The 72089-nt window shown below is 32.2% G+C and overlaps 5 protein-coding genes and 1 pseudogene across 5 annotated transcripts; 5 read left to right on the forward strand and 1 right to left on the reverse strand.

Annotated features, from left to right (window-relative positions):
- Nucleotides 1-4686: 4686 nt before the first annotated feature.
- Nucleotides 4687-7539, forward strand: LOC142634623 (uncharacterized). The gene is made up of 4 exons (XM_075808916.1): nt 4687-5103; nt 6004-6074; nt 6579-7121; nt 7278-7539. The coding sequence occupies exons 1-4, from the start codon at nt 4687-4689 to the stop codon at nt 7537-7539; spliced, it is 1293 nt and encodes a 430-aa protein (XP_075665031.1).
- Nucleotides 7540-20053: 12514 nt separating this feature from the next.
- Nucleotides 20054-23510, forward strand: LOC142634624 (protein SIEVE ELEMENT OCCLUSION B-like). Its single transcript, XM_075808917.1, has 6 exons — nt 20054-20257; nt 21332-21427; nt 21783-22237; nt 22569-22663; nt 23249-23382; nt 23493-23510. The coding sequence occupies exons 1-6, from the start codon at nt 20054-20056 to the stop codon at nt 23508-23510; spliced, it is 1002 nt and encodes a 333-aa protein (XP_075665032.1).
- A 1171-nt stretch (nt 23511-24681) lies between these two features.
- Nucleotides 24682-27772, forward strand: LOC142634625 (protein SIEVE ELEMENT OCCLUSION B-like). The gene is made up of 3 exons (XM_075808918.1): nt 24682-25143; nt 26304-26741; nt 27276-27772. Exons 1-3 carry the CDS (start codon nt 24682-24684, stop codon nt 27654-27656), a joined length of 1281 nt encoding a protein of 426 aa, XP_075665033.1. The 3' UTR covers nt 27657-27772.
- Nucleotides 27773-34969: 7197 nt separating this feature from the next.
- On the forward strand, nt 34970-37774 carry LOC142634626 (uncharacterized). Its single transcript, XM_075808919.1, has 5 exons — nt 34970-35386; nt 36263-36360; nt 36865-37063; nt 37195-37370; nt 37564-37774. The coding sequence occupies exons 1-5, from the start codon at nt 34970-34972 to the stop codon at nt 37772-37774; spliced, it is 1101 nt and encodes a 366-aa protein (XP_075665034.1).
- Nucleotides 37775-45113: 7339 nt separating this feature from the next.
- On the forward strand, nt 45114-50737 carry LOC142634627 (protein SIEVE ELEMENT OCCLUSION B-like). The gene is made up of 7 exons (XM_075808920.1): nt 45114-45317; nt 46014-46109; nt 46463-46917; nt 47244-47338; nt 47923-48056; nt 49333-49788; nt 50147-50737. Exons 1-7 carry the CDS (start codon nt 45114-45116, stop codon nt 50735-50737), a joined length of 2031 nt encoding a protein of 676 aa, XP_075665035.1.
- Nucleotides 50738-59965: 9228 nt separating this feature from the next.
- LOC142636817 (putative histone H2B.1) lies at nt 59966-61358 on the reverse strand (annotated as a pseudogene).
- Nucleotides 61359-72089: the final 10731 nt, after the last annotated feature.

Consider the following 72089-nt stretch of genomic DNA (forward strand, 5'->3'; position numbering starts at 1 on the left):
ACCATGTGGCACCAACGGGCAAAGCAAATATGGATCACAGATGGTGACTGGAACACATCTTTTTTCCATAAAAAAGCATCCAACCGCAAGCAGAAAAACTTCATTGAAGGTTTAATCGATGAACATGGCATATGGCAGACTGATGATCAATTAATGGAACAGACTACTTTGGGCTATTTCTCTGATATTTTCCACTCCAGTGGTCCCACAGACACTTCGGCACTTGTTGTAGCAATCAAGCCAGTTGTTACTGATTCCATAAATAGGTTCTTATGCTAACCCTTCCAAGCAGATGAGGTCCACCGAGCCATAAAGCAAATGCATCCAAAAAAATCACCGGGTCCTGATGGTACGCCTCCTTTATTTTACCAACACTTCTGGTCTTTATCTGGTGATTATGTTACTAAAGTTGTACTTGACTATTTAAATATGAGCATCATTCCCCCTAAATTTAATGAAACTCATATTATTCTTATTCCAAAAGTCAAGAACCCTATGAAAATAACACAATACAGGCCCATTAGCTTGAGTAATGTCATCTCTAGGCTAGCCTCAAAAGTCATTGCAAACAGACTTAAGAGGTTTCTACCAAAAATAATTAGTGAGCACCAGAGTGCCTTCATGGCCGACCGCCTTATCACTGATAATGTCTTGGTCACTTTTGAAACCATGCATTACTTAAACCAGAAAAGAAATGGTAAAATAGGGGAGATGACTTTGAAGCTAGACATGAGTAAAGCTTTTGATAGAGTGGAATGGGGTTGCCTCCAGGATATCATGCATAAAATGGGATTTGCAACTAAATGGGTAAACCTTATGATGCAATGTGTTACTTCAGTTACATATTCTATCAGATTAAATGGTAAACCTCGTGGCCATATCATCCCCTCTCGGGGTTTGAGGCAAGGGGACCCCATCTCTCCCTTCCTTTTTTTATTTTGTGCAGAGGGACTCTCATCTCTTCTTTAACAAGCCATGGCAACTGGTACACTTACAGGAGTGGCAGCCTGCCCACTCGGTCCATAGATTTCACATCTCTTTTTTGTAGATGATAGCATTATTTTCTGCCATATGAGCGGGATCTGGGCAAAAAATAAATAGGGAGAAAACCTCTCTTTTCTTCAGTCGAAACACTGCACAAGACCTATAAGAAGAGATCAAGCAACGCTTTGGCGCTGAGGTTATAAAACAGCATGAAACCTACCTTGGCCTGCCTTCACTTGTGGGTAGATAAAAAAAGAACACCTTCCATGCTTTGAAGGAAAGACTAGACAATAAACTTTCAGCATGGAAAGAAAAGATGCTCTCCCAAGCAGGAAAAGAGATTCTCATAAAAGCAGTGGCCCAAACAATCTCAGCATATACTATGAGTATTTTCAAACACCCAAATACTCTTTGTGACGAGATGACTAGTATGGTGCATGCCTTTTGGGGGGCCAAAAAAATGGAAGAAATAAGATGGCCTGGTTGTCATGGGATAAAATTTGTGTTCCAATATCCGATGGTGGCTTAGGATTTCGAAATCTAAAGGCTTTTAACTTGGCACTTCTCTCCAAGCAAGGATGGAGACTTCAAACAAACACTCATTCCCTAGTTCTTTGTGTCCTCAAGGCTCGCTACTTCCCAAACAGTGACTTCTTACATGCAAAGTTGGGCTCAAAACCTTCCTTTGCTTGGCGAAGCATCATGGCTGCACAAGGTGTGATCAAAGCGAGCAGCAGATGGCACGTAGGAAATGGCTCCTCGATTCAGATTTGGCTTGACAAATGGCTGCCTACACAGTCCACTTTTCGAGTCACCTCGCTGAGGAGCACACTACCTCAAGACTCACAGGTTTGCACTCTCATTAATGATGTTATTGGTGAATGGAAGGTAGACATGATTCGGCAACACTTCTTGCTAGTTGATGCCGATGCAATCTTAGGAATAACAAGAAGCCGAAATCCCACTAGAGATCGCTTAATATGGGCCTACACTCCAAGAGGTATATTCACTGTGAATAGTGCCAATAAAGTGGCACTATCCTTATCTTCCCGTGCAAACCCATGCACCACGTCCAATAGTCCTGATCATATCCACTTTTGGCGCACAATTTGGGCCCTCAACATTCCAAACAAAATCAAGACCTTTGCATGGAAGGCAAGCCGCAACGCATTACCCACTAAAGTGAACCTTTGTCAACGTGGCATCATTGACGAAGCTTTATGTGAAGCATGTGGACTAAGTGACGAGACAAGCGGACATCTATTCTGGGATTGTACAAAAGCTCGTGAGACTTGGAATATAGCTGCACTGCCCATAGACACTCATGCCGTACACTACAGGGAATTTGTGGACTTCATTTGGCATCTCATCTTCATCCAACATGCAGGCAAAGAATTACTTGAGCTGGTGGTCACCATTGCATGGTGCATGTGGTATACAAGGCACAAGGTACGCCATAGGATCACGCGGCAGTCCAACCAGGAGATAATCTTCAAAGCCCGAAGCATGATTGAGAGCTACTAGCTTGCCCGCTTAGTGAGACCTCAGTATAAAGAAGCCACAGACACAAGGTGGATTCCGCCGGACTTTCTGTGGTACAAGATCAACGTTGATGCTACTGTCTTCTGCGCCTCCAAAACTATAGGAATTGGTGTGGTGGTACGTGACCACGAGGGCTCAGTTGTGGCGGTTCTGAGCAAGCGCATGCCACTGCCGTTGGGACCTCTAGAGGCCGAAGCAAAAGCCATGCATGAAGCAGTCTCCTTTGCAAAAGATATTGGACTCCATGATGTTGTTTTTGAGACAGACTCAGCCACTACTGTACATGCTCTAAATGATATATCCACAACGCCAACTAGCATTGACCACGTCATCCAGGGCACTCACCACAGCTTGCAAGAATTTCGAAGGACAAAGATACAACGTGTTAAGTGATTTGGGAATAGACTAGCACATACTTTGGCACAATACGCCAAAGAAATTGATGATTTTATTACTTGGATTGAGGAAACTCCACCATGTATTGAACTTTTTGTCTTTCAAGATGCTTTATCCGTCTCATAAATAAAATACACGTACTTCTCATCAAAAAAAAAAGAAAAAAAAAAAGACAAATGCTTTGAAGGATTAATTTTTAATTAAGATAAATTTAAATCACTTACCAAATTAATTAACCACGTGCTAAATAATACAGTTATCATATTAGTTGCAATTGCTAAGGCAATCTAGTCTTTCTTTAATAACAATGCATGAAACTGTGCATAAATGCCGTTAACAAGCTAGTCTTTCTTTAATTGAAGTTTACCTCCATGCACGTGAAATCACATGCTATGCATTTTGTGTGAAAGTTGTAAATGAAATGCCGTTAACAATGCCATATCGAAAGACAGTGAGAATCTTTTGGCCATTTACTTAATGGAAGCTTTGGTCTTTTTATATCAAAGCTTGAATTATGTGGAAGAATTTCCATTTAGGAAACATGTCGTAATTACAATAGCGTCATCAACGATGACTCAGGAATGTGTGTAACGTTATCTGTACACGTCTTTAAGTCTTTATGATATGGTACTAATTAATTGAATGTTATGAGAGCATTCTCATCAGGTGTGCTAAATGCCAAATATTTGGCATTTATATTTGACACATCAAACACAAAAAATAAAACATCATGAAGTGTGTTAAATGTGTTAAAATTTTGAAACTTGTTAAAGTACACTCTCATCTTTAGCACAGTACGGACAGATATGGCATATGGTTTTATTATTTTTTTATTCAGCTTTCTCTCTCATCTCAATTAAAATATCTATTCATAGCATCACGTTCAACCACACATTCTGCTTTTCCATCTCCACTCTCCCATACCCTTTTCTTCTCCCCTCTTCCCTTTTGCTCTATTCTCTCCTCATTTATGAATCATGCGCCGCCACCGATTTCCTCTCTACCATCTCACAAATTTCATCATCACTGATCTATAAAATCTCCTTCACCGGTTGTTTTCCCCTTTTGTTTGCTCTCTCTTCTTTGTTCCATCTCATACACCGATTCGTTGATTCGGTGTTCTATCTCGCCGATTCTCTATTCAGAGTTGCCGATTCGCTGTTCAATCTCAGTATCACCGATTCTCTGAAGGTTTCATCGATTCGTTCTACGTCTACTGCATACAGGTAAGTTCTCCGTCTTCTCTGTGATTCTCTCGGTATTTTGGTGTCTACTTCTGTTCTCTCTATCTTCTTAGTTCATATGTGTTGTGTGATGTGTTATGTTTTTTCTTTTTCAATTCTTTTGCATTATTGAATGATTACTTGGATGCAAACTATGAGACACTATGGATTCTAAATTCCAATTCTAGCATTTAGGCTATGAGACACTACGAATAATCTATGAGACACTACAAAATTCTAATAATCCATGCTCTGAATTCTAATTCCAGCATTTAGGCTAAATTCTAAATTCTAAACTATGAGACACTACGAATAATCTATTTGTTTCATTAATTCCAGCATTAAGTCCATGCTTTGTGTGTGTGTTAAAGGTGAACCTATCAGTCACAATTTCACAAAGCCATATATATATATATATTAATAAATCTTTTGCAATAATTCTTGTTTTTGTGCATTCAGATATGCATTTGATTTTTTTTTTTTTTTGGAAGGCTCTCTTTGGAATACCTAAATTATTTTTATTTAGATATCTATTTAGAGCATGGACTCAGGACATTATTCATTGTACACTGATGTCTTACGGGGGAATATTAATCTTGAGGAGCAACTTTTCGGTGTATTTGAAAATAGTCCCATGTTAGTCCAAGATTCTCCATTGAATAATGAAGTTGCCACTTCTAAGATAAAAACAACACATGGTATCAACTTCAGTCTTGAGAAAGACAAGTTGCTTGTAGCAACATGGCTCAATACCAGTGTCGATCTCGTGTATGGTAATGAGCAACATAAAACAAAATTTTATGGCAAAGTTGCAAAATACTTCAAGGACCACAAGACTGATTCTACATGTAGTCAAACAAGCCGATGGGAAGTGATTAATAGGGAAATAGTTAAATTTTGTGGGTCCTTAGCTGAAATTGAAGCAAAGAATGAAAGTGGAACCACTATTGAAATGAATGTATAAATTTTGCAATGGTCTTTAATTTTTTTAGATTTACAACATAAATGAATTGTTTGACGAAACTAATTATGTTATATTTATTTAATTTTTTTAGATTGAGAAAGTAAGGGAATTGTTTAAAGAACTTCACGGTTACTTTTTTCAATATGAACATTGTTGGCTAGTGTTGAAGGATTTTCCAAAGTGGCCATCTACTATGCCTATGGAAGATTCAAGAAAAGAAATGCCTCAAACTTCAGATTGAATAGATCAAGGAGGGGGGGGGGGTTGATGACACTATGGATTTCAAGAGGCCAATAGGTAGAAAAGATGAAAAGGTTAATCGAAAGAGAAAAGATGATGGGAAAGATGTTGCAATGGAATTTGAAAAAGAAAATGAAAATTCTTGAAGAATCTTGTGCACAAGAAAAAGAGAAAGTACGTATCAAAGTGGAAAAGGTTCGCTTGTAAGAGTTGAAAGAGAATGAAAGAATTATGATGCTAGACACAAGTGGCATGAACGAAGACCAAAGAACTTTTTATGATGGACTCCAAAAGGAAATCCTTGTAAAACAAAGATCAAGTCGTTTGTTGGGTTAAGATGATGTTGGTGATGTCTTGTTTCAACCTTATTTTGGTAGTAACTTATTTTAGGCATTGATATGTATTTTGTGGCATTTTTTTGGTGTAGTCGATTTTAGGCCTTGATATGTATTTTGTGATCTAAGCAAAATGTCTTGACTCTTTTATTATGTGATTTTGTTGTAAATTCTATTAGGCCACTGTCATCTATGCAATCCTAACATTTTAGCTTATATAAAATGTCGTGTATTTTCTATGTTTGATTTTATACTACTATAGAATTTATATTACTGTCGTGCTTAATGCCAGTGCTGTGCTATTGACGCTGCTGATTAGGCTGAGAGGCCAATGTGTAAGTGCCCTAATTCTGCTGTGGTGCTATATGCTGTGTTAGTGACTGCTGCAGTGTAGTAGTATCAGTGGAGCATTGCAGGAGTGTGCAATTTGGCATTGGTTATGGTTGTGTAGTAGGTATTAGATATATGTGTGTGCTAGATGATAGCAAATAGGGGATATTGCCATGTATATACCTATAACTAATTTGCTAATGACACATATAATAATTCATATGAGTCTGTGACTAACTACTGAGTTGTTAGTGAGCAGTCAAAAAGCTAGGAGCCAGCACATATAATACTATATTCATTTTTTTGGTTATATTTTCTTATAGTTTCTATGTTTGTCTTGACTGTTGGGCTCTTCTAATTGTTTCTGAAATGTATCCATTGGTTTACAATTCTTAAGTGCTAGAAGAAGATAGGAGAGGATCTCATCTTACGCCACAATTTTATTTAAAGAAAATTTTATATTCTTTACATAATGATCAAACTTTCTTTTAAAGTTATCGATTTCATTTCATATTATGTTTCTTGCATCTATATTGATAATTGCTTTTCAATGTTTTCTTCTAGTTTATCTCCATGGGTCGTTCTTTTATTCGTGAATTGCTTGATATATGATGACTCAGATAAAGATGAGATAATTATAAAACTTCTCACAGGTTCGACATCACAACGTAAGTGGCGTCGATATATCGACTGTAATCATTTGGCAGGCCATAAAGGGCTTTATGATGACTATTTTGCCGAAGAACCTGTATATCCTCACAAAGTATTTCGAAGGAGATTTCGAATAAGACATTCTCTTTTTCTCCAAATCCTATCTATGGTAGAAGCTCATGAACCTTACTTTATCCAAAAAAGAAATAATACTAAAAAGCTTGGTCTATCTCCCCTTCAAAAGATGACCACTGCACTTAGGATGCTTGCTTATGGAATAACAACTGATTTTATGGGTGAATATGTAAGAATAGTAGAAAGCACTGCAATGATGAGTCTGGAAAAATTTGTTGCAGTAGTGGTTGCTATTTTCATAGAAGGATATTTGAGGTCACCAAACAATGAAGACATCGCTAGATTGTTAGCCCATGGTCAAAATCGTGGATTTCCAAGCATGTTGGGAAGTATTGATTGGATGCATTGGAAATGAAAAAATTGTCCAACTGCATGGAAAAGGATGTATTGTGGTCATATTCGTAAGCCAACTATTATTTTGAAAGCAGTGGCTTTATATGATCTTTGAATATGACACTCATTTTTTGGGTTACCTAGGTCAAATAATGATATTAATGTGTTGGAGCGGTCTCATGTATTTTCTGAGCTCGCACAAGGACGTGATCCTACAGTTAATTACTCAATCAATGGTCATGATTACACAATGAGATACTATTTTGCCGATGACATATATCCAAAATGGTCAACATTTGTGAAGACAATCCCATTTCCACTAGAAGCAAAAAGAAAAATATTTGCAAAAGCTCAAGAGGCATATAGGAAGGATGTAAAGAGTGCATTTGGAGTGCTTCAAGCATGATTTGCAATTGTACGTGGACCTGCACAGTTTTTCTATCATGAAACACTACAAGACATTATGAAAGCATGCTTGATTCTTCATAACATGATTATTGAAGATGAGTGAGATGAAGCTGAAGCAGTGGACTTAGATTTTGAACAAATTGATGAGATTTCATGTACACTACTGTCACGTGAGCCGATAAATGAATTTACAGAGTTCATTCAAGTTCATCAATGCATTAGGGATCAAGAAGTTCATTCTCATCTCGTTTATGGCAATTACAAGGAGAGTCGTAAAAACTTTTGGTTTTGTTTATTTGTCTCCTCTTCTTTATGGAGTTGCCATTAAAACTTTTGATTTGGTTTATTTGTTTCATTTTGTTTATGAAGCTACCATTAAAACTCATTGGCTATGTTGTTTTGTTGTGTTAAGTTTAAGTACTAGCCAATTGTTTTGTTATGTTAAATTTAAGTACCATTTGTCATCAAGGAAGTGGCAAGCTCAACTCGGTTTAATTCAATGGGTTTTCTATGTGAGTTAATGTTATTGGATATGAGTTGTGTGTGTAAGTTTTCTATGGACTACATTGGCAGTTTAGTTCAATTGAAACTTCAACTTGACAGGTTCAACGTTTTTGGCTTTTGATATGAGTCATGACAGGTTCAACTTTTTTTTTTTTTTGAAGGTGACAGGTTCTAAGTTTTTATTTTATTTTTTGAAATGCTTAAGAAAATATGGATTTTTTAAAAATATGACAGTTGAATAAGAGGATTATTTGAAAATGTTACCATTAGAATAAGAATATTTGAAAATATGGTTGTTATGAACAAATAATAAAGAAAGAATTTAATAAGAATTAAAAAGAATTAAGAAATAATATTTAAATGAAGTGGTAAAAAAATAGAACATCTGATAAATGGTATGTTATAAAATGATGTGCTAAAATAATAAAGTAGGCTTTTGGTGTGTCAAAATGACATTTTTTTATAAAAGATCTGATTAGAATGCTCTAAAAGAGGTTTCTTTTTTATTTTAACATAAAAATGTTTTTTTTTTAAACATAAAAATATTTTTCTTCTTAAAAAAAACACATACTAATCAAAGTTTTTGTTTATTTTTTGGGAGAGGTGCGTAAAAGAGTTAAACCATTTGAATTTTTGAAAAATTAAAAATGTGCTCTTAAGAGAATTATTGAAGAAAAAAAAAATATGAATAACCTTTAGAAAAATTAAAAATGAATAAATAGCAAATCATTCGACAAAACAGAATCTTTTCAATTACATGAGAAACAATGTTGCATACATCCTTTTTCTTAAAAAAAAAAAAAAAATTCCATACATCCAGTAAATCTACAAGTAAGATCTATTTTCATATGAATGGAGGACGTGGCATATCAGATGTATTTAAAAATCATATATATATAGAGGTTCAAGTTAAACCTGGTGTAACTCTAAAGAGTTATACTTTTTTTAAACCATTGGATTTAAGTAGATCTAATAGTTAAAAAAAGGCTATAGTTATTATAAATATTCTTATTAGAATCTAATTAATTACCCTCATTTATTTCCTTCTAAACCTATCTTCAAACCCAAAAAAGTTTAACTTTTGACTCTCTCTCTCTCATTTACGTTTCTCTCTCTACATTTCTCTCTCTCTCTTTCTCCTCCACTAGCTCCATAGGTTGCTGGCAGAAAAATAAATAAATAAATGAGGACGTATTACATTAACAAGTTGCAAAGTGAAATGGGGACGTTGACAATCATATATGAAATATCGTCCACTCAAGGTTTTCTTTACATATTAGTAGAGCAATGTTTTGTCATGTCCACAAACATTGTTTTGGGGGTCTCCTCTTTGCATGGAGATGGAGGAAAGGGATATACTTCTATCTTGTATTATCTTGTAGTCGGCCATTGTGAATATACAATTTCCACATCAAGTTGAAGTTGAACCGTTTCTCTTCCACTGAACTAGGGAAAACCAAATGCATAAGACTACAAGACGTGTTAGTCCGATATATGGATTCAAGTTTGTTTGATGATAAAGTTTAGAAATATTTTTTACTTTAGACTTTCAATTAATTATTCAACGAGTTGGAAACCATCTTTGCCCTTTTCCTCCAATCCAGCCGGCTATCAATCTAACCCAATTATAGCTAATTCCTCATTTTAAAATGTAAAAAAATTATTCATCTACCCCTTTTCTGCTTTATATACTTGCTAATGAGTGGGATTTTGTTTTTCTACCGGCAACTTGTGGAGGTGGTGGAGAAGAAAGAGAGAGAGAGAGAGAGAAACATAATTATGAGAGAAAGTCAGAAGTAAAACTTTTTTTGGACTTAAAGATAGGTTTAGAATGTAATAAATGAGAGTAATTAATTATATTCTAATCAGAATATTTGTAATAATTATAGTATTTTTTTTAAGCGTTGGATCTACTTAAATCCAATGGTTTTTAAAAATGTGTAACTCTTTAGAGTTATACCAGATGTAGCTTGAACCTATTTCATATGTATATATATATATATATATAAAATATGTTACCTATCAAAAGTTCTAAGTGCTCAAATCCATTATTTAATAATTTACTATTTTTCAGATTAAAACATGAATATATTGTAATAAAATTTAGAAATAATATAATATCCCTAATTTGGTATTATTTTCAAGTTAAATTCTAGGGCTCTAAATGTCCAAATGGTTACTTTATAGATTTAAATTGTTATAATTTAATAATTTATAGATTTAAACTGTTATAATATTATCATTTTATTATGAGGTTAACAAAAGCTTACATAAGTTGTAATTCTCATTTATTTAATTACGAAAAATATTTAGATGAGAATTATAAGTGAAATTTTGGCTATGAGAACATTATATCATCATTTACTTTAAAAAAATTTGTAGTATTTTTAACTTCGCTAAAAAATAATATATTTTATTATTTGTGACAAAAATTGCATTAATTAATGTCATTTTTTTATGGGAGTTAATTGTCATTGTTAGTTCGTAATTTTTCCTTCTAGGGGGATTAAATCCAAATTCTCCTACAAGGGAGAATTAGACAATATGGTGAAATTAGAAGGCTTTTTTTCTTTTCTTTTTTTAACAGACTACAACTTAAGATTTATTGTAAAAGTATTATAAAAATATTGTGAACGTAACATTTTTCTAAAAAAGTGTGACTTACCTCCAATACTAGTTTAACTAAAATCTCCTTCTATTTTAATGAGATGCTATTATGTAACCCACTAATTAAATAAAATGTGAAGATTAAAACTCATTACCAATTGTCATTGTATATTTTAAACAAAAGAACATGTCCAATTAAAAAGTACCGGAGGTAAACCAAATTATTTCTAAAAAAGTGTTGTCCCATTTAAAGATTACTTTATTTATTGCCACTAAGATCCGTCCCATTTATGTAATAGTAAAGACTTAATGAGCTATATTAAACTATGTAAGATGTGAGCTTCAACGACTTTTATGAACACTACTATAATAATTATCTAGCTTGCATTCGCATTTTGTATTAGGATCTATGAGGAGGGAGTCGGTTAAGTGTAAGTCTTTCTATTTTTATTTTCTGAATAAATGTAAGTCTTTCTATTTTTTACAAACAAAAGACTAAATGATGAACAGTAAGATATTAAACAAATTAAATGAGCGTCTAGGAAAAATGTTACATTTTTAAATCTAGAATATTTTCATATTTGAACAAGACTTTATACATTCTCATTCAAAGTTATCCCATTTATGCAATATTATATTAAGATATGAAACATGTGCTCAAATAATATATAAATATATATATATATATATATATATATATATATATATATATATATATCTACAAAAAAATATGCGCTATCGAAAGCACCGACATAACCCAGTTGTACCTATTGCGGTATCTAAGAAGAGTAGTCTAAAAACCGACCCTAAGTTTCAAGATTAATTCAGATCTCATTCTAATTGATATTAATTAAATCTCTTACCAACTATTTTGAAGGATATATATATATATATATATATATATATATATTATGACACTAATCGCATCTGGTTTTTTTCCTGGAAATTCTGGAGAAGGGCAAATGCTGTGTAGGAAATATTTTTATATTAATCACTTGCTATATATTAAGATAAATTCAGATCACTGCTCAATTATCGAGCTAATTAATTGGGATTAATGATGAGATAAATAATATCTAGGGTAATCACATTGGTTGCAACTTGCAATTGCCAAGTAGTGAATCTAGTCTTTCTTTAATAACAAGAGAAGGAACAAGGTACGAGAGAATGCATGACACTGCGCACATTTAATAAAGAAGTGCTATTAAAATACCCAATATCTGTGGCTCGTTCTTCCTTAGCTCCTGTCAGTCGTTGCTCCGAATTGCATCTACAGCTTCCTGCCGTTGGATTAAGCATTGTAACTGATTGGTTTCGGAGCTACTAGCTGATAATATTTATAACTAACAATGTTCTTCTCGTAGTTTTAGTAGAAAAAGAAAAGAAAAGTAAGCATAAATACAATTTCTCTATAAACATGTTGGTAAGTTGTTCATCTTCTAATCCTTACCAACCATTTGCCTTAATTCAGATAGAAATAATAATGAACAAACAAACATATAAGTGCTTTTGATCTAGCTACTATAATCTGTACCAAAATTTTGAAGAAAAACTCTACCATGAATATTATTGAAAGAAAGAAAGAAATAAAATAAAAGCGTGCATATATTATATATATAGACAAAAGAGCAAGAATGTTTCTATGAAACAATTGTTATTTAAAAAAAAGGATTTTTCTTATTTAGAGGAGAGCCACTGGTTATTGGTTAGCTGACAATTCCTTTTTTTAAAAAAATTACCTCTAATTTTTAGGAAGAAAATATTTTAAAATTTAATAAAAATTTTTATTTTTTTTAGGATTTTAAAATCCTTGTTTGTGTTGGCAAACACTTAAACTTAAACATGTCTTGTTATAGTTCTTTAGAGTTTATAAGTTTGTCAAGACAGATGCTCAAAGTTCTACAGTTTAGTACGCAAGAAAGGAAATCTCCATTCATCTTGATTTATGCTTGACCAATCGAACTACGATTTCACGTACTAAAGCAGAATTTCAGCCCTCCAGCCCATCAAGTGATTAATGGTTTAGTTATACTTGACCTAGTATTCAAAGAAACCCTAATGTCCATTTTGAAAAGACTCTGCAACTGCTCTTTTGAAGTCTATAAGGTTATGTGACTTCTCCTTTTAAAGTCACTACTGGAATCAATTTACATACGATCTAAACTGAAAAATATGAAGTTGTTATATGCCAGTCATCAAAATGTGTTGGATATAAACCTTCAAATGTGATCTTGAAGTCGTGAACTGAAGGCCAACATTGGAGCAAACATTCAAGTGGTGTCTTGGAGTTGTGGATTGGAGGTTCACAGTAGGGGCACTTTCAAATCAAAAAAGTCTGTAAATCTTGGAGTTGAGTTTGGTAACTTTAGTTAATATTTCCAAAAAATAAGGTTATTCAGTTTGTAAATTTCTATTTGATAGTTGATATGTTCACCTCATGATTGATAAGCTCAAGTTCCAGTAGCATTTTATCATAGAAGTAATTGTTTCACTTTTCCTAGATAATCATATCTTGTCTTGTTTACTATTTTATTGTGCATAATATTGATGATTTTTACATTAACCTAGGCCTTGCACAAATAACCTAATTAATAACTCGGTTTAAAACTGGTTAATAACTTCTTTGACAAGTATCTAAAACCAAAACACATTTCGGTTGGCGGTGGGTCAGTTTCGGTCGGCGGCGGTTGGTGGGTCGGGTCCGACAGGTCCTTGGACAGCCCTATTTAAGATCAATTGAAGTTTATGTCATGGGTTCTGTTGACAATATATGAAATTCTATAACCATATAGAAAAAGACAATGATAATTCTTCGGGTATTTTTATATCAAAATTTGAGTTAGTTGGAGGTTTCTATTTGGAAATATGAACCACGACGTAGTTCTAATAACAACATGATCAACCACATCTATGGAATTTCCTGTTTGTAAAAAGGAAAAAAAAATGTGGTTGTTTGGATTTAAATATTACCATGCATACTTATCCTTAGTAATAATTTGGCACTAAAATTGAATCTTTGAAAGAGAATTAAACAACAATGTGAAAAGACCTTATGATTTATTGAAAAAGGAACATATGGATAACCTTTAACTTCACTCAACTAATTTTCTCCCTCTCAATCTTCTCCCTCTAAATCTCTAACACATCTCCACTACACTCAATCATCGTGTCTCTAAACCAGCTCTGTATCTTCGGTACATCAACACTACAAACTCTCCTTTTTTCCTGCCCAAGGTACCTTGTGGACCTAATTTGATGACCAGTAGTAGAGTCAAACAAATTTATTGGGTAAGATAAATATAGTTTTCAAATCCAAATTACACACACATAAAATAATTTTCTTGTATATCTGAAAAATTCATCAAGTATTGGCTTCATAAAATTCAAGACAAATATTTCATTTCGTTAAAAATTAATATAATTATGAATGAAAAGTTTTAAATTTAAAATTACTTTGCTGAACCAAAAAAATTTCCAAACAATAAAGTAATAACTATTGGAAAATTACATTTTAAAAATATTTCAATTCAAACGGTGTACCCATTTGTTGTAACCTCAATGAAAAGAAAGAAAAAAGAAAAAACGTTTTCGTACCTTTTTATGTATTAAAAAAGATTTAAAAAAAAAACTTTCAAAAAAGAATAATTTATAACATATGTGACATAAAAAACTACAAAAATAAACTGCTTAGACTATTAGTATTTGGTGGTTCTCTATGACATGTGAAACAGTCAACCCCTTATCTATTGATTATAATAATCCATGTGTTATATTAAGATCAATGCAGATTCAATAAAAAACAAAATAAAAGATCAATGCAGATCTCAGTTCAATCATCGTACTGTTTAGGATTATTTAAATCTCTTCATAACTAATTGAGTAAGGGCAAATGATTTGAAGTAATAATTTTTAATCATGATAAATTCAAATCACTTACCAAATAAATTAACCACGTGCTAAATAATGCAGTGATCATATTAGTTGCAATTGTTAAGTCAAGCTAGTCTTTCTTTAATAACAAGAGAGAGAACAGGTTGCGTGAGAATGGATGACACTGTGCCTATATATATATATATTATATATATATATATATATATATATATATATATATATATATATATAAGATTAATTGAAGTTTACCTGCAAGCACGTGAAATCACATGCTATGCATTTTGCGTGAAGTTGAAAATGAAATGCTGTTACCAATGCCATATCGAAAGACAATGAGAATCTTTTGGTCATTTACTTTAATGGAAGCTTTGGTCTTTTTATATCAAAGCTTGAATTACGTGGAAGAATTTCCATTTAGGAAGCATGACGTAATTGCAATAACGTCATCAACGATGACTCAGGAATGTGTGTAACAATCTGTATCAAAAAAAAAAAAAAAAAAACTCTTTATGATATAGTACTAATTAATTGAATGTTATGAAAGAGGTTTCTTTTTTATTTTAACATAATAATGTTTTTCTTCTTTAAAAAAAAAAAAAATACCGATTAAAGTTTTGGCTTTTGTTTTTTGTTTTTTTTTTGGGAGAGGAGCGTAAAAGAGTTAAACACATAAACCGTCTGAAGTTTTGAAAAATTAAAATGCGCTTTTAAGATATATATATATATATATATATATATATATATATATATATATATATAAAATATGTTACCTATCAAAAGTGCTAAGTGCTCAAATTCTTTATTTGATACTCTACTATTTTTCAAAATAAAACATGAATATATTGTAATAAAATTTGGAAATAATATAATATCCCTAATTTGGTATTATTTTCAAGTTAAAGTCTAGGGCTTTAAATGTCGAAATGGTTACTTTGTAGATTTAAATTGTTATAATTTAATCATTTTATGAGGATAACAAAAACTTACATAAGTTGTAATTCTCATTTATTTAATTACGAAAAATATTTAGATGAGAATTATAAGTGAAATTTGGACTATGAGAAAAATTATAACTTGATTTACTGTATTAAAATTTGTAGTATCTTTAACTTCACTCAAAAGTAATAAATAAAATTATTTATTTTATTATTTGTGACACAAATTGCATTAATTAATTGACATTGTTTTTATCGGAGTTAATTGTCATTGTTAGTTTGTAATTTTTTCCTTATAGGGGGATTAAATCCAAATTCTTCGACAAGGGAGAATTAGACAATATGGTGAAATTAGAAGAATTTTTTTTTTAACAGTCTACTACTTAAAGATTTATCGTGAAAGTATTATAAAAATATTGTGAATATAACATTTTTCTAAAAGGGTGTGACTTACCTTCAGTACTTTTTTAATTGAAATTTCATTTTATTTTAATGAGCAACTATCATATCACTCACTAATTAAAATTTACTGTCACTTGCTATTTTATATTTAATATAAAATGAAATATACCCTTAAAAAAGTACAGAAAATAAACTAAACTCTTTCTAAAAAAGTGTTGTCCCATTTAAACAATATTTTATTTATTGTCATTAAGATCCATTCTATTTATGTAATAGTAAAGACTGAATGAGCTATATTAAACTGTAAGATGTGAGCTTCAACGACTTTTATGAACACTACTATAATACTTATCTAGCTTGCATTCGCATTTTGTTTTAGGATCTTTGAGGAGGGAGTTGATTAAGTGTAAGTCTTTCTATTTTTTTACAAACAAAAGACTAAATAATGAACAGTAAGATATTAAAAAAAATTAAATGAGCGTTTAGGAAAAATGTCCAATTTTTAAAATCCATTTTATCACATTACTTACTAATTAAAACTTACTGTCGCTTGTTATTTTATATTTAATATAAAATGAAATATACCGTTAAAAAAGTACAGGAAATAAACTAAACTCTTTCTAAAAAAGTGTTGTCCCATTTAAACAATACTTTATTTATTGTCATTAAGATCCATCCTATTTATGTAATAGTAAAGACTGAATGAGCTATATTAAACAGTAAGATGTGAGCTTCAACGACTTTTATGAACACTACAATAATACTTATCTAGCTTGCATTCGCATTTTGTTTTAGGATCTTTGAGGAGGGAGTTGATTAAGTGTAAGTCTTTCTATTTTTTTTACAAACAAAAGACTAAATAATGAACAGTAAGATATTAAAAAAATTAAATGAGCGTTTAGGAAAAATGTCCCATTTTTAAATCTAGAATATTTTCATATTTGAACAAGACTTTATCCATTTTCATTCCAATTCATCCCATTTATGCAATATTATATTAAGATATGAAACTTGTGCTCAAATAATATATATATACACGAAAGACAAGCACAATAGAAAGCACCGATATAGCCCAATTGCACCAATTGTGGGCATTTTGAGACCAGTGATTTCAAAACGCCATTATAGATAAATATCTTTTATAGTGAAACACTGATGGCAAATGTTATATCCCTAGCATTATTCTATGTGGATGCAGTATTTAAGAAGAGTAGTGTAAAAGCTGACCCTAAGATTCAAGATTAATCCAGATCTCATTCTAATTGATATTAATTAAATCTCTTCCCAAGTTTATATATATATATATATATATATATATTATAACACTAATCGCATCTGTTATTGTTACCGGAAATTGTGGAGAAGGGCAAATGCTGTGTAGGAAATATTTTTATGTTAAGCACTTGCTATATATTAAGATAAATTCAGATCACTGCTAAATTATCGAGCTAACTAATTGGGATTAATGACGAGCTAAATAATATCTAGGGTAATCACATTAGTTGCAACTTGTAATTGCCAAGTAGTGAAGCTAGTCTTTCTTTAATAACAAGAGAAGGAACAAGGTACGAGAGAATGCATGACACTGCGAACATTTAATAAAGAAGTGCTATTAAAATACCCAATATCTGTGCCTCGTTCTTCCTCAGCTCCTGTCGGTCGTTGCTTCGAATTGCATCTACAGCTTCCTGTCGTTGGATTAAGCATTGTAACTGATTGGCTTTGGAGTTACTAGCTGATAATATTTATCACTAACAATGTTCTTCTCGTAGCTTTAGTAAAAAAAGGAAAGAAAAGTACGCATAAATACAATTTCTCTATAAACACGTTGGTAAGTTGTTCATCTTCTAATCCTTACCAACCATTTGTCAAGACAGATGCTCAAAGTTCTACAGTTCAGTACGCAAGAAAGGAAATCTCCATTCATCTTGATTTATGCTTGACCAATCGAACTACGATTTCACTAAAATAGAATTTCAGCCCTCCAGCCCATCAAGTGATTAATGTTTTAGTTATACTTAACCTAGTATATAAAGAAACCCTATTGTCCGTTTTGAAAAGACCCTGCAGCTACTCTTTTGAGATCTATAAGGTTATGTGACTTCTTCTTTTAAAGTCACAATTGGAATCAATTTACATATGATCTAAACCGAAAAATATGAAGTTGTTATATGCCAGTCATCAAAAGGTGTTGGATATAATCCTTCAAAAGTGATCTTGAAGTCGTGGACTAAAGGCCTACATTGGAGCAAACATTCAAGTGGTATCTTGGAGTCATGGATTGGAGGTTCACATTAGGGACACTTTCAAATAAAAAATGTCTGTAAATCTTGGAGTTGAGTTTGGTAACTTTAGTTAAAATTTCCAAAAAATAACGTTATTCAGTCTATAAATTTCTATTTGATAATTGATCTGTTCACATCTTGGTTGATAAGCTCAAGTCCCTGTAGCATTTTATCATAAAAGTGGTTTGTTTCACTACTTTTTTTAGGTAATCATATCTTGTCTTATTTACTATTTTTTTGTGCATGATATTCATGATTTTTACATTAACCTAAGTCTTGCATAGATGACCTAATTAATAACTCGGTTTTAAAACTGGTTAATAACTACTTTGACAAGTGTCCTAAACCAAACACATTTCAGGTGGGAAGAGAAGGGCTGCAGAGGAGGGGGGGTGGGGGGGGAGGCTGTGGGGCAAATGGCTACGTTGGTCACATTCGGTCTGTCCTTGTTCCCAATCAACGTAGAACTCCTCAAGAAAAACTTCTTGTAGAAATAACTAAGCTTTGGGCTAATGAAATGTTCATGATCTTTTTGTAACAGAAATATATGATTAGTTCTAAGGGGTTTGTGGTGGAGTGTATAAAATCTATATTGTTTCAATCACAACTTACCATATGTAATATGATCCTTTCTATTTGAAAGTTAGATTAATTTTATAGTTCAAATTAAATTTTAAAATTTTAAAGGTGTTTGCAGTAAAATATATTTAAAATTTTAAAATGTTTAACAATCTGTACTTAGATCCAAAAAATAAAAATAAAAATCTTAGACATGAAATAAATAAAATAGATATAATTTGAAATGAAGTTGATCGTAACTCGTCATATTAATTGTTGTGAAAATATTATGAAATTTTTTTATCTCCCATATTTTAATTACTCTCTTCATAATAATCTAGGTTCCCTTTTGAGGAAAAAACAAAAATTCACAAAATTTTTACAATAGCTTAGAATGGTGTACTAACTCACTGGTGAATCATTAAGCAAAAGATTAAATTGTAGATGGTGGTGGATCCATGTATTCGGTGATTGACTAATTATTTAGAAATATTGTGCATTTTTGTTGTCTACCTAGTTTTATTGAATAAAAGTAATAATAAAAGTTTTATAACTTAATTGGTTGACATCTTTTAGTGTTCCAATGTAAAAATTCAGGATTACAATCTTCCTCTGTAAATATAAATATTTAATTGTAAAAAAAAAAAAAAAAAAATCTACTTCAAGTTTTACAACATAATCTTTACATATGATTTGGCAATGTGAGATTGGTAGATTTTTAAAAACATAATAAATGAAGGAAAATGATAGATTTACAATTTTTTTTATAAATTATTGATGTGAAGAATGGTTATTGTTAAATGAGAAAATAAAGTTAGTAGTTAATCCTGATGACAACTAGTAAAAATTTGCAACAATAATATATAATTCATAAAAATATTGTAAAATAATTTGTGATATTTAGCATTACTCATAAATGAATGTCAAAATTGGTTATTAGTGACATATCAATTTGTACTATATTGTAAAATTTGTAGTATTTATAACATCACTTTTTAATTTTTATTGAATGATTTTCTTACCTTAATTATCACATTCATTTATTTATTTGAGAGTTAAGCAGTGCCCTTCATCCATACGTACAATACTTTGAGGATGGATATCAGAGTGAATCTTTCTGTTGATCATTGACAATTAGTTGTCATTTATATCACTAGATCTAGATCTAGATCGACCGCGTATCCTATCAACTCTTGGTTTGTCTTATTCCAATACTGATGCCTATAAATAGGGCAATAGTCCAAGCTATTGCACCACACCGTTACTACAAGCCAACTTCTCCTTTCTATTCTGACTTTGTTTCTAGCTTTGTTTTGTAATACACAATACCATGGCCAGCAACAACACACAAGTTTCCGCACAGCAACCCACTATGCGGAGGGTGCTAAAGATGTCCGAGGACGAGATCAAGAAACAAATTCGTTCCACCCATAATCAAACTAAACAAAAGTTAGATTTTGACCCTTTTTATCTTTTTGATGTTGTGAAGAACATTCTCAACCCTTCCATCATTGTTGTTGATAACATTGTTCAGGTATATGTATAAGTTACTACCACACACTTTTTATACGTTTTTCTTTCCTCTTTTCTTTCTCTTGTTAAAAAAAGAAAAAGAAAAAAGATAACCCCTCTGACGATTATTCCTAAAGAATTTTCTCCGCCTTCATCTTTTGAAATAGCATAGAGACCAACGTTATAATTTAATACGTTTAGATATATTAATAATATACTATTAATCATGTTTCTTTAACCTCTTCTTTTCGAATTTTAAATACTTTGTACATGAGTAAGTATCATTTCGTTTACAAGAGTCTTGTAACTCAACTAATTAGTACTTTTTAATATTTCAATTATAGACCACTAGAAATCTCTATCTCACAATAATCACATATTATATATATATATATATATATATATATATATATGAACAAAGTTTCTCTCCAAACTAGTTTGGAGAAAAGCTCTTTAAACTTGTCATATATTATTTTTTTGGTTGAATTTCATGTTCTTTATGTTCTTAACATAGGTATCAAATTTCGTTCAAATTGAATATTATTTCCTATTTGATCACTTAATTTATTTTTTATATACAACTTTAGATCACAAAAACTTGAAATTATAACATTTATTTGATGACATAGCAATTGATCTTTGATTTTCTTGAAATATTGTAAGCATTAAGAATGTAATAAGAACGTGCAATTTAACGGTTAGATTTTCAAAATTCGTACTCAATATAAAAATATATGATAAGTTTGTAGGGTTTCTCTCCAAACTAGTTTGGAGAGAAACTTTGTTCTATATATATATATATATATATATATATATATATATATATATTGTGTGTGTGAGATGACATTTGACTTTTCTTTGTTCTCATAATATTTATCACATAAGCTTTTGAGGCTTGATATTTTAACACCTCATTTTTTTTATTATATATATTTTTATTAATATAAATTATTTTATACATTTAAATCCTCCACTAAAACTTACTAGTAAATTTTTTTTTTTTTTAAAATTGCCCGGACTATTGAATAGTTTTTATTCTCTTCATATATCTTTAAATTAATGTTTCTCACATATGATTACTTTTGATATAATCTAGGGCAAAGCGAAAGATATGGGGAAGGGAAACCAAGGTGAAAGTTCCCCTAAAGCCTGCTTCATTCCACCCTGTATACTCAAGCAACTTTCCTACGAGGTATGATTACAAGAAATATGTTAAAGTATTACAAATTTTACCAAACAAGTTTTACAAACTAACGTATCACCTTAAATAAAAATACTAATTAAGAAATTTATTTATCATATTTTTTAACTGGTCACATAAATTATTAAAATTTATTTTAATTTGTAAATATTTTTTTGTATAATTGTTAATACTCTTAAAATTTTGCTAAATAGAAAAAGGTATATACATGTGTGCGCGTGTGTGATGAATATAAAAAGTCTGTGGTACTGATTGAATAATTAAATGTTAAGATGAATGTGATTATTTAGCTATATCCTATATAGTTACATAAATGTTTTTCATAATGGCAAATATGTAATGTCAGATGGCATGCAAAGTTCCGGGTGAGGAAATCGCATACGAAACAACAATATCAATTCTGAGGAATGTTCTCTCAAGCTATCCATGGCATGTGAAGGCTGTGTTGACCCTTGCGTCTTTTGCTTTGGATTATGGGGAATTCTCGCACCTTGCTGATCAGATTGACTCATCAGACCAACTCACGAAATCACTAGGAATCTTAAAGCAAGTACCCATCGTCCTAGGTCGTCAAGGCGTTGAGAAATACAAGAACTCATTTGGTAAACTTAACACTCTGATCAAGTTAACACTGGATGTCGTTGAGTGCGTCGTTGAGTTGGAGAAACGAATTGATGGAAATAATACTAAGGATGTACCAGAACTCTCACTAGCCATTGAAAATATGTCTATAGACGTTTTCTGGACTATCATAACTGTCGTAGATTGCATGTCTCGGATATGTGCTCTCATTAATGATAAGTAAGTCCTTGGCCTTGAAATGTACTACATTTATATATATATATATATATATATATATATATATATATATATATATATATATATATATATAAATTTAAAAAAAAAAGGTGGAAACTACAATATATGATGAATTCATTTGAGTAGAACTCTTTACTATCACTATAACTACGGTTTGACATGATATATATTAAAAAAAAAAAAAGGTGGAAACTACAATATATGATGAATTCATTTGAGTAGAACTCTTTACTATCACTATAACTACGGTTTGACATGATATATGGGTTCCCAATCTTCTCTAATGCAAATGACTATGGTTTTCCAATTTCAGGGACAACACACAGGAACTTCTGCCCTTTACTGGGAAAATCACTTCCATCCTCAAATCGCTAACAGAACAAATAGCTGTTTGCGATCGACAAATAGGTTAGCCACTCAGACTGATTTCACTCACAGGAAATAATGCTACCTGATTTATTACTTCTTTTATCTACAAGTGCTACTTTGATGCCCTAGATTGATTGGATATCAAATAAGCATCTGTTGTGTGAGGGTGGTAAGTCTCACATCAATTATATACCGGGTTAATTTGGACTTTATTAACAATCACAAGAAATTTCAATCGTGACTAAACTAATAATTTTGGATATGTTTTATATGTAACTAGTAATTTTCTTTGGTTTATTACAAATGGTATCAAATCCAAACCAATAGCCCATATGAGCTTGGAAAAACTGCCCCACAAAGTGGGACTTGATGAGGACATCAAGGTTTAAGTGGGGAGATTTTGATGTCTTATATTGATTAAGTATTGATTAAGTGTGTATTGTGTGGGTGTGTTCTAAGTCCTATACTAACTTGATATGAGCTTTAATATTAACACCTCAATTTGTGACTAGATTTTTTTTTTTTTTTAGAGTATAACACATATATTTCTAGTGCTTTTATTTGAGTTGATACAGATAATTTATATGTTGCACATATTCTGACCAAATATTTTGTTCAATGCAGCGGAAATAAAGGCTTATTTGAAGTTTAAGAGAGACCTAGAAAGCCTGCAGGACATTGTGGAGTTCTTCAAGAAGCTAATATTTGTCGAGGAATCGCACAATTTGCAGCAAGCCACCATATTAAATAACGAATTGGTTAGTTCTATTATACATTTCTGGGATCGAATCTCTGATGAAAAGGCAATTGGCTTATCACATATACTTTTTAGTTTTTATTTCTACTACTATTATTACTGTTGTGCTAGTCAAAGATACCATACTAAATGAAACTTTTTTTTTTTTTTTGTATAATCTCCTTAACATTTATTTTTGAAAACGTATCCTTACAATTTTCAAATGAAATGAAGTATGATTATCATATGGTCCATGATGGATTTTCGAATTAAATTTTACAAATATAAATTTATATGGAATGTCATATCATATTATAGATGACATAAAAGTAAACAAATTTTTTTTAACCAAATATGTGAAAGATATCTCAATGAGTAAAAACGTATTCTAAAATTTCCCCAAGTCAGAGTGAAGTATGTGTTCAGGAAGCCAATAAATGTGTTGATCTCCTTGCTAAAGAGGGATGTACTCTTCAGGAGGATTTTGTGGTTTTTGATGTATCCCTCTGTTGTCATTTCATCCTCGATTAGTTCGGATGTGTGTGGGGTTTCCTATTGTAGGCTTTCGGCCGCTACTAGGGCCATTTTGACTTCTTAGTTTTTAATGAAAGTTTTGTTTAACCAAAAGTATATATATTCTAAAATTTCACTTAATATATGGAAGATTTGAATTCTAGATTTGAATTCTAAAAATAGTGTATCTACAATGTTGGGCTAATATAGAATTGTATAATAGAACCGGATAGAAATTATGTTTAACTTTTTTTGAGAAGCAATTTTGTTTAACTTAGTCTTACACATAACATAAAAATTAACAAAGTCTATACTTTAACGATTTCTACAAATAAATAATATCAAAATCTAATATGAAGCAAAGTAGTTTCATTTTATTGTCAATCATATAGGGGTGTGCATGCCTGTATGGGTCGGGTTGGTGAGTTTTATCAACCTAACCCGAGTTTGACTTATAAGAAATTTCCAACTCATTATATGTGCAAAAATCAATCTAATTCAAGCCATATGGGTTTGGTGGGTTAGATTGGATTGGTACATTGTACTTATATGTTTTATGCCATGTGAAAAGTTAGATTTTCTTAATTATTTAATTATTTTATAAAAAATTATTACAACACATGAATATACTTTATCAAAACAAATTCTTAAAATATCAAAATTAATCAAAATTAAAAAATTAAAAAAAGGCAAATAAATAAACTAAACTTTTGACTCAATAGAATTATGCCTAATACGTACTTCAGTTAAATAGATAATTCTTTGACGTGTGGTGTTAACATAGCTTAATATAATAATTGTATTGCACATGCAGAGTAAAAAGACTGAAGGGTTGAGAAAAAAGAAAGTCTTGTTGTTCTTTTCGGACTTCGACATCTCTGAAAAGGTTGTTTCGATTCTCAAGCCCATCTGTGAAGAAGAAAGCAGGAAGGATCAGTATGAAATTGTGTGGATCCCAATTGTGAAGAACTGGATAGATATAGTGCAAAGCAAGTGCAAGGTTAACGAGAAGTACTTCTGGTACGTAGTGCGACAGTTTTCATCAGTGTTGGGCATCAAGTACGTTAAGGAGCAGTGGGGATTCAAGGATAAGCCTATTGTCGTGGTGTTGAGCTCAGAAGCGAAAGTGGAACATAAAGATGCATTCCACATGATTCAGACATGGGGAATAGAGGCCTACCCTTTCACTTTTGAGAGAGAAAGAGAACTGCGTAATAGAGAAGATTGGTTTGGATCCACCATTGACTTCAATCCTGACGTATTAACCTGGGTACGTAATGTTATATTTTATAAATATAAATGCACAAACATATAACGGTGGTATTTTTTTTTCACAATATGTTTTACACACATTATAAAACGAGTTTTTTGTCAACACAAATATCGTGGAGATGGTGAGCAGTCTTGAGTTATACATATATTTCAAATAAAAGGATTTGTAACAAAGATACAATTTATTTAAATTAAACTCTATTAAAAATACAAAAAATAATTTAATCACAATTCTTTTCATGCTAAGTTGTTTTGTTAACAGGTGAGTTTTAATTGGTTTTAACCTGGGAAGCACGGGTGCGGCGTTTGGGCCGCCGCACCCGCATCTGACGCGGCCCGACGTGGGGACGTGCAAGCGACGCCACTGCCTGCACGTCCGTGCTGCGTCAGACATTAAAAAACTAATATTTTCGGCGCGATTCGCGTCGATTCGGGCTGACGCGCGCGAAATCGGGCCGATTCGGCCCGAATAGGTACGTATCGGTCGCAAACCAATATCGGCCGAATCGGCCGATACCGGCCAAAATTCAAAAAAAAAAAAGTATTGCTTTCAGCTAGGCTCTCTCCCATTCTCTGTATTCTAGTTATTATTTACTATTGCTCTTAAATTTGGTATATATTTACATAATGTGAAAAAAGTATGTTTAGCAATATATTAAAAATATAAATAAAAATATTTTTAATAATTTTTTAATCGCCGCACCCGCACTCTACTTTTTCAAAAATTGCCGAGTCCCGCACCCGCACCCGAATCCCGAAACGTACTCTTGCTTCATAGATTACAAGATGATTCTTCGGCAAAAGGAAGAACTTTTCAATGGAGAGGACTGTATTGGTCTCCAAATGATTAGCCATATTCCAAAATTACTGACTTGGGTAAAGTTAATTTCAGACATACTAAACTTGCAATCTTCCAAGGGTGGTGAGGGATGTTAGGTTCTATTATACATACACATTGCACAACGAAAATTATTAAGTACTTTCTAAATATATTGAAATAGTACTTGGGTACCATGTCATTGTATTATTGAAATATTGAATAATTACTCGTTACACATATACGCATAGTTGTGGGTGCACATCGAAGTAACTTCTATAATTTTATCACATTCATTAAAAAAATAATTAAAATTTCCTTGAAATTTCTTGTTGAATCAGATCCAAGAGGGAAAGTACATTTTCATCTATGGAGGCGTTGATGAAGAGTGGAGAAAGCAATTTGCAAAAAGAGTAGAGGCCCTAGCTAAAGATTATGTCATACAATATGCCAAGATTTCCATAGTTTTGTCTTGTGTGGAAATGGGCTGTAAAGGAAAAGATGATCGCTTACAGAAATTTCTCTCTTCCAGGACTCACAAGAACACTGAGAGTGGATGGGTTGTGCTGTCCAAAGGGTCTAAATTAGTGGATGGTGGAAATGGAATAACGATTTTGAAGGTCTTAGAGGAGTTCAACAAATGGAGGAGGCGTGTGCGTGAAGGCACTATGTTTGAAATTTGTTTCAAGGATTACCACAACGAGGTTCTTCACAATGGAGAGGATTGGTTTGGATATTTTATGATTGAACACTTTCAACAACCAAAATTCTCTACTTGGGTAAAGTTATTTTCACATATCCAAATGCATAAACATCCAAATGACCACATTACATTCATTACACATATTTATGAAGGCATATTACAACTTACCCATTTGTGGTTTAACCGAAATTTAAGTTACTTATCTGTAGTTTGAAATTTGACACTTTATTCATTTGAAGTTAGTTCAATTAGAATTTCATAACCCACTATTATGTTACAACATGGCTAAATTTCTAATTTTGCTATACTTTTATGTCTCTATTTCAAAAGCATTAAAAAAATAAAAAAAAATGAAAATACATAATTAAATAAGATCAAAAAATATCCAACAGAACACTTGCATCATAAGATTTCAAATCGCAGGTAGATAACTTAAATTTCGGTCAAACCTCAAGTGAATAAAGTGTTAAATTTCAAATTACAAGTAGGTAACTTAAAATTTCGGTTAGACCACAGATGGGTAAGTTGTAATTTACCAATGTAGTTTGAAGCAACTTTTATTTTGTTCAAGTCTGTAATATTTTTTAGTTGAAATTTCTTATTTAATCAGATCCAGGAGGGTAAGCACATTTTCATCTATGGAGGCGAAGATGAAGAGTGGATCAACCATTTTACTAAGAAATCAGAGGCCCTGACTAAAGATCCAGTCATACAGAAAGCCATGATTTCTATAGAGTTGCATCACTTGACAATGAAAAGTAAAGGGAAGTATGACAATGGGATTGCTGGGCATTTTTGGTACAAATTAGAGTTATTTTCAAACGACAAACCGTGCACAGCTGTGAGACAAGAGATTGAAAAGTTGATTTCGTACAAAAATGAGAATTTTGGATGGGCTGTGTTGTGCAAAGGGTATAAATTGATGGCCAGTGGTAATGAGACAAATATTTTGAAGGTTTTGGAATTGGAGGAGTTTAAAAAATATATTTAATTTGTATTTGAGTTTGGCTTTGAGAGTTTCAATGATTGACATGAAGAATTCTTCAAACTAATCACCTTTGTTGCCACTTTGACATCTTGGAGGATTCTAAATGATCTTAGGTTGTGTTCAGATGACAATATTTGGATTTAGATTTGGATTTGAAACCCATTGATTTTAAAATTATTGATTTTAAAATTCCTTGTTTAGGTCTATTTATAAACAATGAAAGATTTGAAATTCATCATTTATTATTCTATTGTTTGAATACCTAAATTTGGATTTGAATTTGTATTTAAGAATAATAAAACATATTTTTAATTATTATTATTTTTTTAATCCTCGTACATTTTAATTTTAATAAAAATTTTAAAAAATACTTGAGGTAATAAAAAGGCTATTGATAACAGTGTGGCCGATACCGTACCGGTACCGGCCGTACCGGCCGGTACATACCGTACCGGTCAGTGCACCGGTACCGGTACACTTCTATATTGTACCGCAAAAATACCGGCTGTATCGGCCGCGTACCGGCCATACCGGCCAATTTCGGGCAATATCGACCGGTACCGGACGTACCGGCCGATACAGAAAAAAACTTTTTTTTTTTTTTTTTTTTTTTTAGTTTTGTAATTTTTGAATTTTTGTAAAGGCATAATGGTAACTTATTTACATTAATTTCTTAGTATTATTTGTTTTCTTAGTATGCAATGAACAACTAAGCTTTCTATTTTTTATATTGTGTTTTTTTTTTCTTTTATTTGATACTAAAGTCTAAAACTATGAATAATTTGTTCTGAATTGAGGTAATGTTTTACAATAGACTTTTATATTTACTATAATATAAGTGAAATATTATATGTTTATAAACATGGTTCTAGAGATTTTGGTGTGTGTGTGTGTATATATATATATATAAAATAGCGGTAAACCCGAAACGGTACACCGGTATTGACCGGTATCCGAAATATATCGTACCGGTGGCCAAACCGGTACAGCCTCCGGTACGGTATTGACTTCCTTGATTGATAATCCAATTGACAAAATGATGACTACATATCTTTCATCATAACCAACTAAAAAAATATCTTGCCGACTATTGACAACTAAAATATTTTGTATCAACATAGAAAGAACCCAAATGTATGGGTTTTTTCACAACATTCAAAATCTCAAACTAAAATATTACTCCAAAGTTCTTAACAATTAAAAGTGAGGAACAATACTCTTTAAGAGAGGAACCAATATTGGGAACAACTTTAATTAATAGATCTTTCCTACTCCTTTTTCTTTGGTGAGGCTCAGCTACAAAACTTGTTGATAACGAATGTTGACATAGCTATTGTGCAATGGGAGAATTCACCTCATTTTCTCAATGTCTTCCCAATTGTCAATAATTAGAATTCACTTCATTTTTAATTTGTTTTTACAAAAGCATTACAGAAGCTAAAGCGATTGACATTGTAACTCTACTTTCATTAACAAAAAGCACAAAAATCCAACATGTGCAGTGATGTCATTTAATTTTATAACGAAAATTGTAGTGTAGCTGAAATTGTCGTTCTACCAAGAAAAGGAAAACAAGAACACGTCAAAAGCACCAACAATATATACAATGATTAAAACTTAGGAAAACTAAAGTTTGGTAAATTTAATAATTAAAATCACTATGGCCTTCAAGGAGATGACTTTCAAGCGACTCATCAATGATGGTTCTACAAACACAGAAGTTAGCTTTTGTAGATATTGTTGGACTTTATTATATTACTACTATCATTATTATCATTATATTGTAGTGAAAGATATTATATAAGGGAAACATTTCTTGAAATTTCTTGTTCAATCAGATCCAAGAGAGAATGTATATATCCATCTTCATCTACGGAGGCGATGATGAAGAGTGGAGAAAACAATTTACAAAAGAAGTATATGCCCTCGCTAAAGATTATTTCATACAAGGCGTATTGCCATAGATGCGGCACCTATAGCTGCGTTTTGTAAAAAACGCAGCTATAGACCTGGTTTGGGCTATTACCAATTCCTGCATAGACCATTAATAATTTTTTTTTAATAATATACACGTAATACTTTACTGCTTGGGCCCAAATTACTTTCCCCAGTCAAAAATTTGTAATTGGTCCAGGCTAGGGAATTCAGGAAAAAAAAAAAAAATAGTCATCTAGCACATGCCTGTAATTGTGCAAAGTCAGACCTTGTGTTCTTATGTGGTGTGAGTTATTTTATTTTTGACTCTTTGTAAAATCAAAACATTTTTGTTAATTTTTCAGATTGTTTTTAATCTAAATGACTATATTGTTAAGTTTTGATTTTTTGCTAATTGAGACCCAAATTTAAAAAGCATTTGGGATTTTTGTTGTGTTTGGCTGCAGCTACATGTCTCGTTAGTGTAGGTATTAATTCAAATAGATGCTAGCTAGTTTAGATCTTTCATAAAATTTTGTTGTTTCAAATTTGAACGCGGAAGCTGAAATCCTAGTGCTGTTTGTATTTATACAGTCAATATAGAGGTTCCTCAAAAAAAAAAAAAAAAAAAAAATATATATATATATATATATATATATATATAGAGAGAGAGAGAGAGAGAGAGAGAGAGAGAGAGAAATGAATCAGGTCAAAACCCCAAATATAGAATGAATTGGAGTCCCATCACGCGTTGACACGAATATTATAAAAATGCAGTACTGAAGCACTACATTTTGTAGAATATGGTCCTGAAAGGTAGACAGTGTAACACCATATGACATAAACTGTCAATTATTTAGCAAGAATTTCCAGTGCACTGTACTACTATTTTAGTAAGATCAGTATTACAACTTGCAAGCATTTTTTTTCTTTTTATAATAATCAAGACCCTATTATGCTTGTTGCAGAAACACATGCATACTCATATTGGGTTCTGAAAGGGCTGGCTTTAATTTCCACTCCCAAGCTGTTAGGCTACCAGCGCACATTTTGAGTCACAGAAAGAAGAGAGGAGCTTCCATGTTAGCTACAAGTAAGATTTACAATTCATCTGTACCTTTTTTCCATTCATTAAGCTACTTTATAGAGTAAATTTTATACTAATGCAGAATATTACCCCCCCCCCCCCCCCCAAAAAAAAAAAAACAACAACAACCTTCTTTTCTCCTATACTTTTATGTTCTCACAATACCTTCTTCTTTTTTTTTTTATTTTTTTTTTTTTTTTTTTTTTTTTTCAGTTTATAGCAATTTGATTTTCACAAAGAAGATGAAGGTGATGCAGCTCATCTCACCAGGCGTGAGCAAATTTTGGAACCTCTTAGAGATCCCGCATTCGGGTTCTACTTAGCCTTGCCATCCAAACCATTCTCACCCTGACAGGCAAAAAGAGAAAGAATTCATCTAGTGGCATGCTCAGTATCCTTCTATGGGTCACCTACATGATAGCAGACTGGGCTGTGACAGTCTCGCTTAGTGTGCTTTCCAACCATGCACGGAGCTCTTGCGACCATTCCCTAGATCCAAACATTGTAATTACACTATGCTGGGCTCCATTTCTTCTCTTGCACCTCGGTGGCCCGGAAACTATCACTGTATACTCTTTGGAAGACAATGAGTTGTGGCGAAGGCACTTACTTACACTAGTTAGCCAAGTGGTAGTAGCTGCCTATGTCTTACTTAAAGCCTGGAACAATACTACACTAAATATTCTAGCAATTCCAGTGTTTTTATCTGGGGTTGTTAAGTGTGGACAGAGGGTATGGGTTCTGTGGTCTGCAAGCAGTGAGAAGTTTAGAGAGTCTATGCTCTCTCCTCCAAACCCAGATCCAAATTATGCCAGATACATGGAGGAATACAGCTCAAAGAAAGATGAGGGGTTCAAGGTTTCATTGGAGAAATTAATTAGATTTCCCATAGAAGTTGAAAACTCGTATACAGAGCCAGTAGACAATCCTCTTGACAATTTAGAAAATTTTCAGTATGCCTATGGTTTCTTTGAACATTCAAGCTGCTGTTTGCAAGAATTTGGGAATAGAATTTGGGAACATTCAACCACGTCATCCAGGGCACTCACCACAGCTTGCAAGAATTTCGAAGGACAAAGATACAACGTGTTAAGCGATTTGGGAATAGACCAGTGAAGGGAAAAAAAAAATCTGGTTTTGTATCTCATACAAAATACATAGCGGAAGCAACAAATAAGGATTTATTTCATTTATGATTGATAACGTGCACAATGTAAATTTCAGAATTTAAGAACAAGATAACGTACCTTGGTGTGGAGAAATTCAAAACAAAGATTAGAAGCACTTGGGAACACTTTTAATCTTCACTCCAATTCTACTTTACGCCCAAGATGTGTGGTCTCTCAATCAGTTTTCAAGGGAGAATGAAAGTGTGTCTCACACTCTCTTACACACCGTTTCTTATTTCTCTTTTTTCATTAATAAAAATTATGTATGTTTCTCCCTTTATAACTAACTGATTATCTAATTGGGCTGGCCTATTAGGTCTTTCCAATTGGGTTTTAGTGTGTGGCTTGGAGTGGGACCGAAAGGGACCAATAAGACACTAGCTTTAATGGGCCTTGGGTTTTTCCGTCAACTCTTGATAAGTCCAAAGTTACTATTAATTATATTTAATACCACTATATAAATATAATTGTACTCTAGGCCTTATTAATAAATTATATCCCAAGACTTTATTATACATGCAACCCCTTCATAAAATATTCGTAGTAACACAAAGTCATAAATGTAGACTGTCACTTTGTAAATTACTACATCTTATCCTTGAGTACCCGGTTTAATCCTTTAAAGTTATTCATTATATATTTATGAAATCCAATTTCATAAATATATACTTTAGTAATTTCTTATTAAAGTGGTTAGGCCTAACTCTCTAAATAACTGAAACCATTAAACTTATCTCAAGAGAATATTTTATATCTCCAGGGAATATTTTATATCTCTATCAAGAGACTATGGATTCCATCTTGAGAATATATGTTCCATCAACACTAAATGTGGCTGCCCAACATACTGAGGTTTTGACCGTCACTTCAGATCTCACTCCTGATATATCAAAGCAACCTACACTTCATGATCAGGTCCATTATTCTCTCAGGATTAAGAGTTCATGCAAATAGAAGTCGTGAGATTTATTATTCATTTGACTGTCATTAGGAGAATAATAAATCTCACAGCAGTCCTGTTCAATATGTTTTAACTCTTAAAACATATCAACATATCAACTAGAAGTCTCCATTTCCATGATCAAGATTAATCATCTTAGTTGACACGTTATAATCTTCGCAGATGAAATGCCCAATTTCATCACCGACTACGAACTATAAATTCTGAGTTTACAAAAAACTTGTGATTTACATCTTCTGTGACTTTTCACATAAATCACATACAATGCATCTCATGGACTATATGATAATGTCTCCATATTCATGTTACCATTATTTTAGATAATAATAAAATAACTTTATCAATTATAATATTAAGTCATACATCATGTTATACATAATGTCATACATAATATCATATATAGCATCATACAATAGAATTTAAGAACACTAATCCTAACAACCAGCACATACTTTGGCACAATACGCCAAAGAAATTGATGATTTTATTACTTCAATTGAAGAAACTCCACCATGTATTGAACTTTTTGTCTTTCAGGATGCTTTATCCGTCTCATAAATAAAATACATGTACTTCTCATCAAAAAAAAAAAAGAAGGCAAATGCTTTGAAGGATTAATTTTTAATTAAGATAAATTTAAATCACTTACCAAATTAATTAACCACGTGCTAAATAATACAGTTATCATATTAGTTGCAATTGCTAAGGCAATCTAGTATTTCTTTAATAACAATGCATGAAACTGTGCATAAATGCCGTTAACAAGCTAGTCTTTCTTTAATTGAAGTTTACCTCCATGCACGTGAAATCACATGCTATGCATTTTGTGTGAAAGTTGTAAATGAAATGCCGTTAACAATGCCATATCGAAAGACAGTGAGAATCTTTTGGTCATTTACTTAATGGAAGCTTTGGTCTTTTTATATCAAAGCTTGAATTATGTGAAAGAATTTCCATTTAGGAAACATGTCGTAATTACAATAGCGTCATCAACGATGACTCAGGAATGTGTGTAACGTTATCTGTACACGTCTTTAAGTCTTTATGATATGGTACTAATTAATTGAATCTTATGAGAGCATTCTCATCAGGTGTGCCAAATGCCAAATATTTGGCATTTATATTTGACACACCAAACACAAAAAATAAAGCATCATAAAGTGTGTTAAATGTGTCAAAATTTTGAAACTTGTTAAAGTACACTCTCATCTTTAGCACAGTACGGACAGATATGACATATGGTTTTATTATTTTATTATTTAGCTTTCTCTCTCATCTCAATTAAAATATCTATTCATAGCATCACGTTCAACCACACATTCTGCTTTTCCATCTCCACTCTCCCATACCCTTTTCTTCTCCCCTCTTCCCTTTTGCTCTATTCTCTCCTCATTTATGAATCATGCGCCGCCACCGATTTCCTCTCTACCATCTCACAAATTCCATCATCACTGATCTATAAAATCTCCTTCATCGGTTTTTTTCCCCTTTTGTTTGCTCTCTCTTCTTTGTTCCATCTCATACACTGATTCGCTGATTCGGTGTTCTATCTCACTGATTCGCTATTCAGAGTTGCCGATTCGCTGTTCAATCTCAGTATCACCGATTCTCTGAAGGTTTCATCGATTCATTCTACGTCTACTGCATACAGGTAAGTTCTCTGTCTTCTCTGTGATTCTCTCGGTATTTTGGTGTCTAAATCTGTTTTCTCTATCTTCTTAGTTCATATGTATTGTGTGCTGTGTTATGTTTTTTTTTTTTTCAATTCTTTTGCATTACTGAATGATTACTTGGATGCAAACTATGAGACACTATGGATTCTAAATTCCAATTCTAGCATTTAGGCTATGAGACACTACGAATAATCTATGAGACACTACAAAATTCTAATAGTCCATGCTCTGAATTCTAATTCCAGCATTTAGGCTAAATTCTAAATTCTAAACTATGAGACACTACGAATAATCTATTTGTTTCATTAATTCCAGCATTAAGTCCATGCTTTCTGTGTGTGTTAAAGGTGAACCTATCAGTCACAATTTCACAAAGCCATATATATATATTAATAAATCTTTTGCAATAATTCCTATTTTTGTGCATTCAGATATGCATTTGATTTGTTTTATTTTTGGAAGGCTCTCTTTGGAATACCTAAATTATTTTTATTTAGATATCTATTTAGAGCATGGACTCAGGACATTATTCATTGTACACTGATGTCTTACGGGGGAATATTAATCTTGAGGAGCAACTTTTCGGTGTATCTAAAAATAGTCCCATGTTAGTCCAAGATTCTCCACTGAATAATGAAGTTGCCACTTCTAAGAAAAAAATAACACATGGTATCAACTTCAGTCTTGAGAAAGACAAGTTGCTTGTAGCAACATGGCTCAATACCAGTGTCTATCTCGTGTATGGTAATGAGCAACATAAAACAAAATTTTATGGCAAAGTTGCAGAATACTTCAAGGACCACAAGACTGATTCTACATGTAGTCAAACAAGCCGATGGGAAGTGATTAATAGGGAAATAGTTAAATTTTGTGGGTCCTTAGCTGAAATTGAAGCAAAGAATGAAAGTGGAACCACTATTGAAATGAATGTATAAATTTTGCAATGGTCTTTAATTTTTTTAGATTTACAACATAAATGAATTGTTTGAAAAAACTAATTATGTTATATTTATTTAATTTTTTTAGATTGAGAAAGTAAGGGAATTGTTTAAAGAACTTCACGGTTACTTTTTTCAATATGAACATTGTTGGCTAGTGTTGAAGGATTTTCCAAAGTGGCCATCTACTATGCCTATGGAAGATTCAAGAAAAGAAATGCCTCAAACTCCAGATTGAATAGATCAAGGAGGGGGGGGGGGGGGTTGATGACACTATGGATTTCAAGAGGCCAATAGGTAGAAAAGATGAAAAGGTTAATCGAAAGAGAAAAGATGATGGGAAAGATGTTGCAACGGAATTTGAAAAAGAAAATGAAAATTCTTGAAGAATCCTGTGCACAAGAAAAAGAGAAAATACGTATCAAAGTGGAAAAGGTTCGCTTGCAAGAGTTGAAAGAGAATGAAAGAATTATGATGCTAGACACAAGTGGCATGAACGAAGACCAAAGAACTTTTTATGATGGACTCCAAAAGGAAATCCTTGCAAAACAAAGATCAAGTCATTCGTTGGGTTAAGATGATGTTGGTGATGTCTTGTTTCAACCTTATTTTGGTAGTAACTTATTTTAGGCATTGATATGTATTTTGTGACATTTTTTGGGTGTAGTCGATTTTAGGCCTTGATATGTATTTTGTGATCTAAGCAAAAGGTCTTGACTCTTTTATTATGTGATTTTGTTGTAAATTCTATTATGCCACTGTCATCTATGCAATCCTAACATTTTAGCTTATATAAAATGTCGTGTATTTTCTATGTTTGATTTTATATTACTATAGAATTTATATTACTGTCGTGCTTAATGCTAGTGCTGTGCTATTGACGTTGCTGATTGGGCTGAGAGGCCAATGTGTAAGTGCCCTGATTCTGCTGTGGTGCTATATGCTGTGTTAGTGACTGCTGCAGTGTAGTACTATCAGTGGAGCATTGCAGGAGTGTGCAATTTGGCATTGGTTATGGTTGTGTAGTAGGTATTAGATATATGTGTGTGCTTGATGATAGCAAATGGGGGATATTGCCATGTATATACCTATAACTAATTTGCTAATAGCATATATAATAATTCATATGAGTCTGTGATTAACTACTGAGTTGTTAGTGAGCAGTCAAAAAGCTAGGAGCCAGCACATATAATACTATATTCATTTTTTTGGTTATATTCTCTTATAGTTTCTATGTTTGTCTTGACTGTTGGGCTCTTCTAATTGTTTCTGAAATGTATCCATTGGTTTACAATTCTTAAGTGCTAGAAGAAGATAGGAGAGGATCTCATCTTACGCCACAATTTTATTTAAAGAAAATTTTATATTCTTTACATAATGATCAAACTTTCTTTTAAAGTTATCGATTTCATTTCATATTATGTTTCTTGCATCTATATTGATAATTGTTTTTCAATGTTTTCTTCTAGTTTATCTCCATGGGTCGTTCTTTTATTCGTGAATTGCTTGATATATGATGACTCAAATGAAGATAAGATAATTATAAAACTTCTCACAGGTTTGACATCACAACGCAAGTGGCGTCGATATATCGACTGTAATCATTTGGCAGGCCATAAAGGGCTTTATGATGACTACTTTGCCGAAGAACCTGTATATCCTCCCAAAGTATTTCGAAGGAGATTTCGAATAAGACATTCTCTTTTTCTCCAAATCCTATCTATAGTAGAAGCTTGTGAACCTTACTTTATCCAAAAAAGAAATAATACTAAAAGCTTGGTCTATCTCCCCTTCAAAAGATGACCACTGCACTTAGGATGCTTGCTTATGGAATAACAACTGATTTTATGGGTGAATATATAAGAATAGTAGAAAGCACTGCAATGATGAGTCTGGAAAAATTTGTTGCAGTAGTGGTTGCTATTTTCATAGAGGGATATTTGAGGTCACCAAACAATGAAGACATCGCTAGATTGTTAGCCCATGGTCAAAATCGTGGATTTCCAAGCATGTTGGGAAGTATTGATTGCATGCATTGGAAATGAAAAAAATTGTCCAACTGCATGGAAAAGGATGTATTGTGATCATATTCGTAAGCCAACTATTATTTTGAAAGCAGTGGCTTCATATGATCTTTGGATATAACACTCATTTTTTGGGTTACCTAGGTCAAATAATGATATTAATGTGTTGGAGCGGTCTCATGTATTTTTTGAGCTTGCACAAGGACGTGCTCCTACAGTTAATTACTCAATCAATGGTCATGATTACACAATGAGATACTATTTTGCCGATGACATATATCCAAAATGGTCAACATTTGTGAAGACAATCCCATCTCCACTAGAAGCAAAAAGAAAAATATTTGCAAAAGCTTAAGAGGCATATAGGAAGGATGTAAAGAGTGCATTTGGAGTGCTTCAAGCATGATTTGCAATTTTACGTGGACCTGCACAGTTTTTCTATCATGAAACACTACAAGACATTATGAAAGCATGCTTGATTCTTCATAACATGATTATTGAAGATGAGTGAGATGAAGCTGAAGCAGTGGACTTAGATTTTGAACAAATTGATGAGATTTCATGTACACTACTGTCACGTGAACCGACAAATGAATTTATAGAGTTCATTCAAGTTCATCAATGCATTAGGGATCAAGAAGTTCATTCTCATCTCATTTATGGCAATTACAAGGACAGTCGTAAAAACTTTTAGTTTTGTTTATTTGTCTCCTCTTCTTTACGGAGTTGCCATTAAAACTTTTGATTTGGTTTATTTGTTTCATTTTGTTTATGAAGCTACCATTAAAACTCATTGGCTATGTTGTTTTGTTGTGTTAAGTTTGAGTACTAGCCAATTGTTTTGTTATGTTAAATTTAAGTACCATTTGTCATCAAGGAAGTGGCAAGCTCAACTCAGTTTAATTCAATGGGTTTTCTATGTGAGTTAATGTTATTGGATATGAGTTATGTGTGTAAGTTTTCTATGGACTACATTGGCAGTTTAGTTCAATTGAAACTTCAACTTGACAGGTTCAATGTTTTTGGCTTTTGATATGAGTCGTGACAGGTTCAACTTTTTTTTTTTTGAAGGTGACAGGTTCTAAGTTTATTTATTTATTTTTTTTATTTTTTGAAATGCTTAAGAAAATATGGATTTTTAAAAAATATGACAGTTGAATAAGAGGATTATTTGAAAATGTTACCATTAGAATAAGAATATTTGAAAATATGGTTGTTATGAACAAATAATAAAGAAAGAATTCAATAAGAATTAAAAAGAATTAAGAAATAATATTTAAATGAAGTGATAAAAAAATAGAACATCTGATAAATGGTATGTTATAAAATGATGTGCTAAAATAATAAAGTAGTCTTTTGGTGTATCAAAATGACATTTTTTATGAAAGATTTGATTAGAATGCTCTGAAAGAGGTTTCTTTTTTATTTTAAGATAAAAATGTTTTTTTTAAACATAAAAATATTTTTCTTCTTAAAAAAAAAACACATACTAATCAAAGTTTTTGTTTATTTTTTGGGAGAGGTGTGTAAAAGAGTTAAACCATTTGAATTTTTGAAAAATTAAAAATTTGCTCTTAAGAGAATTATTGAAGAAAAAGAAATATGAATAACCTTTAGAAAAATTAAAAATGAATAAATAGCAAATCATTCGACAAAACAGAATCTTTTCAATTACATGAGAAACAATGTTCCATACATCCTTTTTCTTAAAAAATAAAAAATAAAAAAAATTCCATACATCCGGTAAATCTACAAGTAAGATCTATTTTCATATGAATGGAGGACGTGGTATATCAGATGTATTTAAAAATCATATATATATATATATAGAGGTTCAAGTTAAACCTGGTGTAACTCTAAAGAGTTACACTTTTTTTAAACCATTGAATTTAAGTAGATCTGATAGTTTAAAAAAGACTATAATTATTATAAATATTCTTATTAGAATCTAATTAATTACCCTCATTTATTACCTTCTAAACCTATCTTTAAACCCAAAAAAGTTTAACTTTTGACTCTCTCTCTCTCATTTACGTTTCTCTCTCTACGTTTCAAATCCAAATTACACACACATAAAATAATTTTCTTGTATATCTGAAAAATTCATCAAGTATTGGCTTCATAAAATTCAAGACAAATATTTCATTTCGTTAAAAATTAATATAATTATGAATGAAAAGTTTTAAATTTAAAATTACTTTGCTGAACCAAAATTTTTTCCAAACAATAAAGTTATAACTATTGGAAAATTACATTTTAAAAATATTTCAATTCAAACGGTATACCCATTTGTTGTAACCTCAATGAAAAGAAAAAAAAACAAAAGAAAGAAAAAACGTTTTCGTACCTTTTTATGTATTAAAAAAGATTAAAAAAAAAACTTTCAAAAAAGAATAATTTATAACATATGTGACGTAAAAAACTATAAAAACTTAAACTGCTTAGACTATTAGTATTTGGCGGTGCTCTATGACATGTGAAACAGTCAACCCCTTATCTATTGATTATAAACCATGTGTTATATTAAGATCAATGCAGATTCAATCAAAAACAAAATAAAAGATCAATGCAGATCTCAGTTCAATCATCGTACCGTTTAGGATTATTTAAATCTCTTCATAACTAATTGAGTAAGGGCAAATGATTTGAAGTAATAATTTTTAATTATGATAAATACAAATCACTTACCAAATAAATTAACCACGTGCTAAATAATACAGTAATCATATTAGTTGCAATTGTTAAGTCAAGCTAGTCTTTCTTTAATAACAAGAGAGAGAACAGGCTGCGTGAGAATGCATGACACTGTGCCTATATATATATATTTAAGATTAATTGAAGTTTACCTGCAAGCACGTGAAATCACATGCTATGCATTTTGCGTGAAGTTGAAAATGAAATGCTGTTACCAATGCCATATCGAAAGACAATGAGGATCTTTTGGTCATTTACTTTAATGGAAGCTTTGGTCTTTTTATGTCAAAGCTGGAATTACGTGGAAGAATTTCCATTTAACGTCATCAACGATGACTCAGGAATGTGTGTAACAATCTGCATCCAAAAAAAAAAAAATCTTTATGATGTAGTACTAATTAATTGAATGTTATGAAAGAGGTTTCTTTTTTATTTTAACATAATAATGTTTTTCTTCTTTGAAAAAAAAAAAAAAACATCCCGATTAAAGTTTTGGCTTTTGTTTATTTTTTGGGAGAGGAGCGTAAAAGAGTTAAACACATAAACCGTCTGAAGTTTTGAAAAATTAAAATGCGCTTTTAACATATATATATATATATATATATATATATATATATATATTTATATAATATGTTACCTATCAAAACTGCTAAGTGCTCAAATTCTTTAGTTGATACTCTACTATTTTTCAAAATAAACATGAATATATTGTAATAAAATTTGGAAATAATATAATATCCCTAATTTGGTATTATTTTCAAGTTAAAGTCTAGGGCTTTAAATGTCCAAATGGTTACTTTGTAGATTTAAATTGTTATAATTTAATCATTTTATGAGGATAACAAAAACTTACATAAGTTGTAATTCTCATTTATTTAATTACGAAAAATATTTAGATGAGAATTATAAGTGAAATTTGGACTATGAGAAAAATTATAACTTGATTTACTTTATTAAAATTTGTAGTATCTTTAACTTCACTCAAAAGTAATAAATAAAATTATTTATTTTATTATTTGTGACACAAATTGCATTAATTAATTGACATTTTTTTTATCGGAGTTAATTGTCATTGTTAGTTTGTAATTTTTTCCTTATAGGGGGATTAAATCCAAATTCTTCCACAAGGGAGAATTAGACAATATGTTGAAATTAGAAGAATTTTTTTTAACAGTCTACTACTTAAGATTTATCGTGAAAGTATTATAAAAATATTGTGAATATAACATTTTTCTAAAAGGGTGTGATTTACCTTTAATACTTTTTTAATTGAAATTTCATTTTATTTTAATGAGTGACTATCACATCACTCACTAATTAAAACTTATTGTCACTTGTTATTTTATATTTAATATAAAATGAAATATACCGTTAAAAAAGTATAGGAAATAAACTAAACTCTTTCTAAAAAAGTGTTGTCCCAATTAAACAATACTTTATTTATTGTCATTAAGATCCATTCTATTTATGTAATAGTAAAGACTGAATGAGCTATATTAAACTGTAAGATGTGAGCTTCAACGACTTTTATGAACACTACTATAATACTTATCTAGCTTGCATTCGCATTTTGTTTTAGGATCTTTGAGGAGGGAGTTGATTAAGTGTAAGTCTTTCTATTTTTTTACAAACAAAAGACTAAATAATGAACAGTAAGATATAAAAAAAAATTAAATGAGCGTTTAGGAAAAATGTCCCATTTTTAAATCTAGAATATTTTCATATTTGAACAAGACTTTATCCATTTTCATTCCAATTCATCCCATTTATGCAATATTATATTAAGATATGAAACTTGTGCTCAAATTATATATATATATATATATATATATACACACACAAAAGACAAGCACTATAGAAAACACCGATATAGCCCAATTGTACCAATTGTGGGCATTTTGAGACTAGTGATTTCAAAATGCCATTATAGATCAATATTTTTTATAGTGAAACACTGATGGCAAATGTTATATCCCTAGCATTATTCTATGTGGATGCGGTATTTAAGAAGAGTAGTGTAAAAACTGACCCTAAGATTCAAGATTAATTCAGATCTCATTCTAATTGATATTAATTAAATTTCTTCCCAACTTTATATATATATAAATATATATATATATATATATATATATATATATATATATATATATTATAACACTAATCGCATCTGTTATTGTTCCCGGAAATTGTGGAGAAGGGCAAATGCTCTGTAGGAAATATTTTTATGTTAATCACTTGCTATATATTAAGATAAATGCAGACCACTGCTAAATTATTGAGCTAATTAATTGGGATTAATGACGAGCTAAATAATATCTAGGGTAAGCACATTAGTAGCAACTTGTAATTGCCAAGTAGTGAAGCTAGTCTTTCTTTAATAACAAGAGAAGGAACAAGGTACGAGAGAATGCATGACACTGTGAACATTTAATAAAGAAGTGCTATTAAAATACCCAATATCTGTGCCTCGTTCTTCCTCAGCTCCTGTCGGTCATTGCTCCGAATTGCATCTACAGCTTCCTGTCGTTGGATTAAGCATTGTAACTGATTGGCTTCGGAGTTACTAGCTGATAATATTTATCACTAACAATGTTCTTCTCGTAGTTTTAGTAAAAAAAGGAAAGAAAAGTACGCATAAATACAATTTCTCTATAAACACGTTGGTAAGTTGTTCATCTTCTAATCCTTACCAACCATTTGTCAAGACAGATGCTCAAAGTTCTACAGTTCAGTACGCAAGAAAGGAAATCTCCATTCATCTTGATTTATGCTTGACCAATTGAACTACGATTTCACTAAAACAGAATTTCAGCCCTCCAGCCCATCAAGTGATTAATGTTTTAGTTATACTTGACCTAGCATATAAAGAAACCCTATTGTCCGTTTTCAAAAGACCCTGCAGCTGCTCTTTTGAGATCTGTAAGGTTATGTGACTTCTTCTTTTAAAGTCACAATTGGAATCAATTTACATATGATCTAAACCAAAAAATATGAAGTTGTTATATGCCAGTCATCAAAAGGTGTTGGATATAATCCTTCAAAAGTAATCTTGGAGTTGTGGACTAAAGGCCTACATTGGAGCAAACATTCAAGTGGTATCTTGGAGTCATGGATTGGAGGTTCACATTAGGGACACTATCAAATCAAAAAAGTCTGTAAATCTTGGAGTTGAGTTTGGTAACTTTAGTTAAAATTTCCAAAAAATAACGTTATTTAGTCTATAAATTTCTATTTAATAATTGATCTATTCACCTCTTGGTAGATAAGCTCAAGTCCCTGTAGCATTTTATCATAAAACTGGTTTGTTTCACTATTTTTCCTAGGTAATCGTATCTTGTCTTGTTTACTATTTTTTTGTGCATGATATTGATGATTTTTACATTAACCTAAGTCTTGCATAGATAACCTAATTAATAACTCGGTTTTAAAACTGGTTAATAACTACTTTGACAAGTGTCTAAAACCAAACACATTTCAGGTGGGAAGAGAAGGGTTGTAGAGGGGGGGGGGGGGGGGTGGTGAGGCTGTGGGGCAAATGGCTACGTTGGTCACATTGGGTCTGTCCTTGTTCCCAATCAACGTAGAACTCCTCAAGAAAAACTTCTTGTAGAAATAACTAAGCTCTGGGCTAATGAAATGTTCATGATCTTTTTATAACAGAAATATATGATTAGTTCTAAGGGGTTTGTGGTGGAGTGTATAAATCTATATTGTTTCAATCACAACTTACCATATGTAATATGATCCTTTCTATTTGAAAGCTAGATTAATTTTAGAGTTCAAATTAAATTTTAAAATTTTAAAGGTGTTTGCAGTAAAATATATTTAAAATTTTAAAATATTTAACAATCTGTACTTAGATCCAAAAAATAAAAATAAAAATAAAAATCTTAGACATGAAATAAACAAAATAGATATAATTTGAAATGAAGTTAATTGTAACTCGTCATATTAATTGTTGTGAAAATATTATGAAATTTTTTTATCTCCCATATTTTAATTACTCTCTTCATAATAATCTAGGTTCCCTTTTGAGGAAAAAAAAAAATTTACAATAGCTTAGAATGGTTTACTAACTCACCGGTGAATCATTAAACAAAAGATTAAATTGTAGATGGTGGTGGATCCATGTATTAGGTGATTCACTAATTATTTAGAAATATTGTGCATTTTTGTTGTCTACATAGTTTTATTGAATAAAAGTAATAATAAAAGTTTTATAACTTAATTGGTTGACATCTCTTAGTGTTCCAATGTAAAAATTCAGGATTAAAATCTTCCTCTGTAAATATAAATATTTAATTGTAAAAAAAAAAAAAAAAAAAATCTACTTCAAGTTTTACAACATAATCTTTACATATGATTTGGCAATGTGAGATTGGTAGATTTTTAAAAACATAATAAATGAAGGAAAATGATAGATTTACAATTTTTTTTATAAATTATTGATGTGAAGAATGATTATTGTTAAATGAAAAAATAAAGTTAGTAGTTAGTCCTGATGACAACTAGTAAAAATTTGCAACAATAATATATAATTCATAAAAATATTGTAAAATAATTTGTGATATGTAGCATTACTCATAAATGAATGTCAAAATTGGTTATTAGTGACATATCAATTTGTCCTATATTGTAAAATTTGTAGTAACTCTAACATCACTTTTTAATTTTTATTGAATGATTTTCTTACCTTAATTATCACATTTATTTATTTATTTGAGAGTTAAGCAGTGCCCTTCATCCATACGTACAATACTTTGAGGATGGATATCAGAGTGAATCTTTCTGTTGATCATTGACAATTAGTTGTCATTTATATCACTAGATCTAGATCTAGATCGACCGCGTATCCTATCAACTCTTGGTTTGTCTTATTCCAATACTGATGCCTATAAATAGGGCAATAGTCAAGCTATTGCACCACACCATTACTACAAGCCAACTTCTCCTTTCTATTCTGACTTTGTTTCTAGCTTTGTTTTGTAATACACAATACCATGGCCAGCAACAACACACCAGTTTCCGCACAGCAACCCACTATGCGGAGGGTGCTAAAGATGTCCGAGGACGAGATCAAGAAACAAATTCGTTCCACCCATAATCAAACTAAACAAAAGTTAGATTTTGACCCTTTTTATCTTTTTGATGTTGTGAAGAACATTCTCAACCCTTCCATCATTGTTGTTGATAACATTGTTCAGGTATATGTATAAGATACTACCACACACTTTTTATACGTTTTTCTTTCCTCTTTTCTTTCTCTTGTTAAAAAAAGAAAAAGAAAAAAGAAAACCCCTCTGCCGATTATTCCCAAGGAATTTTCTCCGCCTTCATCTTTTGAAATAGCATAGAGACCAACGTTATAATTTAATACGTTTAGATATATTAATAATATACTACTAATCATGTTTTTTTAACCTCTTTTTTTCGAATTTTAAATACTTTGTACGTGAGTAAGTATCATTTCGTTTACAAGAGTCTTGTAACTCAACTAATTAGTACTTTTTGATATTTCAATTATAGACCACTAGAAATCTCTATCTCACAATAATCACATATTTTATGTGTATATATATATATATATATATATATATATATATATTGTGTGTGTGAGATGACATTTGAGTTTTCTTTGTTCTCATAATATTTATCACATAAGCTTTTGAGCCCTCATATTTTTACACCTCATTTTTTTATTATATATATTTTTATTAATATAAATTATATTATACATTTAAATCCTCCACTAAAAATTACCAGTAAAAAAAAAATATTTTGTTTTTTTGTTTTTGTTTTTGTTTTTTTGTAAATTGCATGGATTATTGAATAGTTTTTATTCTCTTAATATATCTTTCAATTAATGTTTCTCACATATGGTTACTTTTGATATAATCTAGGGCAAAGCGAAAGATATGGAGAAGGGAAACCAAGGTGAAAGTTCCCCTAAAGCCTGCTTCATTCCACCCTGTATGCTCAAGCGACTTTCCTACGAGGTATGATTACAAGAAATATGTTAAAGTATTAAAAATTTTACCAAACAAGTTTTACAAACTAACGTATCACCTTAAATAAAAAATACTAATTAAGAAATTTATTTATCATATTTTTTAATTGGTCACATAAATTATTAAAATTTATTTTAATTTGTAAATATTTTTTTGTATAATTGTTAATACTCTTAAAATTTTGCTAAATAGAAAAAGGTATATACATGTGTGTGTGTCATGAATATAAAAAAGTCTGTGGAACTGATTGAATAATTAAATGTTAAGATGAATGTGATTATTTAGCTATATCCTATATAGTTACATAAGTGTTTTTCATAATGGCAAATATGTAATGTCAGATGGCATGCAAAGTTCCGGGTGAGGAAATCGCATACGAAACAACAATATCAATTCTGAGGAATGTTCTCTCAAGCTATCCATGGCATGTGAAGGCTGTGTTGACCCTTGCGTCTTTTGCTTTGGATTATGGGGAATTCTCGCACCTTGCTGATCAGATTGACTCATCAGACCAACTCACGAAATCACTAGGAATCTTAAAGCAAGTACCCATCGTCCTAGGTCGTCAAGGCGTTGAGAAATACAAGAACTCATTTGGTAAACTTAACACTCTGATCAAGTTAACACTGGATGTCGTTGAGTGCGTCGTTGAGTTGGAGAAACGAATTGATGGAAATAATACTAAGGATGTACCAGAACTCTCACTAGCCATTGAAAATATGTCTATAGACGTTTTCTGGACTATCATAACTGTCGTAGATTGCATGTCTCGGATATGTGCTCTCATTAATGATAAGTAAGTCCTTGGCCTTGAAATGTACTACATTTATATATATATATATATATATATATATATATATATATATATATATATATATATATATATATTAAAAAAAAAAAGGTGGAAACTACAATATATGATGAATTCATTTGAGTAGAACTCTTTACTATCACTATAACTACGGTTTGACATGATATATATTAAAAAAAAAAAGGTGGAAACTACAATATATGATGAATTCATTTGAGTAGAACTCTTTACTATCACTATAACTACGGTTTGACATGATATACGGGTTCCCAATCTTCTCTAATGCAAATGACTATGGTTTCCAATTTCAGGAACAACACACAGGAACTTCTGCCCTTTACTGGGAAAATCACTTCCATCCTCAAATCACTAACAGACCAAATAGCTGTTTGCGATCGACAAATAGGTTAGCCACTCAGACTGATGTCACTCACAGGAAATAATGCTACCTGATTTATTACTTCTTTTATCTATAAGTGCTACTTTGATGCCCTAGATTGATTGGATATCAAATAAGTATCTGTTGTGTGAGGGTGGTAAGTCTCACATCAAGTATATACCGGGTTGATTTGGACTTTATTAACAACCACAAGAAATTTCAATAGTGACTAAACTAATAATTTTGGATATGTTTTATATGTAACTAGTAATTTTCTTTGGTTTATTACAAATGGTATCAAATCCAAACCAATAACCCATATAAGCTTGGAAAAACTGCCCCACAAAGTGGGGCTTGATGAGGACATCAAGGTTTAAGTGGGGAGATTTTGATATCTTATATTGATTAAGTATTGATTAAGTGTGTATTGTGTGGGTGTGTTCTAAGTCCTATACTAACTTGATATGAGCTTTAATATTAACACCTCAATTTGTGACTAGATTTTTTTTTTTTTTAGAGTATAACACATATATTTCTAGTGCTTTTATTTGAGTTGATACAGATAATTTATATGTTGCACATATTCTGACCAAATTTTTTGTTCAATGCAGCGGAAATAAAGGCTTATTTGAAGTTTAAGAGAGACTTAGAAAGCCTGCAGGACATTGTGGAGTTCTTCAAGAAGCTAATATTTGTCGAGGAATCGCACAATTTGCAGCAAGCCACCATATCAAATAACGAATTGGTTAGTTCTATTATACATTTCTGGGATCGAATCTCTGATGAAAAGACAATTGGCTTATCACATATACTTTTTAGTTTTTATTTCTACTACTATTATTACTGTTGTGCTAGTCAAAGATACTATACTAAATGAAACTTTTTTTTTTTTTTGTATAATCTCCTTAACATTTATTTTTTGAAAACGTATCCTTACAATTTTCAAATGAAATGAAGTATAATTATCATATGGTCCATGATGGATTTTCGAATTAAATTTTACAAATATAAATTTATATGGAATGTCATGTCATATTATAGATGACATAAAAGTAAACAAAATTTTTTTAACCAAATATGTGGAAGATATCTCAATGAGTAAAAACGTATTTTAAAATTTCCCCAAGTCAGAGCGAAGTATGTGTTCAGGAAGCCAATAAATGTGTTGATCTCCTTGCTAAAGAGGGATGTACTCTTCAGGAGGATTTTGTGGTTTTTGATGTATCCCTCTGTTGTCATTTCATCCTCGATTAGTTCGGATGTTCGTGGGCTTTCCTATTGTAGGCTTTCGGCCGCTACTAGGGCCATTTTGACTTCTTAGTTTTTAATGAAAGTTTTGTTTAACCAAATATATATATATATATATATATTCTAAAATTTCACTTAATATATGGAAGATTTGAATTCTAAAAATAGTGTATCTACAGTGTTGGGCTAATATAGAATTGTATAATAGAACCGGATAGAAATTATGTTTAACTTAGTCTTACACATATCATAAAAATTAACAAAGTCTATACTTTAACGATTTCTACAAATAAATAATATCAAAATCTAATATGAAGCAAAGTAGTTTCATTTTATTATCAATCATATAGGGGTGTGCATGCCTGTATGAGTCGGGTTGGTGAGTTTTATCAACCTAACCCGAGTTTGACTTATAAGAAATTTCCAACTCATTATATATGCAAAAATCAATCTAATTCAACCCATATGGCGGTTTGGTGGGTTAGGTTAGATTGGTACATTGTGCTTATATGTTTTATGCCATGTGAAAAGTTAGATTTTCTTAATTATTTAATTATTTTATAAAAAATTATTACAACATATGAATATACTTTATCAAAACAAATTCTTAAAATATCAAAATTAATCAAATTTAAAAATTAAAATAAGGCAAATAAATAAACTAAACTTTTGACTCAATAGAATTATGCCTAATACGTACTTCAGTTAAATAGATAATTCTTTGACGTGTGGTGTTAACATAGCTTAATATAATAATTATATTGCACATGCAGAGTAAAAAGACTGAAGGGTTGAGAAAAAAGAAAGTCTTGTTGTTCTTTTCGGACTTCGACATCTCTGAAAAGGTTGTTTCGATTCTCAAGCCCATCTGTGAAGAAGAAAGCAGGAAGGATCAGTATGAAATTGTGTGGATCCCAATTGTGAAGAACTGGACAGATATAGTGCAAAGCAAGTGCAAGGTTAACGAGAAGTACTTCTGGTACGTAGTGCGACAGTTTTCATCAGTGTTGGGCATCAAGTATGTTAAGGAGCAGTGGGGATTCAAGGACAAGCCTATTGTCGTGGTGTTGAGCTCAGAAGCGAAAGTGGAACATAAAGATGCATTCCACATGATTCAGACATGGGGAATAGAGGCCTACCCTTTCACTTTTGAGAGAGAAAGAGAGCTGCGTAATAGAGAAGATTGGTTTGGATCCACCATTGACTTCATTCCTGACGTATTAACCTGGGTACGTAATGTTATATTTTATAAATATAAATGCATAAACATATAACGGTGGTATTTTTTTTTTTCACAATATGTTTTACACACATTATAAAACGAGTTTTTTGTCAACACAAATATCGTGGAGATGGTGAGCAGTCTTGGGTTATACATATATTTCAAATAAAAGGATTTGTAACAAAGATACAATTTATTTAAATTAAACTCTATTAAAAATACAAAAAATAATTTAAGCACAATTCTTTTCGTGCTAAGTTGTTTTGTTAACAGGTGAGTTTTAATTGGTTTTAACTAACATGTAATTAAAGTGAATTAAAAAAATAAATTATAATGATGGAAACTTTTTGTACTTAATCAATCAGATGAAAGAGGAGAAGTACATTTTCTTATATGGAGGCGAGGAGACCTGGATCAAAAAATTTGAAGACGAAGCAACAAAGGTGACAAATGATCCTGACATAAGCAGTGAAGAGATTTCCATAAAGCTGTTTAATGTGGGAAAAACATGCAAAGCGAAAGATTATCTTGGCATTTTCTTGAAGAACCTAAACAAACTTTTCTTCTCCAAGTCTCAGAAGGAAACTGAATTGGACACAAAGACAAAGGAAATCCAAATGCTGCTTTCCTACATGAATGATGGCGAAGGATGGGTTGTGCTGTGTAAAGGGCATAAATTGGTGTTCAGTGGTAACGGGACAAAAGTTGTGATGGCCTTGAAGAGCATTAATGACGGGAAGCAGGGTCTGCACAAGAGTACTGAAATCCAAGTTCTTCTCAAACAACGCTATAATGAAATTATACTTCCAGTTACTTGCTGCAAGTTTACAGCCAACACGAATTCTGGCTGGGTCCATGGAGATTGCGCAAAATGCCCTGAATGTTCCCAAATCATGGAGATGATTATCAACTTTAAATGCTGCCACAAAGGCCATCCTACAAAGGCCGTGCCCTAGGAGAAAGTAACTCCTTGTATCGAACATATACAACATTATGTCACTCACAATATGTGGGTCTCATAACTGTGTATATGCCCATACATAAGATTGTTACATCCCTCTTTTTCTCTACCGGTACTATTTCCAGGAAATAATTGCGTGCGTGTCTAGGTTTGTTTTCAATGTCAAACTTTAATTGTGTGATGTTTAAGTAGTGCCACAATAAAGGGCATCTTGATTACGTTGGTGACCTGATGCTAATGTTATCGGAGGTATCTCTATGTAATCTTTTGATTTTCACGTTACAATTCGAGTCTTTTATTATAAATGACAGTTTGCTCGCAATTTCACACTTTTGACTTTCGATTTGTATTTCCATTGGGATCTTTCATGGCATTAGCTAAGGCAACCGAGGATTAGGACTTGCTTAGGTATGAACAGTTCTTTATATGCATTACATTAGCTTTCCTAATTAAATTCAAATTTTCAAACATACAGTTGCATTAACTAATAAAATACAAATAATGCAATATTTTCGAAGAACAATTAAACTTTACCAAAAAAAAAAAATTAAGTGTTTAAATTTAATTTCAAAACTTAATGTATTGCACCTAAAGTACTATACTTAACCATATCCTATCTTAAGATTAATTAAGATCTTTGTTAATTCTAATTGAAGAACAATTAAATTTAAAAGAGTCAAGTCTTCAATTTAATTTGAAAACCTAATTTATTACACCTAAGGTATGTTACTTAATAATGTGCTATCTTAAGACCATTAAGATATCTGTTCATTTTTTTTAGAAGAACAATTAATATCTTTCAAGTTTACCAAAAAAATTAATATCTTTGAATAATAGCTGTCTTTGTCCTGGTCTACCCAACAACTCCATTAGACTTTAGAAGACCTCAAGCCTCAATCCACTTCTAGCAGTCCAAGCGTGGTCCCAGAATCTGGGCCTTGCCACACAGCTCTATCCTCTAGGCCGACAAGCCCTAATCTAGGGTGGTCCTCCAAATTTACTTCACCAAACCAAAACCAAAGCCCAGCCCTTTCTTTTCCCATACTTGACTCAATTGACTTGAGCTGCAACCCAGAAACTTAAGGGTGTTAAGGACATTAATGTTGTCTAGCAAACAAATTCAAAGACAAATGAATCACAAACCAAGTTCAAGAGAAAGAGATAAGATAGATTTAACTACAGCTAAATCGCAAGAGTGATTGTCTCTATGTATCTTGTTCTTTGATTTATGGTTTATCTTCTACATAGCTTAAGCTTTGGGTCGTATGGTTCCATGTTTCAGCCTAATTGTATTCCTGGGAAGTGAACAAATTGAGCGTGAACTTTGGTATGAATTTTAAGTACTAGTTGGGACTCTCCTTCAATTACTTTAAACATTTCACAGGTCATCATATTATTTCTGAGATTTTTTTTTTCTCAATTCTTTTGTTTGTATATCAATTATCTAGTTGTATTTATAATACTGAACTTTTGTCCTCCGCAGGTTGCTACTTTTCTTTTTCTCTCTTTTCCCCCCTTGAAGATAAGGTGGATGTATTTAGACCCGAAGTCTAAAATTAAGGGTCAGTTTAGATGGAGTAGAGAACAATAGAGTGGAATTAGCTGCCTAATTTCGGACAACTCCACTATACTCCTCCCCCCTCCTCCTTCATCCAAACTAGCCATAAGAGCAAAATCCAATTTTATGGCCCTTAGGTCCAGATTGGTGGGCATTTTGCGGAGGATGATGGTTATGATTTTGGGTTGATGGAGAAGTTTGAAGTTTCATTAATAATAGAATGATGTGGAGAATAACAAGCAAGTAGTGATTTGACCACAACAATTTCACAACAAAACCTAAGCATCAAGATGTTACTGGTTCTCATATGAGCTCACCAACTTATTTTTTTGATTATCATTAATAGCATAACATGTAGGACTTTTTGTATAATTTTTGTGAAAATGTTATGCACAAAGCTTTATTCATATCAAGCTTAGAGCATTTTGTGCATTAAAACCAACAAAAATATAAAATAGATGTCCAAATACAAAAATTCACACCAAAAGTCATCCACATTTGTTAATCTACTATTCATTTCTGTATATGACATGCTATCTTATATGTGTCCACCGTAGCTCATCTAGATATTTTTCTTCTTTCTTCTATTTTATTTATTATGTATTTATTTTTTAAAAATTTCTATCTCTCTTTCCCTCTCTCTCTCATCTACTTAAAACCCTTTCTCTCTTTTTTAGATTATTTTAATGTGGTGTATTCTAAAATGGAGTATGTCTTAGGATGTAGAGTGTATTGTTAAAGTGTTAATTAATGTAATATATATATATATATATAATAATTTTTTGGTTATGTAATTGTTCTAGAACAAAAGAGCTTATTCTTGAAATTTTAGAAACTAAACGGTGTATTTTGTCAGAGGGGGATTAGTAAGTTTAATGAGTGAACTTTATGAGCCTACAGTTTAAAAATTAAAAATAAATAAATAAATAAAAACAAACAAACCATTATTGGATAAAAAATTGATCTCCATGGATTTTTTATTTTTATTTTCAATGAATAAACTTTGGGGGATTCATTGCTTACAAAGTTACAAAACTACCTACATTAGCTAGTGTAAGTAAGTTCTTTTAGATATACAATACTATGAGTTTTTTTAAGACTTTCTCTTCTCCCTTAGTATATGCGTTAAAATACTTATTATTAAAAAAAAATAAAAAACTGTTAGTGTCAGTAATTCAGAGACAGCCCTTTTCGAACAGAATGGTGTAGCCACACATTTAGGCCCGGTCCAATAAGGCCTTTTAGTGATTGTTAAGCTGATTCGCTTGGGCCTTAGATTTATTCAACAGAAACTGTGAATTTCACAAATTTTGAACCCTATAGGGCCCATACACGACTGAACTAGAGCTCCATGATTATTGGAATGCAAACTCATCCACTACAAAATTTTGAAAATGATCTGTATGTACTAATGCCAATGCCACAATACCAAGTTACCAACTAATGTGACAAACTAATTGATCCATAAAATGTTTCCATTCTATGTGCCTGTGCTATTTGTCCTTTTGTAATTAAGCAAATTGAAAAGAACATCCAGACAGAGTCCAGACCAGCAGTTTTTGCTAGTTAGGTGACAGATCCACTAAATCCCATTCTATGTAATGGGATTAGTTTCTGCTCTTATTTTCATAGAAAGCTGTAGCTTTTGGTTATGGTCTGTTGTAGCTTTTTCATTATTAAAACATGACTTTCATAATTTTTTTTTTTTTTTGGGATAAGATAACTTTCATAACTAATAATACAAGATATAGAGCTTTCTTCTAAACCTATTTAAAGGAATATTTTTAGTTTTTACAGACAATTGCATCTTGACTCAAATAGATGTTTATAAATATTTTTAGTAACATAACCTATTTAAAAGTCACATGATTTGCATAAATGACTCATTAAATCATTTAAATAAAATAAAGTGCATATATGGAGTTCAAATCTTTTGTTCTACTCTCTCTATCCTATTATGTGTTACACAAATAAAAACTTGACACATGTCCATTCATTTAATTAATTGCTGATTTTCTGCCTTTCTTAACTCAGTTATCTAAATTAAAGGAAAAAAAAAAAAAAAAAACACACAGACACACACACACAACAGTCAACATGTCGCTGTCACTGACACCACCACCATCTTTTACTGGCACCAATTGCCAACAGCAATAGGTCGCCAAAGAAACAAAATAAAGAAATCCTTGAGAAGAAATCCTTACAAGCAACAATCTTTTGCCTTCTGTTTATTCTTTATGCGTTCTTTTCCATAGTCTTTATTCATTCTTAACCAATACGTTGGCAAGTTGTATGTGTTAGAAATACTGAATTGAATAGTATTGTATTTCACACTGAAAGAATATACATGAGTGCCTTTATATAGGAGGCATATGAGTGCAGTACAAGTAAATATGAGTGTAGTACAAGTAAGAGTGCTATACAAGTAAGAGTGCTAAACAAGTAAACTAGTTGGGCCTAAAGCCCACAACACTATATATGTTAACAGCCCCCCTCAAACTCAAGGTGGATGTGAGACCAACTTGAGGTTGTCAACCAAAGTACGAAGGCGTTTCTTAGGATGTGACTTGGTGAAGATATCTGCAAATTGATACGTAGAGGGCGAGATTAGCTTGAGAGCACCATGGACAAGATGATAACGGATAAAATGACAATCGATCTCGATGTGTTTAGTCCGTTCATGGAAGAACATCATTGTGAGCAATATGAATGGCACTTTTGTTGTCACAATAAAGAGGAGTAGCGAGAGGATGTCGACACACCTAAGTCTTTGAGAAGCCATCGTAGCCAAAGAAGCTCGGATGTGGTATCGGCAAGGCACGATATTACGCGGTACTAGAACGGGCCACATGAGTTTGTTTCTTGCTTCGCCAAGAAATCGGAGAAGAACCAAGAAGAAAGCAATAACCGGTGGTGGACACACGATCGAGTGGGATCTCTGCATCGGCATCGAGAAAATGCACGGAGAACAAGAGGAGACCGAGCGAGTAGAAAAGACCATGGAAGAGAGTGCCCTTTAGGTACCGAAGAATGCGCGGAAACGGTAGCATAGTGAGTCGATCGTGGAAGCGGACAGATATTGGCTCACACAGTGAATAGCATAGGAAATGTACGGACGAGTAACGATTGAGATAAACTAAGGCCAACTAAGCGTCTATAAAGAGAGGGATTAGACAATGGTTTCCCCCACGAAGGGAGTCGGATGCGCATTAAGCTCGGCCGGAGTGTCAACAATCTTGCTATCGGTAAGTCCGGCTCTAGACAAGAGTTCGAGAGGCATACTTGGCTTGAGTAATGTAAAGTCCATCGTAGAATGAGTGATTTCAAGACCCGAAGTAGGCCGAGATGTCCAAGATCTTTCATCTCAAGCTGTGGCGGCGAGAAAATCTTTGAGTTCTTGAATGCCATGAGGTCATCACCGGATTATGATCATATCATCCACATACGGGGAGAAGTAAAATAGTGCCTTTGTCGGTGCGACGAAGAAATAAGGCGGAATCATAATGAGCGGCCATGTAACCCAAACGAGAGATGGTAGATTTGAACTTGGCAAACCAAGCACGTGGAGCTTGTTTAAGACCATAAAGTGCACGTCGAAGGTAACAAACCTTGTTTGATTCAACGAGAGAGACCGAGGAGGAGGTTGCATATAAACTTCTTCACTCAAATCCCCATTAAGGAATGCATTTTTGACATCCATGCGGAAAAGATCCCATTTGCGCGTGACAACGGCTAAGAGGGCACGAACGAGATGAGATACGAGCAACGGAGCAAAGGTCTCTTCATAATCAATCCCGTATACTCACATTGTAAAACCTTTTGCAACAAGACGAGCTTTGTAGCGCTCGATGGACCCATCGGAGCGAGTCTTAATCTTGTAGATCCACTTACAACCAACCACGGATTTCCCCGGGGGAGAGTGACCAAGTCCCAAGTATGGTTTTTAGATAATGCATCAAGTTCCTCTTTCATTGCAATCTGCGCAAAGGGTCGGTGGAAGCCTCACGATAGGTGTGAGGCTCGTGCAATGTAGCAAGGGCGGTGTAACAATGATAGTCAAGTAAATGTGCGGGAATGGACCTTACCGAGTTGAGTGACGAGGTGGAATGTCTTGTACATGATCTTCGGGCGGAGCGGGGAGCGGGGAACCGGGATCAAGGTTGGGTAGCTCGTCTTCAACTTTGTTCATCTTCCACACTGTTCATTAAAAGGGGAACTAGGAAAGGGATCAAGGATTTACGAGTGGTTGGACGAGAGAAGTTAATAGGAGAATCGGGGAGCGACTACGGAAGGATCGGGATCGGCTATAGGAGGGTCGGGAGCAGCTACGAAGGAATTTGCGTCTCATCCAGGAAATAGATCTAAGACGAAGAAGGAAGATAAAGAAGCACGGAAGTGAGAGAGCTCGACAAAGAGGCGATGTTCCCAAAAGACAACATTGCGGGAGACACGAAGACGATGAGAAATAGGATCCTAACACCGATACCCCTTTTGAGTTTCGCCATAACCTAGAAAACAACAAAGTCTTGACCTAGGCTCGAGTTTGTTGTGCTCGTATGTGAAGAAGAACGAAACAAGTAGAGCGAATGAGCGTAGGTGGTGATAGTCTAGAAGTGACCCAAAAAGGCGCTCATATGGAGTTTGATTTTGGATGACGGGGTGGGGATGCGATTAATAGTATGAACGGCATGAAGAGCGGCTTCGCCCCAAAAAGGAGCGGGAACTTTGGCGAGAGAGAAGAAGAGCACGAACGGTGTCAAGAATATGACGAAGTTTTCGTTCGGCTCTACCATTTCTTGAGAGGTACCTGGACAAGTTAGTTGATGAACGATTGCCATAAGAATGCAAAACGGCTTGGAAAGCATATTGAGTGTACTCAAGAGCATTATCGGATCGAAAAATTTTGATACGTTTAGAAAATTGAGTTTCAACCATTTTTGCAAAATTAGAATACACTTGCAATAATTCGCAACGATGTTTCATATTAAAGATCCGGCTATAGCGAGAGTAATCATCAACAATAATAACAAAATAAATAAACGATTGTAGGCAAATATGAATATATTTCATATTATTAAAATAAATAAACAAAAACAATCAATTTATAGCTACTAAAAAATTTACAAACTGATGGAGTAAAAATATGATTAGTGTTACTTAAAAGATATAAAGAATAAATATTTGAAATTATTTTTTGTGATTGATAATATGCCAATTTGTAAGACATAAGTAGTAAAATTTGTAATATCTCTAGTATCATTCAAAGATAAAATGCTGTGAAAAGTATCATAAATAGTAAAAATTGTGTAAATAATGATATAAAATAAAATAAAAAAATAGTGAAATTGGTGGTTTGGTCACTTTCAAGTTTCAACAAGTAGAAATTTTTTTTTTCCCTCCATGTGACTACTAATACAAAAAAAAAGAAAAAGGAGGCAGCCCTTTGGCTCCACCAGTGGTGTTGACTATTGTGTTTTAATTTTTAAGCTTTTATTTAATTAACGCAACTAAATTAAGGAAGGCATAAAATTAGCAAATAATTAAATAGATGCCATGCGTCAAATTTTTACTTGTGAAATATAGAGTGGGATAAAAAAGGTGAGATAGAAAATTCGAAGTCGAATATATGGTCATTTGAAATGCCATATAATAACTAGCAAAAAAAATGCCATATAATAAAATTAAGGTATTATTTCAACTCAATTTGGTGGAAAATTTATTTATAAAACAATTAGTTATTTATCAGCTGCATATTTATAAGTCGTAACCAATGAAACGTTGCTCCATTTAGACTTTGGGTTTGACAACTGAAAATTACCAAGTTTGTTGAATATCTATCTATACTTGATAGCAAGTGCTCGTGAAGTTGTGACAATCATGAGTTACTAATGCTGACTTAAAAGTTCAATGAAAGTTCTTCCACTGAATTAAGGAGTCCAAAATTTGAGTTGTTATACACTTACACTTTGGGAAAAAGGGATATGGCAAAATTGCCAACGTATGGACTCTTAAGGAAGTAATGATTTGAGTTGTTATACACTTATACTTTGGGAAAAAGGGATATGGCAAAATTGCCAACGTATTGACGTTGTACACGTATCTGATACAGACAAAAACATGTCAAGTATGCACTCACCAAGAAAAAAATTATTTTTTAATCTGGTTATTCTATTTTGATATGGAATGTTGTTTATTTGAACTCTTTTTTATTTAAACTCTTTGATTTGCACTTTAAATAATATCTTATTGTCTTTAAATTAATTTTAGATATATTTTCAAACATTTAATTGTCGTTACATACTTTTTAAATCTAAAATAAAAAATGACTTATTTGTAAAATAAAATACATATACCTAAAACAATTAGTTATTTATCAGGTGCATGTTTGTAAGTTGTAACAAACCAAACATTGCTCCATTTAGACTTTGGGTTTGACAACTGAAAATTATCGATTTTGTTGAATATTTATCTATACTTGATAGCAAGTGCTCATGAAGTTGTGATAATCATGAGTTACTAATGCTGACTTAAAAGTTCAATGAAAGTTCTACCACTAAATTAAGTAATGATTTGAGTTGTTATACACTTATACTCTGGGAAACATGGATATGGCAAAATTGCTGACGTATTGATGTCGTACACGGACACAAACATGTCAAGTATACACTCACAAGGAAAAAAAATCAATTTTTAATTCAGTTGTTCTATTTTGATATGGAATGTTGTTTATTTGAACTCTTTTTATGGATGTCTAGTTTATTTGAACTCTTTATTTGTACTTTAAATAATATTATATTGTTTTTAAATTAATTTTAGATATATTTCCAAACATTTAATTGTTGTTATATACTTTTTAAACCTAAAATAAACATGACTTATTCCTAATATAAAATACATATACCTTTAAATATTAATTAATTAATTGTCAAATTCTCGAAGTAATGTATCCTAGTTTTTTAAGAAATGTTGTATCACCATACTACGTATCATATCATAATCATATCGTGTCCGTATCTGTATTACATAGCTTATACTAGATATGTCACACTTTCCCACCTCTTGTTTGTTTCTTTGTTTCCCCCCCCCCCCCCCCTTTTTTGGTGGCCAAAGTCTAAACCCACCTCCACGTGTTTTGATGCACTTTTCGTTACAAAAGTATGAATCCAACCTTTTTGTGGTATAATTTTGAAAATGTGAAAATGCACTTTTAGTCCCTATATTTTGACTTTTTTTTTTTTTTCCATTTTAGTATCTACTTTTTATTTTTATCACTTTTAGTCCCTAAACCAATTAGCACATGTCATAGCAGTCTTTACTGTCAACCAACTAACAGAAAAGCTAACGTGGCTAACGGTACTATTAAAATAATAATAAAAATCTTAAAATACAATTTAATTAAAATTATTTTTTAAATAACAAAAATCATTATCTTTTTAATCCTTATTCTTTTTTTTTTAACTAGTCAGTCATCAGGTTTAAAAAAAAAAAAAAAAAAAAAAAAAAAAAAAAAAAAACCCTAATGAACTTTATATTATCTCTAATTCTCTCTTTCTACCATAGACATAATTTGGATCGAGAAAATCCATATTGTTCACATACAGATGAGATTCAAAAACCACGTATTCAAAAACAAAAAGAAGCATTCATTCATCTATGAAACCCTAACCCTAGCCACATAAACACATTCAAATTCCTTAATCTCCAGCAACCACCACACTTCAAAAGCTGGTAAACTTAGTCACCGCCTTGGTCCCCTCAGACACGGCGTGCTTAGTGAGCTCACCAGGCAAGACCAAGCGAACTGCGGTCTGGATCTCCTGAGAAGTATTGGTTGGCTTCTTGTTGTAACGAGCCAATCGGGAAGCCTCCTAAGCGAGCTTCTCGAAGATATCGTTGATGAAGCTATTCATGATCCCCATGGCCTTGCTGGAGATACCGATGTCTGGGTGAACTTGCTTCAAGACGTTGAAGATGTAGATCTTGTAAGTCTCCCCACTCTTCTTCACGCGCATCTTCTTCTTGTCTCCGGCGCTGGCTCCGCCTTCCTTGGGGAGCTTTTTCTTGGCCTTCAGCTTCTTCTCCGCTGGAGCCTTCTCGGCGACGGTTGATTTCTTCTCCTCAGTCGGCTTCTTCTCGGCAGGCTTTTTCTCAACTTTGGGGCCATTGGGAATTTCTAGGAAAGTGAAAAGGGTAAAGAGGAAAAGAGAATAAAAGGACTTTTGATTGAGTATTGAAGAAGCGGTGTGAGATATTTTTTTAATTTCATGGGCAACTCGAAGAACATGAAGAACATGTTACCCATTGTTCTTACGAAAATAATGGATTTTTTTTTATTTAGTTAAAAGTAATAAATTAATTTTTTTTAATTTAGATGTTGATGTGGCATTTTTTAATGCCAAAATAAAAATTTAGATCTTCCGTTGCTGGGTTTGTGTTTGTTGCTTTTGTGTTTGGTTGACAAGGAAGATCTGTTACTGGGTTTGTGTTTTTGTTTTTGTTCTTGCTGGAAATCAGTTTGTGTTTGTGTTTTTGTGTTTGGTTGACAAGAAAGGGCAATAAAATGCTAGAAAATCTGGGCATATGTTCTTATGTTTAAATCTGAATTTGTGTTCTTTAGAGTTCTTGTTGAAGATGAATTGGATTTTAATTTTGTTTTTTCTTTTTTGTCTTAATTTTTTTTTTCATGTTTTATTTCTTGTTCATGTTTAATTTGACATAGATCTATAGTTTAATTTTCCGTTCTTATTTTTTGGGTTTGTGATTTTTAGATTTTATTTTTTGAGTTTGAGAAAATGGTGATTTTGAGATTTTTAAGTTTGGATTTTAATTTCTGGGTTTGTGTTCTTGTTCAAGACACACTTAAATCTCGATTCATGTGATTTTTGGTCTTTAATTCTGTTTTTAATTTTTTAATTTAGTTTTAAAATTAATAAATTAATTTTAGTATTAAATTAATAAATTAATTTTAGTATTAAATTAATAAATTTAATACTAAATTTTTTTTAATGTTTTTAAATAATTTTGAATTCTCTCCGTCAGCCACATCAGCTTTTGCCATTAGTTTTGTGACAGAAATGACTTAAATGTCACGCGTTAATTGATTTAGGAACTAAAAGTGATAAAAATAAAATGTAGGGACCAAAATGAAAAAAGTGCAAAATGTAGAGACTAAAAGTGCATTTACGCCATTTCAAAAATAAGCTCTCTTCTTCAAAAAAGTTAGTAAGGGGCCTAGCATCATGTCTTTCCTGTTGCTTTATCACCAACATGTGTAATTGAAGAAGAATCATTGAGGGAAGCTTGAAAAGATAAAAGAATGTGTGGATTGAGTGACACAAGTTGCTTATCTTGAATGAGTAAACTTTTGTAAGGATTCCAAAAGTCTTTATGCACTTCCATAGGCAAAGCTAGGGAGAGGGGGCATCCCCCCCCCCCCCCCTAGCTTTTTCAATTTTCTATTATTATATATAGTATTGAAATCATAAAAAAGTATAAATTATAGAAAAATGTAGTTATTGATTCCTTCAAATTTTAGAATTTAGGACTTTTGAATTAGTCCTAAACACAAGTTTTATACATTGTGCAATTGTTTGAGTTTGGGATTGCCCCTAAATAATGTTTATATTTAGCTTGGCTCCCTGAAAGAATTTTCGACTTTGCCACTAGACTCCTTGGGTCCTAATTTTATGAATGATGCTTGTCATACTAAAGTTATGAATGATGCTTCTCATCCTAAAGAAGACAAAAACTTGTGATGCACGCAATTAATAAATTATCCTTATAATGTTTCTTATCAAAACGTAGTACTTAACATTTTGTGAACAATTAATCAATCAAGTAGTGAAAAGTGGTAAATTGTTCAAGTGTGTCTTGTCTTTTTATAACAAAGCTTTAATTAGTTGCATTTTTTTTTCTTTTGTTTTTGATACACTAGATTGGTTGCACTTTGAAAGTTTGACGTAGTTATGATAACATTATCAACGATGACAGGGGAGTTTCAATTTTGCCAAAAACTAAAGTTGCATGTGTGCCAGCTGTGGGTTTTGTGTAGTAGCAAGAAATGTCTTTATAGTGCCAACAGATTTGTAGTTCAATTGACACATCCTAAATACATCAACGTCACAAAAATAAATAAATAAATAAAGAGACTCACGAATACATGAAGTATTATGAAGTCATTCTACTAACAAAAGGAAAATAAAAAATGGATTGACAAGAGATAAAATGGGAACTGAAAATGCTGAGATAAGAGAAAAAAATGTGAGAGAGAGCCTGCAATGATAATAAAGAAGAAACAAATGAGAGAGAGAGATGATATTTGTAACAATTGCGAACCGAGTTGCCAATGAGGGCAAGCTTGTTGTGACCATAAAGTTGAAGAGAACGAAAGGAGAAATCACGATTATAGTATTTCTCTTTGTATTTTTTTTTTTGTAAAAATAATGAAATAATGAATTATTTTTATGTAATACGTTGAACAAGTTATAGATTTTGAATGATTAGGGATTTTCATTTTTCGTTTTTGAATAGGGTTTTTGTTGAATAATTTGTTCACTTGTTGTTGTTTGACCTAATTTTGATTTTGTTTAAGTTAAGGATTATGTTTTGGAAACCATAATTATATTTTGAAGTAATAATATATTCACAACATTTTCATAATAAATCTTATGTGACAAATTATTATTGATGGGTAAAAAAGATATTAATATTGAACTTAAATTATAATAAATAACAACTTACCACCTAGTATTTGTATGAAAATACTGTAAAAATATTATGGGTATGACATTACCCTTATATTTGTTAAACCCAAATTTTTGTGATTATCAAGTTAGGATGTTCAATATTTTCTGTATGGTGACCAAAATAGGTTAATTTAGTATATAAATTTTTTTTTCTGGCAAGTATTTATACATATCTTTTTCAAGCCAAGGTTTTCATGTGTATACCCTAACTTGAATGTGTAGCCGCCCCCCATACCTAAAGTACTTTGGGTTCAAGGGGGGAGGGGTCTAGCCATGGGATTAACTCCTTGCAGAAACATTTCAAGAGATGGCTTAATGCCATCACTATTGTTTCTAATAGGTTGCAAATAATTATTTGTGAGGGCAAAAAGGCATTTACAAACAATTTCAATAACGCCATCATTGATTGCTAAAAATTAAGTCATCCATTTGAAATTTACAAATAACCAATTGCAAGGGCAACAAGGCCCTTACAAATAGTTCTTAATGATGACCGCATCCTTTTGCGAAAAATAAATCGTTGACTTTTCTCGTCATTTTAGTAATATATTTGTGCGGGTAGATTTTATGTGTAACAATAGTGAGCTGCCCTTGTAAAAATTAACTATTAGCAAAGGTATTGTTACAAAATCACTTTTTGCAACAAAAGCAAACTCGACAACCTTTGTAGGGTCATATGCCCTCGCTAATTACCTTTTGCGATGATATTTGACATTTTAAGAGGGCGTCTTACCATCACAAATAGGCATTTTTCTTGTAGTGATTTACCTCTGTCCTAATTTTCTAAACAATAATTGTCCAAGCTTTTAATCTTCTCCACTTGAGAGGCATTTTAATATTTTAAAATTTCGTTTAATGTATTCGTTTTATTCGAATTAGTTACTATTACTTACCTGTGGGGTATTATCATAAATAGCTTGATTTAATTAACTTTTTCATAATTAGCTTGCTATTTATGACAAGGTTGTCATGCCTAGCTAGAGTAGATTTGGCTTTCTTTTTAGTAATTAAGGTCCAATCTCATGTGAGGGGACGACTCATGTTACAGAAACATGATGTATCTTTCCATGGTCTAGGTGACACAAGAAGGTCCACTTTCATGTGGGGGGGACGACTCATGTTACAGAAACATGGTGTATTTTTCCCTGGTCTAGGTGACACAAGAGGTCAATAAGGCAGTCTCGGGGTCCACCCTCATGTGAGGGAGAAAACTCATGTTATGGAAATATGATGTATTTTTCCATGGTTTGGGTGACACAAGAGATTAATAAGGCTATCTTGGAGGGGGGGGGGGTGGGAGGTGGGTGGGGGTCCACCCTCTTGTGAGGGGGATGACTCTCGTTGCAAAAACATGATGAATTTTTCCGTAGTCTGGGTGACATAAGAGGTCAATAAAGTTGTCTCAAGGTCCACTCTCATGTGAAGGGAACGTCCCATATTATGGAAACATGATGTATTTTTCTGTGGTCTAGGTGACACAAGAGGTCAATAAGGCAGTCTCAATTTGATTTTTTTGCTTTTCTTGAGTTTTTAGAAGAATTGGTACATTTTTTTAATGATTCCAAAAGTCTTATCTCCTCGCTGGTCCTAATTCTATTTTATCTTATCAAAAAATAGAAGACACCAACTCGTGATGCACGCGAGGATCAAATTATGGTTATAATATGTTTCTTGTCAAAATGTAGGCCTTAAAGATTTTATGAACGATCAATCAAGTAGTGAAAAGTGGAAAAGTTCAATCGTGTTTAGTCTTTTTATAACAAAAGACTTAATTAGTTGCATTTATTTTTTGGAAAATATTAATAAATGCCCTTAAGAACATTGGTTTTGAAATTATTTTTAGAAACATCTTATGGGAAAATGATAAAGCAGTTAATTGTTTTGATAGTTTTTTATATTTCCTATAAAAGTGTTATCAAAAAATTTTTAATGTGTTTTATTAACAATTGTGGTAAGGGCATTTGTTAACATGATCCTTATGATTATTATTTTTTATATAAATTGAATTGGTTGCATTATGAAAGTATGATTTTTTTTTTTGAAAAAAATATGAATGTATGACTAATTAGTTATGAAATATCATCTACAGGTATAAGTGCTTGTGGAGTGTAGGGGGCTTGAGTCTCTAGGAGGGAACTTCACATATATATACACTTAGATTAAACTAGAGTAAAATTCATATCTTGTATTTAAAACAAAAAAGTTATGCAACGTCATCAGTGATGACTGATAAATGAGCTGTCGGTTTGGTATCCTTGCATGAAATAACTTTATCATAAATCACTTTAGCTAATTAACAGGGAATTAGTTATTATAACCTAATAGTGACCACCGCGCACTTCACAAGTATAAGTGCTTGTGGGAATTGAGAGGTAAGGGTCGAGGTTCAAGTATCAAAGAGCTCCAGGAGGGAGCTTCACACACATATACATTTAGATTAGGCTAAAATATAAATACTATCTTGTATAAAAAAAAAGAAAAGTTATTATAACCTAATAGTGGGGTATTGTCATAAATAGTTTGGTTTACTTAATAGTAATAATAAAGTAAAATAAGCAGGCATATGGTTCTCCTTCTATTTCACCCTCGAAATAAGGTTTTGCTCAAGAGCGGGGGCTACCATATATGGTTAACCTCTGGTAGGGAAGCTACAATTTCTAATCATTTTTACAATAAATAAATAAATAAATAAGTGGCTATATCATAGGCAAAAAACCAGGGGAAAACCATTATGACGATTAACCACCAACCCTAAGAAAAATTCCTCCATTATAATCTAAGGGTATGTTTGGTACAATAAATGGAGATTACAACAGGAATTGTAATATTTATTACAAGTAATAAAGTGTATTGTAATGTAATAACTAAACATATTCATTAGTTTGGTTGTGAGTTATAACCTTAGAATGAAACTTAACACTTATTTTAGGAAATATCTTACTCATTTAATTATATCTCCTTAAAAATTGATATTTTTAAATTTAAGAGAGATATATGTTAGTTTTTACGATTTTTTATTTTTATAATTGTTAGATATATATGAAAAATTTGTTCATTTTGAAATATATTAAGTTTTACAATTATTGCACTTACTAATAAATAGCTAATACAACCTTTTAAAGAGGAATACTTATTCCTCATTTTGAAGAATATCTATTCATAAGGAATGACTATTCATTGTAATAAAAATATAACCAAACTAAAGAATAACTAAACCATATGAATATTTATTACATTACAGAGTATATTACAGTCTACCAAACATGCCCTAAGTTTTATAGTAAATATATATCCTTATATGTAAAGCTATCTCTAGTGGTACTTACATTTGTGACCACATGTTGCTTCAAGACCTATTGCATGCTTCAACTACACTTTGGCAATAGTAACATCATATTTATTTTTAATGATCTGAAATAACAAATTGGAATTGTGGAGTTTTTAATATTCTCTCTTAATGGGTTTTAGAAATCTGCCCCAATAATACAAAACCAACATAATAAAAGGTATTCCATTAAAACTGAATCTGCAATTCTCGATTGATCTAGAGTGGTGTCAACAGTGTGTCAAGAAAATAAAATCTCTTCCATCTTTTTTATTAAACTTAGATCTTCACCTTGGACATGAAAATACACCTAATGATTTAAAAAGAATCATACTTTGTCATAGTTTGCCATTATTTAACCTATTTGTTAGAATATATGAAAAATATAGAAGAGAGTATAAAGAGGAGAGAGAGCACAAAGAGTATGTGGTTCAATTTTACAGCCTACGTCCCCATAAAAGAGCCCTTAATAGCTACATCTTCACTATATTCTCAATTGTGTGTTTCAATGAACCCTAAGTAAGGAATATATAAGGATTATGAGTTAAGATTAGGTATATATGAGCTTTGGAATATAATTGGGCTTCTTGGAAAAATACATAATTAATTTATAATTTTTTTTATACAGGATAAAATTTGTACCATAGCCAAATCTAAGTCCATATGTGTGTAAAACTCTCTCTTAAAGACTTGAACCCCGACCCTTATCCTCCCACACCTCACAAACATTTATACTTGTAAAGTGATCACCGCACCAAGGGAGAGCGGCGATTAACTCATAAATTTAATACACTTGGCTTAATAAAAGCGATTTCTTTCTCTCATCACTTAACCAAACGAGGTCATTTGCATTTTTGTCTTGTTCTTATAAATGCTGTCATTTGCTCTGTTTCATTTCTTTGCTTTCCTTCTGTTATAACAAAAAGTTTCATATATTTCATGTCCAATTGGAAAAAAGATTTTTGTATTTTGTCTCATCTTTTCTTTTTAAAATTTAAGAAAACTAGATGTTTTGAAATAAGTTAATTTTTGTATTGTTGTCACACATTTAGTGAATAATTTACCATAAAAGTATATCTTTTATCTTGTATGTAGCAAATAAGCTACTAAAGAACTATAGGATACCTAACTTATAATGTATGCTATAATTTGTCCTTCTTGTGAAATAGAGAGACCTAATACATAAATCCATATTAAAGTTTGCTAAAAAAAAATTCATATTAAAATATACACTCAATCACATTCACATCCAATGATGGAGCCATGATGGGGCCTGGGGGCCAGGGCTCCCCCGCCCCAATTGTCTCCCCCTTCGACTATATTAAAAAGTAAGCTAAACTGATCAAATTCAGCTGAATTTGATCAATTGCCCCCCTCCTCCCAAACATCTCGCATTTTTTTAAAGCCTAAGTAGGGCAGACTACCAGTTGGGTCATTGACTACTATGTGGGTTGCTTTATTTTTTGCTAAACTCGTCCGTGGGTTGCTTTATTTCTAACAAGTAAGCTTCTGTTTCATGAGACCCTTTGCGTGTTTTGAGAAGTTAGTTTAATTGTGAAAAAATAACTCTTTTGGGGGTTAGTCGGTCAGAGAGATGAAAGCCATCCACTACAATTGTGTATGGGCATTTTGAGACAGGCTTCTCCATACATTCCAACTCTTTTTCTCTACTCCCAAGATCACCTTTCAAAGGCATAGCTAGCACTGCAATGCTTTATCCTCTAGGGACATCTACCATCATTCTCATATATATTCACTCTTATATAATATAAGAGAAATGATATGTCTATAACATTTTTACAATATTTTTACAACAAATCTTAAGTAGCAGGTTTCTACTGGCTGTTATTGTTGGGGCAAAAAATTCATCTTAGCGTTAGATTCAAATTTGAACCAATAACAACTAACCACTTGTGATTTGTTGTAAAAATGTTGTGGACGTAACATCTCTCATAATATAATACTCTCACATGTATCTTGGTGTCATGAATACAAAATTTAAAGTTAGCATAACATATTCTCTATTAAATAGTAAAAAAAATTACACACAATCACCTTTAAACATAAACTAGTTCTTCAAAAAAAATTATTTCACATGCTTTTGTTGTTTTATACAACTTTAGAAGAAAAGAAAATTCTTAATCAATAAAAATCAATAGGATAGACCAAGAAATAAGAGACTTAGAATCTTCAAGCGAGACTATTTTTTTATTTGTATTTTAGTTCTTATATGTACAATGGCAAAGTTAGGAATTTTTTATAGGGGGCCAAACTATATATAATAAAATTATTAAGTTGAAAAAAAAATCATGATTAAAAAAAAAAAGTAAAAACAATAATTTACTTCATAAATTAACTTTAACTCAACAAAGTTCTACCTTACCTTCTGTGGGGGGATGAGGACCAAAATAGCTAATAAGATAGGAAAGGACATTTCCAAGGAGAAGAACTTTGTGAAGTGTTAGTAGTGTGTCCTTGGAAAGAACTTACCTAACTTATGAAGAGGTTGAGCTACTACACTTGATAGGGACATCGAGGACCCCTACCTAATCTTGGGAAGTCGAGAGTCAGGGGTGAAGGGATCATGGCACAATCCGAGGGAGGAAAAGGGTAATTTGGCATTGAACAAGAAAAAGAAGAAAACTGAAGGACAAATCTGCCATTCCCTCCACATTAAATGTACTGCAAACAATTAGCTGACTGTATTAATGAGGAAATGACCATGAATAGTGCCCACACAACTCACATCTTGGTGTAAAATTTACTAGCAAGGCCTTGATGGGACAAGTATCAAGGAAGTGTGATCCTAGCCCTCCAAATGTAGAGTCTAGATACATTTTGTCTAACTATATAAAGCCAAGAAGCACCTGGACCAGAGGGGGAGAGAGGATTTTCAAAAAAATGAGAGAAAAAGGGAGATGATCCAATTGTAACAATATCCTCAAATTGAACCAAACCCAAGGATAAACACTTAGCCATTCCAAGGCTCTTTTTAATTCAATACATTCACATCACCTTATAAACTAGTCCTATTATTATTAATTATCATAGAATGGGTACTTAAAGGATGATCTTACATCCCATGTCTAAAAAATGTGTGAGTAGAAAGTAGCAATTTAACATGTTAACATTTGTTGGCTATACTTTTTGCCCTCTACAATTGGTGCTGTCTGTGGGAAGGTCTCCCAGAGTACCTATAAAGCCTTTCTAGTATGGTAAGTCCTAGATGAAGTGGATCATTGGAATCTATGGGATCCCAGCGTAGGGATCATTTTGTCAATCTCGAGAGAAGAAGGGACCATTATATGGCCCATACTTATAGCGAAAGAGCACAGTTGTTCACTCTAAGTGAATGGGTTGACGTGAAGCCCGTCATAATTCTTATGATGAGGAAGTGTATAACTTGGAGAAGAAGGGGGAACGGTTACGTCAACATCTTTGCGTATAACTCGAGTAAGGGAGGATAGGACTCCTTCCCCAGACCAAGATTTAAGTACTAGAAGCGACGGAAGTTACCGACCTCGAAGTAGAACTCTACCAAGTGAATCGTTCACGTCATCATCTCATCGTACTTCAGGGTGGAAACACTATTGCAGGATGTCTAGAACTCCACCAAGGAGAGGCTAGGGGCATGATGCCATAGGAAAGGCCCTCCTCTAGATATCCTGCTCCCCTTTTTCTTGGCGTATTGAGTAGGTGGAGCTCACTCGTCGTTTCAATCAGCCCACTTTTACCATTTATAATGGTAAGACTGATCCTGTTGAACATGTAAGTCACTTTAATTAAAGAATGGCCGTCCATTCCAAGAATAAAGCCCTTATGTGCAAGTATTTCCCTCAAGCCTGGCTCTGGTGGCCATGAGGTGGTTTGATGGTCTTAAGGAAGGATCTATACATTCTTTTGAGGAGCTAACAAGGGCCTTCGGGGCAAGATTTGTGATATGTAGTCGGGTCCCTAGACCCCTAGACTCTTTACATCCGATGTTCATGAAAGAGGGGGAAACCTTGAAGAGTTATTTTGATAGTTATTGGGAAATTTATAATGAGATAGATGAGACTTTGAAGATGTTGTTGTACAAACTTTCAAAGTAGGCCTTCCTACACACTCCTGACTTGTAGAAATCGCTTACTATGAAACCACCTTAGAGTATGCATCAATTGATGGATCAAATAGACTAACATAAAAGAGTTGAAGACAACCAGAATGTTGGCAAGGGAAAAGCCAAGGTTTTTACCCTTGATCGAAGGGATAGTTTGTTAGGTCGATTCACACTTTCTCGACTGAAGAGGGAATTTTTCAATCAAGCGTCCCATGGCCTTGTTGGTCCTCAAACAGTAAACTCGATGTTCAAAGAACCAATATATCGAGTGCTAGAGAAGATCATGAACAAGCCCTACTTTAAATGGACAAATAGGATGGGAGGGGATCCCACTAAAAGAAACCAAAATTTGTATTGTCAATGCCATTAAGACCGAGGTTATACAATTGAACTGTAGGACTTCACACGCCTTCCTTGATCAGTTAGTTAAGGCTAGCAAGTTGAAGCAATTCTTACAACAACTAGATAGTCAAGGAGGTCAGAGGAGTGTGACCGGATAGGCCATTTTTTTAGTTATTGCATAAATGGAATGATTTGTCTTGGTTCAAGGAGTGTGACCACGATTTGAAGGATTTGAAGGCATATTTGGCTCATCCACAGGTTTTCTCCAGGCTAGAGAAAGAAGAGGTTTTGTATGCATAGATAGTTGTTGCGCGGCATGTAATGAGTCTGGTTTTGATACGGGTTGATGAGAGAGTTCAGAAACCAGTGTATTATGTCAATAAATATCTTCAGGAAACCGAAATCAAGTATCTTCCTCTTGAGAAGGTTGTCCTTGCTATTATTCATGCCACCAAGAAGCTACCACAGTACTTCCAAGCTCACTTGGTGATTGTCTTGACCCAATTTCCTTTGCAATCATTACTACGGAAGTCGAATTACACTAGAAGAGTGGAAAAATGGGGAACTATGCTTGGGAGTGTTTGATATTAAGTATTCAGGCGGCCGTAAAAGAACACTTAGATGAGTTATCATATATCCGAGGAACTAATGCTGACTTAAAAGTTCAATGAAAGTTCTACCACTAAATTAAGTAATGATTTGAGTGGTTATACACTTATACTCTGGGAAGCACGGATATGGCAAAATTGCTGACGTATTGATGTCGTACACGGACACAAACATGTCAAGTATACACTCACAAGGAAAAAAAAAATCAATTTTTAATTCGGTTGTTCTATTTTGATATGGAATGTTGTTTATTTGAACTCTTTTTATGGATGTCTAGTTTATTTGAACTCTTTATTTGTACTATAAATAATATTTTATTGTTTTTGAATTAATTTTAGATATATTTCCAAACATTTAATTGTTGTTATATACTTTTTAAATCTAAAATAAACATGACTTATTCCTAATATAAAATACGTATACCTTTAAATATTAATTAATTATTTGTCAAATTCTCGAAGTAATGTATCCTAGTTTTTAAAAAAATGTTGTATCACCATACTACGTATCATATCATAATTATATCGTGTCCGTATCCGTATTACATAGCTTATACTAGATATGTCACACTTTCCCACCTCTTGTTTGTTTCTTTGTTCCCCCCCCCCCCCCTTTTTTTGGTGGCTAAAGTCTAAACCCACCTCCACGTGTTTTGATGCACTTTTCGTT

The sequence above is a fragment of the Castanea sativa genome, chromosome 5, assembly GCF_040712315.1.
Source record: "Castanea sativa cultivar Marrone di Chiusa Pesio chromosome 5, ASM4071231v1".
Classification (NCBI taxonomy): domain Eukaryota; kingdom Viridiplantae; phylum Streptophyta; class Magnoliopsida; order Fagales; family Fagaceae; genus Castanea; species Castanea sativa.

What these genes read in the sequence shown, in the direction of transcription:
- LOC142634623 (XM_075808916.1), top strand. Translation starts at nt 4,687, where the DNA reads ATGGACTCAGGACATTATTCATTGTACACTGATGTCTTACGGGGGAAT. An exon ending in GAACCACTATTGAAATGAAT is followed by an intron (nt 5,104 to 6,003) that starts GTATAAATTTTG and finishes GCTGCTGATTAG; the next exon opens with GCTGAGAGGCCAATGTGTAA. An exon ending in GTGTTAGTGACTGCTGCAGT is followed by an intron (nt 6,075 to 6,578) that starts GTAGTAGTATCA and finishes GTTTTCTTCTAG; the next exon opens with TTTATCTCCATGGGTCGTTC.
- LOC142634625 (XM_075808918.1), top strand. Translation starts at nt 24,682, where the DNA reads ATGCAGAGTAAAAAGACTGAAGGGTTGAGAAAAAAGAAAGTCTTGTTG. An exon ending in ATCCTGACGTATTAACCTGG is followed by an intron (nt 25,144 to 26,303) that starts GTACGTAATGTT and finishes TTGTTGAATCAG; the next exon opens with ATCCAAGAGGGAAAGTACAT. An exon ending in AACCAAAATTCTCTACTTGG is followed by an intron (nt 26,742 to 27,275) that starts GTAAAGTTATTT and finishes TTATTTAATCAG; the next exon opens with ATCCAGGAGGGTAAGCACAT.
- LOC142634627 (XM_075808920.1), top strand. Translation starts at nt 45,114, where the DNA reads ATGGCCAGCAACAACACACCAGTTTCCGCACAGCAACCCACTATGCGG. An exon ending in TGTTTGCGATCGACAAATAG is followed by an intron (nt 47,339 to 47,922) that starts GTTAGCCACTCA and finishes TGTTCAATGCAG; the next exon opens with CGGAAATAAAGGCTTATTTG. An exon ending in CCATATCAAATAACGAATTG is followed by an intron (nt 48,057 to 49,332) that starts GTTAGTTCTATT and finishes TTGCACATGCAG; the next exon opens with AGTAAAAAGACTGAAGGGTT.
- LOC142634626 (XM_075808919.1), top strand. Translation starts at nt 34,970, where the DNA reads ATGGACTCAGGACATTATTCATTGTACACTGATGTCTTACGGGGGAAT. An exon ending in GAACCACTATTGAAATGAAT is followed by an intron (nt 35,387 to 36,262) that starts GTATAAATTTTG and finishes GCTTAATGCTAG; the next exon opens with TGCTGTGCTATTGACGTTGC. An exon ending in AACCTGTATATCCTCCCAAA is followed by an intron (nt 37,064 to 37,194) that starts GTATTTCGAAGG and finishes CCCCTTCAAAAG; the next exon opens with ATGACCACTGCACTTAGGAT.
- LOC142634624 (XM_075808917.1), top strand. Translation starts at nt 20,054, where the DNA reads ATGGCCAGCAACAACACACAAGTTTCCGCACAGCAACCCACTATGCGG. An exon ending in TGTGCTCTCATTAATGATAA is followed by an intron (nt 22,238 to 22,568) that starts GTAAGTCCTTGG and finishes TTCCAATTTCAG; the next exon opens with GGACAACACACAGGAACTTC. An exon ending in TGTTTGCGATCGACAAATAG is followed by an intron (nt 22,664 to 23,248) that starts GTTAGCCACTCA and finishes TGTTCAATGCAG; the next exon opens with CGGAAATAAAGGCTTATTTG.